General features: G+C 49.3%; 1 protein-coding gene across 1 annotated transcript; it reads left to right on the forward strand.

Moving 5' to 3' along the window:
* The first annotated feature begins 30,232 nt into the window (after positions 1 to 30,232).
* LOC142301284 (proteinase-activated receptor 1-like) lies at positions 30,233 to 58,812 on the forward strand. Its single transcript, XM_075342316.1, has 2 exons — positions 30,233 to 30,510; positions 55,640 to 58,812. The coding sequence occupies exons 1-2, from the start codon at positions 30,435 to 30,437 to the stop codon at positions 56,815 to 56,817; spliced, it is 1,254 nt and encodes a 417-aa protein (XP_075198431.1). The 5' UTR covers positions 30,233 to 30,434; the 3' UTR covers positions 56,818 to 58,812.
* Positions 58,813 to 72,089: the final 13,277 nt, after the last annotated feature.

Raw genomic sequence — 72,089 nt, forward strand, 5'->3', positions numbered from 1 at the left:
TGCACCCATGCTGGGGACAGTACAATACAGGTAATCCAGAAGGCTGACCGAGGTGTGACTACACAGGCGCATAGTGATCAGGTCTCACACATGTACCTATGAGAGGACCCCTGGGGATCCCAGGAGGGGGAAAAGCCTTCACCTCCACTGGAATAGTGGAGGGGGCCAAAAGCCTCCATCTCCTCTCAAGGGGTGTGGTAAGAGAATCTGGTTGCTAGGTGGCGTAGGCAGGCACAAGGGGAAAAGAGAAGGAGGAGTAAACAGTCTGCAGCAGAGTGTGGAGGAGTGAGGAGCAGGAAAGTGAGGCTCTGACAGGAGCAGCAGTGAAGGTCCCAGATGTGAGCCGGTTCAGAGCAGAGTCCAGGGAGCTCCGAGGAGAGCTGACCCCTTCCCCTGGGCTGCTGTAGTCTGACAGCGTCCGCGCAGTGGCTACCGACGGGGGAGAACGGTCACCTAGGAGTGCTACCCGAAACCCATCTCCAGCTAGAGAGAGAGCACAGAGTGGGAAGTAAGGAGACTGCTAGGGAGAACCAGGCCCAAACGGGCGGCAGATCCCGGAGCGGGGATAGATCCACCTTTCCCTGCTAAACCTGCCGGTGTGGGGCCCTCAAAGCCCACACCACAACACCTAAAAGCCGCAGCCACGTAGCCACAGTTAGGGCCCACAGTTCACAGGAGGCAAGCAGCTGGAGTGATCTGGCCCAGGCAACAAGCACACGGCAAACGAAGGGGAGTGAGGCTTCAGCAACTTCCCTGGGTGACCCCCATAGGGACTAAAAGTCGGGGTTACCCCAAACCACCAAGGGCTAAGGAAGGCGAGTTGGTAGTCACCATCAGAAGTCAGCCTGAAGGATACCTGGTTCCAGCCTGGTTCATCCCAGCTACGCCCGGGTTACTCACCCTGCCATCTGAAGTGAGTAAAACCCCTGAAAGACATTCTGCGTGTGTGGAGTTATTCTGCGCCTTGTGGTACTACGCACCTACACAGGGCCCTGGGGCTTGCCTCACTCTCAGGAGGCTATTCCAACTAACTGCACTCACCATCAGCCCCAGGCGTCCCTCAACCTGCAGTGGCAGTCCCCACTGACCGCAATACTGAGAGTGGCGTCACGACAAATAGAAGATTTCCTACCTGTGACGAGATCCAGCCGAGTGGAGTCCCTGAAGGTAATGCACCGACACAACACCTGTGGGGCTTCACACATTTCCCCATTAGGAGGGATAGAAAGGCAGGCTTCCTTTCCTCTACCCAGAGACCCACAACCCTGCCACTGTACCCTCCTGCCCTTTGCACACTCCAACTCATTGTTGCTAAGCCATTATACTAGCAAACACTGAGTGAACTTAGTGTCATCATAAACGTGGCTGTTGGACTTTTGTATTGCCCCAGTAGTGCAAAGATATTTGCAGCACGTCTGGCTGTATTGCACACTCAAACTCATTGTAACTAAGCCATTATACTAGCAAACACTGAGTGAACTTAGTGGCATCCTAAACGTGGGTATTGGACTTCTGTATTGTCCCACTAGAGCAAAGATATTTGCAGCACGTCTGCCTGCATTGCACACTAAAACTCATTGTTACTAAGCCATTATACTAGCAAACACTGAGTGAACTTAGTGGCATCCTAAACGTGGCTATTGGACTTCTGTATAGTCCCACTAGTGCAAAGATATTTGCAGCACGTCTGCCTGCATTGCACACTCCAACTCATTGTTACTAAGCCATTATACTAGCAATTTATGCTGCCAGTTTAAGGGCCGTAGTTGCATTGTCAGGGATAATTATTCTTTATTATTATGCTGTTAATAAAGCTAGACCACCGCTGCAATCTACACCACCTCTCAATTTTTACTACCACATTTTAAGTGCACAATCTTGTCGCAATCAACATGAGTGGCAAAATGACAGATGCTGGTGGAAAGGGGAAGAGGGGTGGTGTAAAAGGAAAAAAAGGGTTTGTCCGTGGGGAAGGTGGCAAAGCTCCATTAACATCTGCTGAAGATAGACCATCTACCAGCAAAAGTAAGATGTCTACTACTTACCGTGGACAATCCGATGTGCTCCCTTTTTTACGGACACGAACAACAGGAACAAAGGTAGATGATGGCCAAAAAATGAAAATGCTTGAATGGATCTCAAGTGGTCCAACAAGTGCCCTCTCAGCCACCTCAACTACCGCATCCAAAAAACACCAGTCCTCTGAGTTGTCATCCCAATCAAACTTGCTTTCTCCCAGCTCTGAAGTCTCCATCAGCCCTGCACAGTATGGTGGAACTGAGATGGCTGAGTCTGCAGAGCTGTTCAGTCACACTATAGCCTGGGAATCAGAGGTCTGCTCCCAAGCTACAGTGAGTACAGACCAGGAAATGGTCTGCAGTGATGCCCAGAACCTTTGTGACTGATTCAGGCCGTGAGGACCAAGTTTCTGAGCATAATGTTGACCCTTTGTCACAAACTGTAACACCTGTGGTTATAGACAATGAGGAACATACTGATGACGATGAGACGCAGATACCAGATTGTGATGACAACTTAAATATTCGGTCAGGTCTAGAAGAGGCTCGGTCTGAGGGTGAGGGGAGTGCAAACACAACAATTGATGAGGAAGTTCTAGATCCCACCTACTGTCAACCCACAGTCAGACACTCGAGGAGGTCAACAGAGGCGGTGGAGGAGGATGCAACTGACGACGAAGTTACCTTGCGCCTTCCTGGACAGAGTCGGAGCACTGGTAGCACGTCTACAACTGGATCATCAGCCACCACTCTGCCTCTGAGTACTAGTCGGGGGGGCTCAGCAGGTCGCATGCCCTCTAAGCCTTGCCTAGCCTGGTCCTTTTTTGACATAGAAAAAGATCACCCAAATTATGTGATGTGTAAAATTTGTCGTGATTCTGTTAGTAGAGGTCAAAACCTCAGCAGTTTGACAACTTCTTCCATGAATCATCACATGAATAAATATCATAGGTCCCAGTGGGAAGCTCACCGTGCTGCAATGCGGCCTAGCGGAGCGAACCATCCACGGCCTGCCCCTTCCAGTGCATCCGCGTGCTCTTCATCTTCTAGGACTGTGGGGACAGCTGTCACACCTGGTTTTCCACGCACAACTTCCACCACTGTAACCGCAACAGGCAGCTTGCTTGGTAGGTCGTCAGTTGGTTTGGAAGGGGAAACAAGTGCGTGTGTACAGCTCTCTCAGACATCGATAGCACCAACGTTGGATGAAGGCAACATCATGTCTCCGACTGCACTTTCCTCACAAACCTGCATTTTTCCAGGGACACCCTACTCAACACCGTCTACACACAGCAGCCAGATCTCTGTCCCTCAGATGTGGACAAATAAAAGGCCATTTCCTGCGACCCATGACAAAGCTAAGAGGTTGACTTTATCCCTCTGTAAGCTCTTGGCTACCGAAATGCTGCCTTTCCGCCTGGTGGACACACAGGATTTTAGAGACCTTATGTCTGTCGCTGTGCCCCAGTACCAGATGCCCAGTCGCCACTACTTCTCTAAGAAAGGTGTGCCCGCGCTACACCAGCATGTCGCACACAACATCACCGCTTCCTTGAGAAACTCTGTGTGTGAACGGGTGCATTTCACCACCGATACTTGGACCAGTAAGCATGGACAGGGACGTTACATGTCGCTGACTGGGCACTGGGTACCTATGGTGATAGATGGTGAAGGGTCTGCTGCACAAGTCTTGCCGTCCCCACGACTTGTGTGTCAATCCTCTGTCTGTCCAAGTTCTGCCACTGCTTCTGCCTCCTCCACCTCATCTGTGTCCTCCACCTCCGCCCCAAGCCTGCCTGGTCAGGCCACCAGCGTTCTCACTGCGCAGAAGGAATCACGCACCCCTCATTACTATGCAGGCAGCAGAGCGCAACGTCATCAGGCGGTCTTTAGCTTGACATGTCTTGGGAATAAGAGTCACACAGCTGAGGAGTTGTGGTCAGCTCTGCGGTCCGAGCTTAATAAATGGTTGTCTCCACTCAACCTGCAGCCTGGTAAGGCCGTGTGTGACAATGCTGCAAACCTGGGTGCGGCCCTTCGCCTGGGCAAGGTGACACACGTACCTTGTATGGCTCACGTGTTGAACCTTGTTGTCCAGCAATTTTTAACACACTATCCCGGCCTAGATGGCCTTCTGACCAGGGCACGAAAACTGTCTGCTCACTTCCGCCGTTCAAGCGCCGCAACTGAGCGACTTGCATCGCTCCAGAAGTCTTTCGGCCTGCCGGTTCATCGCCTGAAATGCGATGTGCCGACACGCTGGAATTCGACTCTCCACATGTTACAGCGACTATGGCAGCACCGCCGAGCCCTGGTGCAATACGTCATGACGTATAGCCTGGGCCAACGAGATGCAGAGGTGGGGCAGATCACCCTGATGGAGTGGTCTCAGATCAAGGACCTATGCACCCTTCTGCACAGTTTCGACATGGCGACGAATATGTTTAGCGCTGACAATGCCATTATAAGCATGACAATTCCAGTCATTTACATGCTGGAGCACACGCTAAACACTATTCGGAGTCAGGGGGTGGGACAACAGGAAGGGGAGGAACTACAGGAGGATTCATATGCGCAAGACATAACAACATCTCCAAGGTCCAGACGTTCATCATCACCAACGCGGCAGGCATGGGACCATGGGGGACAGGGATCAACAAGGGCGCATTGTTACGAGGGGGACCCGGGGAAGCGTGCCAAGATGGGGAATGGACAGCTTCCGCCGGTCAAGGTCCACTGTGCGGTGTAAGGGACCACTGCTATGGTGGGTGAAGAGTGAGCGGGTTGCTGCTAGCGATCGTCTGGAATGTCACAGACGATCTATGTACACCGGTCTGCCCTAACCCGTGAGGGTTGTATGGCAGGGATCACACGGCTCGGTGTACCTGTTGCACGGGGAAGCACAGAGGTGCCCACGCACGTGTGCCAGTGGAAGTCACGAGAATATGGCACGAGGGTAGCACAGAGGTGCCCACGCAAGTGTGCTTTCAATAACCAGGTGAGTCCGGTGGAGACTCGAGGAGCTCACCTGGAACAGGAACACGGCCTGTCAAAGGAGCTACTGCCGGAGCAGCAAGGCAGGGACACGGCCTGCAAACCAGGTGCTGCCTAAGCAGCAAGGGCCAAGCCCACAGAAGACGATAATGCCTGAGCAGTGGCGTGGCAGCACGCTGCCAGACATCCAAACATAGAAGGACGGTCGCGCGCCGCCATGATGGCAGGAGGAGCTTTTAAGGAGGTGTAGCTCCAGCCAAGGGCGGGCGCGAGGCGGAGATGACTGACTTGACCCAATCAGGATCCACGACATCCCAGCCTGGCCAGTCAGGATTCACCACGTCACCAGCCTTGTCATCAAGCCGTGTGACGTCAGTGGGCGAATCAGGATCCACCAAGCATAGCACATGCTCACCCTCCTGCCTCTGGGAATTAGAGGCGGGATCCTCGGTCTCATAATGTGTAGAGATAACGGGAGTCTCACTGCTTCCCTGAACAGCAAACCTCTGCACATTGCGCAACCTCACAGACCTTTGAGGCTGCTGAGCAGGAGGAGCTGCGGCAGGCAAGGAATGGGAGACCGCCTCATCTCTTGCAACAGGAGTACCACTAGGTGTCACCCTCGTGCTGCCTCTCTGAGGAGGTTTCTCCTGCACTCTGCGCAGTCTGGCAGACCTTCGGCGCTGCTGAGCAGGAGCGCTTGTGGCAGGCAAGGAGACTGTCTCATTCCTTGCCACAGGAGAGCCACGAGGTGTAACATTACCCCCCCGTCTAGGCCCCCCCCTGCCCGTGCTTGAAGGCCGCTATCAACCCCGGGGCGCAGATATGATCCTCCAACTCCCAGGATCTATGCTCCGGACCACGACCGGCCCACTCCACGAGGTAGTACCTCTTGCCCTGTATGACTTTTGTCTCCACAATTTTTGCCACCTCAGGGTCGTCGGACGGGGAGTCTGTTTGAGCCGGCAGGGACCCCGAGAATTTATTAAGTCGTACGGGTTTCAGGAGGGACACGTGAAAGGTGTTGGCTATAGCCCAGCGTGGAGGGAGCTGGAGTCGGTATGCCACCGGGTTTACCTGCTGTAGTACCTTAAACGGACCCAGATACCTAGGGGCGAATTTGGCTGCCTGTACCCGCAGGTTAACATTCTTAGAGGACAGCCATACTAGGTCACCAGGGGCGAAGGATGGTGCAGGGCGACGGCGGACATCAGCCGTTGTCACCATCCGGTCTTTAGCCCTCTTAAGAGCCTCTTGGGTGTCATCCCAGATCTCCCGGGCCTTGGTCGCCCAATCCTCCACTCTAGTATCGGGTGACGTAATGGGCATCGGAACCGGGATTCTGGGATGTTGTCCGTTATTGAGTAGGAACGGAGTCTGGCCAGAGGATTCATGGACCGAATTGTTAATGGCAAATTCGGCCCAAGGAAGGAGGTTAGCCCAGTTGTCGTGATGCGCGGAGATAAAATGGCGGAGGTAAGTTACCAAGGTTTGATTAGTGCTCTCCACTAGTCCATTGGTCTCGGGATGGTATGCGGAGGAGATGTTCAGCTCTATCTGCAGGAGCTTACAGAGCTCTCTCCAGAAGCGAGACGCGAACTGGGGACCCCGGTCGCTCACCACCTTGTCAGGCATGCCATGCAACCTAAATACATGCCGAATGAACAAGGTGGCGAGAGCACGTGACGTCGGGAGTCGTGGGAGAGGCACCAAGTGGACCATTTTAGAGAAGTGGTCCGTGATGACCCATACGACCTTGTGCCCTGCTGACTTGGGCAGATCTCCCAGGAAGTCCATCCCTACCACTTCCAGGGACGATCCGGCACTGGCAGTGGGTGAAGAAGACCTGCCGGTCTCTGCCGGGACGGCTTATTCCGAGCACACGACATACAGGCTCCCACATACTCCTGTACGTCCTGGGGTAGTCTCGGCCACCAATAATGCCTGGTCACCAGGTCTCTGGTCCTTTTGACCCCAAAGTGACCCCCGACCTTGGAGGCATGGGCCCACGATAGCACCTCGTTCCGTAGTTCAGGGGGAACGAGGGTTTTGCCAGGTGGCACCTGGTCCAAAGAAGTGGGAGTGACCATCCTCAAGCTGTCCGGGGGTAGTATAAGACGAGGCTCCTCCTCGTCCTCCTCCAACACAACCATACAACGTGACAAGGCATCGGCCCGTACGTTCTTCTCACCGGCCAGGTGGCGGATAATAAAGCGGAACCGGGAGAAGAATAAAGACCAACGGGCCTGCCTTGGGTTCAGGCGTTGTGCTGTCTGGAGGTATGTGAGGTTTTTGTGGTCAGAATATACCTCAAATGGATGCTTCGCACCCTCCAGGAGATGCCGCCATTCCTGGAATGCTAGTTTCATCGCCAGTAACTCCCTATCCCCTATGGAGTAGTTCCTCTCGGCCGGAGAAAAGGTCTTGGAGAAAAAGAAACAAGGATGCTTCCTTCCTCGTTCGTTTTTCTGGTACAGGACTGCACCTGCACCGACCGAAGAGGCGTCTACCTCCAGTAGGAAGGGTTTGGAGATGTCTGGACGATGAAGGATGGGAGCTCTGGAGAAGTGAGTTTTGAGAGTGTGAAATGCCTCTACCGTTTCTCGTGTCCATGCTTTGGGATTAGCGCCCTTGCGGGTAAGGGCAATGATGGGTGCTGCCACCGTTGAGAAGTTGGGAATGAACTGGCGATAATAATTGATAAACCCCAAGAATCGCTGGATCGCCTTCAGCGAGCGGGGCTCAGGCCAGTTCATCACTGTCTCCAACTTCCCCGGATCCATTGCTAACCCCTGACTGGACACGATGTACCCCAGGAACGGCAAGGATTCCCGTTCAAAAACGCACTTTTCCAGCTTAGCATATAGCGAATGGGTGCGGAGCCTCTTAAGTACTCGGATGACATCCCTCCGATGGGTGGTAAGATCGGGTGAGAAGATAAGAATGTCATCCAGGTATGCAACCACGGAAAGATACAAATCCCGGAAAATGTCATTCACAAAGTCTTGAAATACGGTGGGGGCATTGCAGAGTCCGAAGGGCATTACTAGATACTCGTAGTGACCGTCCCTGGTGTTAAAGGCGGTCTTCCACTCATCGCCCTTTCGGACTCGCACTAGATTATACGCCCCACGTAGATCCAGCTTTGTGAAGACCTTTGCCCCGCGGAATCGATCAAATAGCTCAGTAATGAGGGGCAAAGGGTATTTGTTCTTGATCGTGATTGCATTTAATCCCCTGTAATCGATACAGGGGCGCAGATCCCCTTCCTTCTTCTGCACAAAAAAGAACCCTGCACCAGCCGGTGAAATAGACTTGCGAATGAACCCCTTCGCCAGGCTGTCCTGAATATATTTGGACATAGCCTCCGTCTCTGGAGCAGAGAGTGGATACACTCTGCCCCTAGGGGGCTCGGAGCCTGGCTTCAGGTCTATTCGGCAATCATATGGCCGGTGGGGAGGAAGAGTATCTGCGGCCCTTTTTGAAAAGACATCCCTATAGGCCTCATAAGGTGTCGGTAAACCCGGCCCCCCTGTATTCTCTGAGGACCCGACCGACCTAATGGTAGCGGGTGGTTCGGTAGTCACGAGGTGCTCTCTACAGGATCCTGCCCAGGATGAGATCTCCCCTGTTGCCCAGTTGAGTATAGGAGCATGCTGTCTCAACCAGGGAAGGCCCAGTAGGATCTCATCCGTCCCCCCTGGAAGCACCAGGAAGGACACCTGCTCATGGTGTCCCGGTGGTACATCCATCCTGAGAGGGATAGTGATCTGGGTGATAGGATCGAGTAGTATGGACCCGTCGACTACCCGGACCCTGAGTGGCTTGGGCAACAGAACCAGGGGAACTGAGTATCGGGTTGCCAGGGAGGTCGAGATAAAATTGCCTTCAGCGCCTGAGTCCAAGCAAGCCAGGGCAGAGAAGAGAGTAGTGCCGAACTGCAACTGGGCGCTGATAGTCAACCTAGAGGGAGAGGTAGTGTCTAGAGTCCCCCCTCTGATAGAAACTAGACGCTGTCTTTTCCCGACGGTTTGGGACATCGGGTAGCTATGTGTCCCCTCTGCCCACAGGAAAAGCAGATGACACCAGACCGAGAACCTGGGGTAGAGGAGACCGCTTTGGACACCTCCATTGACTCCACGGAGTCGCCTACAGAGCTGGCTGGGAGACCTGTCTGGTGGAAAACGGAAGCCAGACGCTTTTTAGGCCTTGAGGACGTGGGTACTGAAGAGACCTCGAGCCTCCGCTCCGCCTGGCGGATGTGTATGCGAGAGGCAACCACAATCAAGGACTCTAAAGTAGCAGGCACCTCACGCGTGGCCAGTGCGTCTTTGACGAACCCAGCCAGGCCCTCCCAGATTACAGGGACAAGGACCTTATCCGGCCAGTCCAGCTCTGCGGCAAGTGTCCTAAAGTGTACGGCAAAGTCCCCGACTGAAGCGGACCCTTGCCGAAGTCGTAGGAGGCGCAGCGCGGAGTCGTGGGTGACTTGAGGCCCGAGGAACACCATTCTCATGGCCCCAAGATAGGCTGCTAAGTTATTCACCACCCGATCTCCGCGCTCCCACAACGGCATGGACCACTTCAGCGCTCTGCCTGTGAGCAGGGACTGGACGAAGGCTACCTTCGCCTTCTCGGTAGCATAAAGAGTCGCGGACAGCTCTAAGTAGGTGGTGACCTGGTTTATAAAGCCACGGCACTCGGAGCTGTCCCCGCTAAAGCGCTCTGGAAGCGCAAGGCGAGGAGACCTTCCGCCCAATATCGCAGCCTGGGTAGCCGCCTGGGTGGCGACTGTCGTCAGAGTAGTCTTGTCGGAGGAAGACTGCTCCACTGCTGCCAATCGTGATTCCAACTGCTGCACATAACGCAGCAACTGCTGCTGCTCTTCAGCCATAGCCAGACCTTTGGCGCGACCGTAATGTTACGAGGGGGACCCGGGGAAGCGTGCCAAGATGGGGAATGGACAGCTTCCGCCGGTCAAGGTCCACTGTGCGGTGTAAGGGACCGCTGCTATGGTGGGTGAAGAGTGAGCGGGTTGCTGCTAGCGATCGTCTGGAATGTCACAGACGATCTATGTACACCGGTCTGCCCTAACCCGTGAGGGTTGTATGGCAGGGATCACACGGCTCGGTGTACCTGTTGCACGGGGAAGCACAGAGGTGCCCACGCACGTGTGCCAGTGGAAGTCACGAGAATATGGCACGAGGGTAGCACAGAGGTGCCCACGCACGTGTGCTTTCAATAACCAGGTGAGTCCGGTGGAGACTCGAGGAGCTCACCTGGAACAGGAACACGGCCTGTCAAAGGAGCTACTGCCGGAGCAGCAAGGCAGGGACACGGCCTGCAAACCAGGTGCTGCCTAAGCAGCAAGGGCCAAGCCCACAGAAGACGATAATGCCTGAGCAGTGGCATGGCAGCACGCTGCCAGACATCCAAACATAGAAGGACGGTCGCGCGCCGCCATGATGGCAGGAGGAGCTTTTAAGGACGTGTAGCTCCAGCCAAGGGCGGGCGCGAGGCGGAGATGACGGACTTGACCCAATCAGGATCCACGACATCCCAGCCTGGCCAGTCAGGATTCACCACGTCACCAGCCTTGTCATCAAGCCGTGTGACGTCAGTGGGCGAATCAGGATCCACCAAGCATAGCACATGCTCACCCTCCTGCCTCTGGGAAATAGAGGCGGGATCCTCGGTCTCATAATGTGTAGAGATAACGGGAGTCTCACTGCTTCCCTGAACAGCAAACCTCTGCACATTGCGCAACCTCACAGACCTTCGAGGCTGCTGAGCAGGAGGAGCTGCGGCAGGCAAGGAATGGGAGACCGCCTCATCTCTTGCAACAGGAGTACCACTAGGTGTCACCCTCGTGCTGCCTCTCTGAGGAGGTTTCTCCTGCAGTCTGGCAGACCTTCGGCACTGCTGAGCAGGAGCGCTCGTGGCAGGCAAGGAGACTGTCTCATTCCTTGCCACAGGAGAGCCACGAGGTATAACAGTGCATGGTAGCAGGCGAAATGTTGAGGAAGGTGCAGGAGAACATGAAGAAATGGAGGACAAACTGTCCATGGACATGGAAGACTCAGCGGATGAGGGAGACCTTGGTCAACTTTCAGTTGAAAGAGGTTGGGGGCAGATGTCAGAGGAAGAAAGAACAGTTAGCACCTCTATGCCACAAACACAGCGTGGACTTGGTCCGCATGGCTGCACAAGACACATGAGTGCTTTCTTGCTGCACTACCTCCAACATGACCCTTGTATTGTCAAAATTAGAAGTGATGATGACTACTGGCTTGCCACACTATTAGATCCCCGGTACAAGTCCAAATTTTGTGACATAATTCCAGCCATAGAAAGGGACGCACGTATGCAGGAGTATCAGCAGAAGCTGTTACTCGATCTTAGCTCGGCTTTTCCACCAAACAACCGTGCAAGTGCAGGGAGTGAATCTCCCAGTTGTAACTTGACAAACCTGAGACGGTCTCGTCATCTTCAACAGTCTACCCTGTGAGACTGTGACCGGGGTTATCTATGACGGCCGGTATGTCTCGCCTCGGTTGTGTTCACTCCATGATAGAAAGTGAATCCACTCTAGGGTTAATGCTGTTTCCCTACAGGCTGAAGGAAGGGTTAAATGGAAACAGGAACAAGGGCAGGTGTGCCGGGTGTGAGGGAGTGAACACAACTCCCTGAGTTCTCTGCTGGAGAGGCACATGTATATTGTTGTGGACTTTTGTTTGGACATTAAAACCATGTGCTGTGAACCTTAATGCCTGGATCCCGTGTCTTCTGCTGCGCAGCCGACCGTGCTACCTCACATATGGTGGAGAATGCGGGCATACCAGCCGGTGAGGTGTAGCTTCCATTTCTGGTGACCCGGTAGCACATGTCCTGGATTCAAGCGGCTATACTACGGCCCAAACCCGGTGACGCCATGGAGGACATACTACAGCAGCTGGCTCAGGCTAATGCACAGCAACAACAGGCTAATGCACAGCAACAACAGGCTAATGCACAGCTACAAGAGGCCAATGCACAGCAGCAACAGACCAATGCACACCTGCTCCAGGCGTTGGAACGTCAGCAGCAATCCTTGCAAGCGCAGGAAAAAAGGCACCAAGAACAGATGGTTCTCCTGGCCAAGTCGATCCGTGCCGGACCAGCAGCAACAACCCCGGGACCGGGTGACGACGGCAGCGTCCGGAAAGCGGTGAGACAAGCGTTGCAAAAGATGACCCCGGGGGATGATGTGGAAGCGTTCCTGGCGGTGTTTGAGCGGGTGGCCGAGCGGGAAAAGCTACCGACCCCCCAGTGGGCTGAGGTATTGTCTCCCTATCTGACGGGGGAACCCCAAAAAGCGTACCTGCACCTCTGTACCGAGGACGCCATTGACTATGTGTCACGCTCCCGGTGTCCCAGCAGCCCTCCTTACCCACTGAGCCGGTTCCTGCATTGCACCACCGCTCCATACCCACTGATCCAGTCGTACCTGCATTGCACCACCGCTCTGTACCCACTGATCCAGTCGCACCTGCATCGCACCACCGCTCCGTACCCACTGATCCGGCCTCACCGTCATTGCACTGCTCCTTACCCACTGATCCACTCCACGTGTCCACCGGTCATGGCTGCCGCTCCCGCTCGTGCTCTCCTGTGTCCTGCTCCTGGTCTCATGAGTCTGACTCTGAGTATTAGCCTCATGCCTCTGTATAGGACCAGGCCGCGCCCACTCTCCTGGTTTTATGGACCCAGCACACCTGAAGCAGGAAGTGACCTATGGCTGTGCTGGATATATAAGACTGGCCCTTCCATAGGGGCGTTGCCTGATCAACGTGTCTGGAAGCTTTGTCTTTTGAGCTAGGTGCTCAGGCCCCCTTGTGCCGTGTCCTGTAGACTTCTTGTCTTTGCTTCCTGGTACCTGTGCCTGTTTTCCTTACCGTCCTGAAGAACTCTGTGACTCTGCTGACCTGGTTATTCCCGTTCCGGCCACGCCAGTGCTCCGGCTGCCGTGTACCCTGCCCCCCGGTGGGATACTCGGTCCAGTGGATCCACCTCCTGGGCCCATCAGTCCTCCCGGTCCTGACAGTTTGATCAGGCCATGGATCCCGCTGGAGCACAAACATCTGAGCTGGCCGAACTACGCCAGGAACTGGTGCAACAGCGTGACACCTTACACCGGATGCTGAAATTCCTGGCGTCCATGGACCACCGGTTATATACACTGCAGACCGCTGCCTCGTCTGAGTCCACGCAGCAACCAGTCTCCGGCTCCGAACCAGTTTCCGCCACGGCCTCGCAACTTCGCCTCGCTGCTCCGCCTCGCTATGCAGGGGATCCCAAGTCCTGCCGCGGCTTCTTGAATCAGTGCTCCCTGCATTTCAAGTTGCTTCCTCATTTGTTTGTCTCAGACCAGGCTAAAGTGGCGTTCCTGATGTCACACTTGGAAGGCGAAGCTCTAGCCTGGATTAACCCCCTGTGGGAGAATGAGGATCCAATGACCACTAACATCCGGGAATTCTTGCACGCCTTCCGAAGTACATTCGATGAACCCGGACGTACCACCACAGTGACCTCTTCGCTCCTCCGGCTACGCCAAGGGACCCTGACCGTCGGCCAATACGCCATCCAGTTCCGCACGCTCGCCTCTGAGCTGGGCTGGAACAATGAGGCCTTGACGGCGGCCTTTTGGGAAGGACTCTCTGGCCGCGTCAAAGACGAGCTTGCTGGCCGTGACATTCCACGCACCTTGGACGCTTTAATATCCTTAGCCACCCGAATTGACCTCCGTTTCCAGGAGCGAACCAAAGAGGTATTCCGGGAGAAGCGACCACCCCGTCACGCCTTGTCCCCGCAGAGGCCTATCGCTCCTTTGCCCCTGCCTTCCTGTGACATGTTTCCGGAACCCATGCAAATTGACCGACTGAACCAAGCCAAGCAACGCCGTGCAGAACGGCTCGCCCTGGGCCTGTGCTTCTATTGTGGAGACGGGTCACACATGCTTCGGACATGCCCTGAGAAACCTGGTAGACCCCAGGCCCAAGGGATGGTGGGAACCGCTACCCTTGGCACCGGAATCCCCTCCGTTCCACTTACACAGACTGTCCAGGTGACGACGAAGAAGACCAGGTTCACAGCAGAGGCCCACATCGATTCTGGGGCAGCGGCTAATTTCATACACCAGTCTGCAGTGGACCGATACCAGGTACCTGTGATCCCGCTTGCCAAGCCCCTCTGGTTCGCCTCCGTGGACGGCAAACTGCTATACGAACCTGTCCGATATACCACTGAACCAGTGAGACTCCAGGTTGGCACTTTGCACACTGAGACCATCACCTTCTATGTGATCCCGAGGATGGCTCCTGAGCTCCTGTTGGGCCTACCCTGGCTTCAACTCCATGACCCTGCCATTAGTTGGCACTCTGGCGCTATTACTCGCTGGGGGTCCTGGTGTCATGACCACTGCCTACAGCCCGTTCCTCGGCCCCTGTCACCTGAACCTGCTATGCCGCCGGAAGAAGAGGCGACGACGCAGTCCAGCGGTGTACCACAGCTCCTGGCACTTGTGCCTGTGGTGCCACCGGACCCAGAAGCAGAGTCGACGCAGCCCAGCGTCGTGCCACCATCCCTGGCACTTGAGACTTTGATGCCCCCTGCTACTGAGGATGACACACTATCCTGTACCCGGTCCGAGACGCCCGAACCGGTCGCCCACGACTCCAGTCCTGCTTCTGACTGTCTTCCCCTATCCGTTGCCTCCGTTGCCGCTGACTTGGGTTCTCCGATACGGGACATAGTGGCCATGAAAACGGTCCGGGGTAGGCAGTCCTTCCTGGTCGATTGGGTGGATTGCGGTCCCGAGGCTCGGTCCTGGTTGTCCCGGAAGTACGTTGCTGCCCCTCTTCGGCGCGCCTACATGTCCCGGCCGCGGGGAGGGGGGCTTCAAGGGGGGGGTACTGTCACGCTCCCGGTGTCCCAGCAGCCCTCCTTACCCACTGAGCCGGTTCCTGCATTGCACCACCGCTCCATACCCACTGATCCAGTCGTACCTGCATTGCACCACCGCTCTGTACCCACTGATCCAGTCGCACCTGCATCGCACCACCGCTCCGTACCCACTGATCCGGCCTCACCGTCATTGCACTGCTCCTTACCCACTGATCCACTCCACGTGTCCACCGGTCATGGCTGCCGCTCCCGCTCGTGCTCTCCTGTGTCCTGCTCCTGGTCTCATGAGTCTGACTCTGAGTATTAGCCTCATGCCTCTGTATAGGACCAGGCCGCGCCCACTCTCCTGGTTTTATGGACCCAGCACACCTGAAGCAGGAAGTGACCTATGGCTGTGCTGGATATATAAGACTGGCCCTTCCATAGGGGCGTTGCCTGATCAACGTGTCTGGAAGCTTTGTCTTTTGAGCTAGGTGCTCAGGCCCCCTTGTGCCGTGTCCTGTAGACTTCTTGTCTTTGCTTCCTGGTACCTGTGCCTGTTTTCCTTACCGTCCTGAAGAACTCTGTGACTCTGCTGACCTGGTTATTCCCGTTTCGGCCACGCCAGTGCTCCGGCTGCCGTGTACCCTGCCCCCCGGTGGGATACTCGGTCCAGTGGATCCACCTCCTGGGCCCATCAGTCCTCCCGGTCCTGACACTATGTGACCCTAAAAGCCGAAATACTGGCTCGGTTGGGGGTGAATACCTATGTACGGGCTCAGCGGGTAAATCAGTGGTTCTATGAGGAAGCCAAACCCGTACGCTCCCAGGCCTATGACTTGTTGCATCTTGTAAAAAAGTGGTTGCAGCCTGACACTCTGAGCCCAGCGCAAATGGTGGAAAGGGTAGTAGTGGATCGTTTTGTGCGCACTTTACCCGTCACCGTTCAACGGTGGGTAGGACAGGGTGACCCGAGTACCCTGGACCAATTAGTGTCCCTGGTAGAGCGGCATGTGGCTACGCAGGACTTGATACGGGACACTGAGACTTTGCGTACCGCCCGTCGGTCCGGCCCCTCCAAGCCTAGGGCCAAGGACCCACCGCTGACAACGGTGCAGGAGTCCCCTACCGCCCCGTCTGAGGCCGCGGCCGCCATTCCTGAGGTCCGGAAGGTTCTGTACCCTAAACGACAACCCGTCAATGGGGTTTCCGTCCCCATTAGATGTTGGCGGTGCCAGCGGGTGGGACATATGGAAGCCCAGTGTCCCCTCACCACGGAGCCCATGGATTGTGGGGTTACCCGGCGGGGTTCAATGTATGCTCAGGTGGTGTGTACCGCTGACCTGGTCTCCCCAGAGACGGAGCCCCACTTGTGCCAAATACAGGTGAATGGATGTCCGGTTACAGGATTGTTGGATTCCGGAAGCTTAGTGACCCTTGTGCGATCCACCTTGAGGGCTAAAGTAAAGGCCACAGGACGTACCGTGGGGGTGGTTTGCATACATGGGGACCGCCAAGACTATCCCACGGGGATTGTCACCATCACAGCACCTTGCGGTCAGGTGCAACATGAGGTGGGACTTCTTAACACTCTTCCTTATGACGTGATCCTAGGAAGGGATCTGCCCTATTTTTTGGACTTTATGGAGGGGACCCCCTAAGTCCCCTCAGATATTGGTCAGTCCGGGACCTGAGCCCTACAATCCTGAATCCGGGACGCCTGCCGTAGGGGTCACCATGATAGGGACAGAGTGTGAACCCGATAGGTCACCCCTAGAGGTATTGGCAGGAGAGGCTGAGATGGTCGAGCCCATCCCGGAGTTGGAGGCGTCCCCGGATACGTTTGGGACAGCCCAACTCCAGGACCCTACGTTAATACATGCCCGGAGTCGGGTGACAGTAGTTGACGGGGTGGCACAGCTGCCCGGTGCCCAGGTAAGGTACCCCCATTTCGCTCTTAAGCAAGATTTACTCTACCGGGTAGATGAAATACGGGGCGTGGGGGTAGAACAGTTGGTGGTGCCCCAGCCGTATCGCCGGCGGGTCCTCGACTTGGCTCATAAACACCTGATGAGTGGCCACCTAGGGGTCAAGAAAACGCAGGAGCGAATATTGCAAAGGTTCTATTGGCCCGGGGTCTTTGGGGAGGTAAAACGGTTCTGCGAAACCTGCCCGGAGTGTCAGCTTACCGCACCCCTGACCCATTTTCGCAGTCCGTTGGTACCGTTACCCATTATAGAAGTCCCTTTTGAACGGATAGGGATGGATCTGGTGGGGCCCCTCGTAAAGTCCGCTCGAGGGCACCAACACATCCTAGTGATCGTTGACTATGCCACCCGGTATCCCGAGGCGATACCTCTCAGACATACTGCAGCCAAGCTTATAGCTCGGGAGTTGTTTGCGGTGTTCTGCCGGGTGGGGTTGCCCAAGGAGATCCTTACGGATCAGGGGACCCCATTCATGTCTAAAGTGACCAAAGAGCTATGCCGGCTACTCCAGATCAAGCAGTTGCGTACGTCTGTGTATCATCCTCAAACGGACGGTTTAGTCGAGCGTTTCAATAAAACCCTAAAAACCATGCTAAAAAGGGTGATTTCAAAAGACGGGAAAGACTGGGATATGATGCTTCCCTATTTGATGTTTGCCATCCGTGAGGTGCCACAGGCATCCACGGGGTTTTCGCCTTTTGAATTGTTATATGGGCGACATCCCCGGGGATTGTTGGACCTGGCAAAGGAAACATGGGAGCAAGAGCCCACCCCCCATAAAAGTGTGATTGAACACATTTTGGGTATGCAGAACCGCATAAGCGCGGTCATGCCAATTGTGAAGGAGCATTTACAGGAGGCTCAGGCCGCGCAAAGCGGCCGCTACAATAGACAAGCCACCGTGCGGACCTTTAAACCCGGGGATCGGGTGTTGGTATTAATCCCCACGGCGGAGAGTAAATTCCTGGCTCAGTGGCAAGGCCCCTACGAGATAAAGGAAAGAGTCGGGGTGGTCAACTATAAGGTATTGCAGCCCGGTAGGCGGAAACCTGAACAAATATACCATGTCAACCTATTAAAACCTTGGCAGGAACGGGAAAGCCTGATGGCTGTTTTTTCCCCATCTCCCACCTCTTCGGGTCGTTCACCTCCGGCTCCAGCGACCTCCGGAGAGGACGAACCGGAAGTAAGGATTGGAGAAGCCCTCACCAAGACTCAGAGGCGAGAGGCCAGACGGTTGGTTCAGCAGAACCCCGATGTCTTCTCCGAGCTGCCCGGTAGGACCAGTCTGATACGACATGATATTGTCACCGAGCCCCACCTGAAGGTACGCCTGAAGTCATACCGGGTACCGGAGGCTCGACGACAAGCCATATCGGAGGAAGTAAAGACAATGTTACGCCTGGGGGTCATCGAAAAATCCCGGAGTGAATGGGCTAGTCCGATTGTCCTAATACCAAAACCCGATGGCTCCTTAAGGTTCTGCAATGACTTTAGGAGATTGAACGAAATATCCAAGTTCGATCTCTACCCCATGCCCCGGGTGGATGAGCTGATTGATAGGCTGGGACAGGCGCGATATTTTACCACGCTCGACCTGACCAAGGGGTACTGGCAGGTGCCACTGACGGAGTCCGCCAAGGAGAAAACCGCTTTTGTTACGCCGGAGGGTCTCTTCCACTATGTTGTCTTGCCTTTTGGGTTACATGGCGCTCCGGCCACGTTCCAGAGGTTGATGGACTTAGTGCTGGAACCCCACCAGGCGTATGCATCAGCGTACCTTGATGACATCATTATTTACAGCTCCGATTGGCAGACCCACTTGGAACAGGTACAAGCGGTGGTGGACGCCCTTCGAACAGCCGGATTGACAGCCAATCCCAAGAAATGTGCGTTGGGACTCACGGAAGCCCGCTACTTGGGCTACGTGATAGGCCAAGGAGTGATTAAGCCCCAAATTAACAAGGTTGAGGCGATCCAGAAGTGGCCTAGACCCCTGACCACGAAGCAGGTTAGGGCCTTCCTGGGTATCGTGGGGTACTACAGGAGGTTTGTAAAGGATTTTGCGAGACTATCAGCCCCCTTGACGGACCTTCTCAAAGGCAAGAAGTCCGTCATGGTGCGCTGGACTCCGCAGGCCGAGGACTCCTTCCGGGCCCTGAAGGGGGTCCTGTGCGGACAGCCCGTTCTCGTACACCCTGATTTCCGGAAGGAGTTCATAGTACAGACTGACGCCTCAGAGGTCGGCCTGGGGGCAGTGTTGTCTCAGGTGGTTCAGGGGGAGGAACACCCCGTCACCTTCTTAAGTAGGAAGCTCACCCCTCCCGAGCGGAATTATAGCGTAGTGGAGAAGGAGTGCCTGGCGATCAAGTGGGCCTTGGAGTCCCTACGCTATTACCTGCTGGGACGGCAGTTTCGCTTGGTGACGGATCACTCTCCACTGGTCTGGATGAGGTCCGCCAAGGAACGGAATGCCCGGGTTACCCGGTGGTTCCTTTCTCTGCAGAACTTCCGGTTTACGGTTGAACATAGGGCCGGTTGGTTGCAGGGCAACGCCGATGCCTTGTCCCGCGGCCCATGTTTGATGGCGGGAGTTCAACCCCGCACGCTTGAACTGAGGGGGGGGGTATGTGAGACTGTGACCGGGGTTATCTATGACGGCCGGTATGTCTCGCCTCGGTTGTGCTCACTCCATGATAGAAAGTGAATCCACTCTAGGGTTAATGCTGTTTCCCTACAGGCTGAAGGAAGGGTTAAATGGAAACAGGAACAAGGACAGGTGTGCCGGGTGTGAGGGAGTGAACACAACTCCCTGAGTTCTCTGCTGGAGAGGCACATGTATATTGTTGTGGACTTTTGTTTGGACATTAAAACCGTGTGCTGTGAACCTTAATGCCTGGATCCCGTGTCTTCTGCTGCGCAGCCGACCGTGCTACCTCACAACCCGTACCAGTAGGACTGTATCTGGTGCTGGTAACAGCAATTTTATGGAATCTTTTCATAATTTTTTTTAGACCCTCCTTTGCAAGGCCACCAGAGACAACAAGTCTGACACATAGTCAACAGCTGGAGAGGATGATACAGGAGTATCTCCAAATGAACATCGATGCCATGACTTTGCAAATGGAGCCTTGCTCATTTTGGGCTTCAAATCTTGAAAAATGGCCAGAGCTCTCCACTTACACCTTGGAGATTTTGTCGTGTCCAGCTGCCAGCGTTGTCTCTGAATGTGTCTTCAGTGCTGCTGGGTGTGTGCTGACAGATAAGCGCACGCGTCTGTCCAGTGACAATGTGGACAGACTAATGTTCATCAAAATGAACAAGTCATGGATCCACAAGGAATTTACTACCCCTGTGTCATCCTGGGGAGAGTAAATGCTTGTGGATTTGGAATGTGCTTGATGCAAATCAAAACATCCTGTTTGCAACTAGGGCACAAGTGCTGCTGTGGCGCCCCAGGACCTGGTTGCCACAACAGCATTGCCCCTCCAAAGGGTTAATGCTGAGCCTGGAGGTAATTGGGAGGTCTATTGGTCAGTAAGTTTAACATCCAACGCAGTTCCTCCCTCAGGCCAGCAGGGGGAGCTCTGAACCTGGAATTCCAGGGAGCATTCCTTAAGCCTGACCTGAGGGAGGGGTTAGTGTTCAGTCTGTAGAGAGAAGTTATAGCAAGCAGACGCAGAGTAGTGCTGTCCTGTGGAACTGGGGCCTAGAGCTGGAGCAGCTTGGCCCAGTGAGGCAGGAGGAGCAGAGAGGCACAGAAGAGACTCGGACATCGGAGTCTGTGGCCACCAGAGCCTAAAATACTCCCTGGTAGCCGAATCCGAAGGGCAGGAGAGCTGCAAGCACCTGGCCCATAAACAGCCCGAAGGTACAGCTGCATCATCAAGGCCCGGTTTGGACTCCAGCAGAGGAGCACCAGAGAGGGCCTGTGCAGCCTACCACAGAGGGAAAGGGACGTACCACCGGTCCTAGCAGCAAGAGGGCCATTGCTAAATCCACAGAGCAGGGTCCTATCACAGAAAGGAAAAGAACAGGAGTAGGCCTCATACTCATCTGGCCAAAACGACATCTCGGTTACTTCCAGGCCGGCCGGAGCCCTCTACCACCTGTAACGGTCTCCCAGGACTAACCGTTTGTGAAGTAAAAGAGGAGAAGGTAAAGAGACTGTTGTTTGTGCCTGTTTCTTTCATTGCCTGTCGGCCCTGCACCGTGTTATCCACACAACACCATAAACTCTCACGAGCACCAACAGTGTCCCCGGGGCACCGCTCCACCTGTGGGGAGCACTACCACCATTGCTGCCATATCATCACCCTGGAGGCCTTACACAGCAGCGGCGGCTTAATAGCCGCATACCACAGGTGGCGTCACGAACACAAACCCCAAGTCACCAGCCATATTTAACTGACACCCACCAGGGCCACGGAGTCGGGCCCCGCCACCACTGACGACCCCCGGACTAGTCCGGCCCGGCACCGGGTGTCCCATAGCCCTGGGGTGGGCGAGTCAACTTTGGCGTCACGAACAGGATTTCGTGCCCGGTCCCACCGGGTACTGTGCGCCTGAAGAACTGTGTGACAAAACTGTGTGAAAGACTGTTTTACTATGAGAAACCACCGCCATTAGCGCTGCTGAGAGCAGGAAGAAGGGGGGTGTGCCTGAAAAAGAGCGCGAAGGGAGCGCGCCATCAGAGCTGAGGGTCGTTAACCCCGCGCTACCCGGAAGAGATTTTGAAAAGTGAACGGAGCCTGGTGAGGTTCACTAAGGGGGAGGAAGATCTCCGACACAGAGGGAGAGCAGGTGGCTGTGGTAGCTCAAGACGCAGCAGCACCGGCCGATGTAATCCCAGTCGCCGTCGCCCCAGCCCCCGCTGTAGCGCCGGTAATGCCGATCACAATGCCCTACATCCCGGGAGCAGAATGGCTGCCGCAGTACTCCGGGGAGTCACATACCCTGAGCGACTTCAGAGAAAGGCTGCACAGCTTGTTCATAGTGTATCCGCTGACTGAGAGCCAGAAGGTGGGCATATTAATGGGGCAGCTAGCCGGCGCGGCCAAGTTAAAGAGTACTTTTGACACCCGCACCGCAGCAGAAATAAAGATGAGATTCTTTGGGTGCAAACAACGGGCCACAGACAGCATAAGGGACTATGCCTTAAACTTGCAGGAGGCCCTGAGAGCAATTAAACAGGTGGACCCAGAGAGTGTACGTGAAGAAGACAAACTCCTAACTGAGCAGTTCATAGAGGGGCTCCTGTCAGATGCCCACAGGACCCAGCTGCGTATCATGGTCCTGCAGAACCCTGCTCTGGACTTTGCAAAGTTTAAGGACCAGGCCATCCGGGTACTGAGAGAATCTACCCCGAATGACCCAGTACCCCTCCGGCTTCTTGCTATCACGTACCCAGGGGTGGTGCCTGCAACACGAGCCGCTGCAGGGGCTGAGGCGCAGTACCTGGATAAGGATCCCGCTGCAGAGCTCAGACAGCAGGTCCAGGAGCTGACCAAGACTGTAGCTGCCCTTGCCAAGACCGTGCAGTCTCTACAAGTGACCCCATCGCCTGCAAGAATCGAGTTGGCCTCCAGCCCAGATGACGTCCCATGGATGCGACAGAGGAGGATTCCGCCGACCCGAGGAAAAGACACAGACCGGTATGATTCAACTGGACAACCGATCTGCCGCCGCTGCAGCCAGGCGGGCCACATTGCAAGACACTGTCCTTTAAATAGGCCGAGCCTGGGGCCAGGAGCCAACCCCCAGGTGTAAGGAAGCCCGGCTCAACCCCCAGCAAGTATGTGGGAGGACGACCGGTCCTTCCTATTGTGCTGGATGGGATCCCGTTGAATGCCCTCCTGGATACGGGGTCCCAGGTAACAACCATCCCTTATAAATTGTACAAAAGATATTGGGCTGATTCATCCATTGACCATGGCCCAGATGATGATTTAACAATTGTGGCCAGTAATGGTCAGCCCTTGCCTCAAATTGGGTATAAGGAAGTAACCATTAAAGTGGGGCGGGTAGAATTGCCATGTCAAGGGATGATAATTGTAGATATTGATCGCAGAGAATCTAACCCACTGCTAACCATTGGTACAAATGTGATGGAAAATTGTCTTGCCGAAGTGATAGTTTTGTTGCAGCAGGCGTCTGAAGGTGCCAGCTCCGGGCAGCAGCGTGCCCTACAGAGGGAGATCAGAGCCCTGATGAGGAGGCAGCAGGTAGAGCTGGCCGGAGGAGAAATTGGCAGTGTAAGGGTAAGTGACCCTCTCCCCATTGCAATTCCCCCCAAAAGTGAAATGTTGATATGGTGTCGGGCAGCAATAGGCCTCAAGGGTCAAGATTACCAGGCCCTGGTGGAACCTGTGTATTCAGAAAGTAGGCCTGGTGTCCTGATAGCCAGAGGGGTAGCAGACGTCCGCAAGGGAAGAGTGCCCGTCCGCATCCTGAATTGTGGGGAGGAGGAAGCCAAATTGCCCCGGTACGCCACTGTAGCAAAACTGTACACTGTCAGTAACAATACCATCAAAGCAGTGGAACCCTTGATCCCGTCCGACCAGGCGGAAGACAATGGCTCCAAGGGACAGCTGGAAGACTGGTGCCAAAAATTACATGTGGGCACCGATTCCACCCCCTCACACCAAAAGCATGGGGTTTACTGGGTGGTACAGGAATACGAGCGAGTCTTCAGCAAACACCCCCTAGATTTTGGGCACGTAAAAGGGGTTAAACATCAAATCCCCACGAGTGATCATCATCCCATTAAAGAGAGATACCGCCCTGTACCCCCAGCACAGTATCAGCGTGCCAAAGAAATGTTACGGGAAATGAAGGAGGCTGGGGTTATCAGAGATAGTTGTAGCCCCTGGGCAACTCCACTAGTGCTCGTAAAGAAAAAAGATGGTACAATGAGAATGTGCGTAGATTACAGACAAATTAACCACATTACACATAAAGATGCTTATCCACTACCCAGAATAGAGGAGTCACTAACAGCCTTAAAGTCAGCTAACTATTTCTCCACCTTGGATCTCACCAGTGGGTATTGGCAGGTTCCCGTGGCCGAGGCGGACAAGGAGAAGACTGCATTCACGACACCAATGGGCCTCTGCGAGTTCAACTGTATGCCATTCGGGCTCTGCAACGCCCCAGGGACATTCCAAAGGTTGATGGAGTGCTGCTTGGGCCATCACAACTTTGAAACCGTGGTGTTATACCTGGATGACGTCATAGTCTACTCCAAGACTTTTGAAGACCACCTGAGGCACTTAGCAGAAGTGTTCGAGTCCCTGTCGGAGTATGGCCTGAAGATAAAGCCGTCCAAATGTCACCTCTTGAAGCCAAAGGTACAGTACTTGGGTCATGTGGTCAGCGCAGAAGGTGTGGCACCTGATCCAGAGAAAGTCACAGTAATCAAGGACTGGCCGAGACCCACCACGGTAAAGGAGGTGCGGCAGTTCCTTGGGCTGGTGGGCTACTACCGAAGGCTCATTGATGGTTTCACCAAGATAGCAGCGCCTCTTCAAGATCTCCTGGTGGGCCAGCCAAAGAAGGCTAAGAAGCAAAGCCCTCCATTTGAATGGAACAGCCAAATAGAAACGTCTTTTGTCCGGCTGAAAGGGGCTCTCACGGGAGAAGAAATTCTGGCCTACCCTGACTACAGCCAGCCGTTTGTACTGTACACAGACGCCAGCAACGTGGGCCTGGGAGCAGTTCTGTCCCAGGTGCAGGGAGGCAGAGAGAAGGTGATAGCTTATGCCAGCAGGAAGCTTCGTCCCACAGAAAGGAATCCAGAAAATTACAGTTCCTTCAAGCTGGAGTTCCTCGCTATTGTTTGGGCAGTGACTGAACGCTTCAAGCACTATCTGGCGTCGGCCAAGTTCACCATCTTCACGGACAACAATCTGTTGACACATCTGGCAACAGCCAAGCTAGGTGCGTTGGAGCAGCGATGGATGGCCCGGCTGTCTAACTTTGACTTTACCATCAAGTACCGGGCTGGCAAGAAGAATAACAATGCTGATGCGCTGTCCAGAATGCCTCACTTACCCGAGTCTGGAGAAGACCTGGATGAACTCGAAGAGATAGAGTTACCGCCTTTCCATCACCAAGGTGTTTCCCAGTGTGAGCATGCTGTAGGAGAGAAGCGCTCGAGCCAGCACGAGGTCTCGGTCAACCCATTACTCCACCATAATTGAGAAGAGACACAGAACGGTGACCCGGCCGTGCGATTGGTCAAAGAAAAGCTAGCACAAGCTGAGACCCATCTTGGCCCAGATGCTCCAGAAGAAGCCCAGCAGCTGTGGAAGGAGAGGGGACGACTGTTCACCTACCAAGGCAAGCTATGCAAGAGATATGTCAACTGGCGAACGAATGAACTCGTCTGGCAGATAGTGGTCCCACAGAGGGATGCTCCAATGGTCCTAGCAGCTTACCATGATAAAGCAGGATACTTCGGGTGGAAGAAGTTGGAGACCCTACTCCATGATCGGTTCTACTGGGTGCACATGAGAAAGACAGTCGAGAAGTGGTGCCGAGACTGTGGTCCGTGTAACCTGAGGCGGAAAGATGGTGCCATCTAGAGGTCTCCCCTACAGCCAATTGTCATGAAGCAGCCCCTAGAGTTGGTGGCCCTGGACCACGTGAAGTTAACACCGAGCCGGTCAGGCTATGTTTACGCCCTCACCATTGTGGACCATTACTCTCGTTTCTTGGTAGTAGTGCCTGTGAAAGACCAGACAGCCAGAACAGCAGCTAGAGCGTTTCAGGCATACTTTTGTCGACCTCACGGTTACCCTGAAAGGGTACTGACTGATCAAGGTCCTGCATTCGAGGCAGAAGTGTTCCAAGAGTTCTGTAACATGTACGGTTGTAAGAAAATCAGAACAACACCGTACCACCCCCAAACCAATGGATTGTGCGAGAAGATGAACCATGTGGTTATTGATCTGCTCAAGACTCTACCGCTGGAAGAAAGAAACCAATGGCCAGAGAAGTTACCAGATCTGGTAGACCTGTATAACCATATCCCAGTAAATTCGACCAACTGCTGCCCTGCTTACCTGATGCGAGCAAGACCTGGCAAGTTACCTGTAGACTTGGAGATGGGAACTGTGTCACCTGAAGCAGTTCAAGAGATAGAAGATTGGGATACAGGGCGACAACAGCAGTACCGCAGAGTTCAGGAATGCGTAGAAAAGAGCCTGTCCCAAGCCAGAACGAGGCAAGAACAGAACTACAATCAAACGGCCCCAGCAACTCCCTTAGCACCTGGAGAACAGGTCCTCAATAAAAAGCGGAGGGCGCATAAATTAGATGATCAGTGGGAGAATGAACCCTACACCATTATTCCCTCCAACTTTGACAATAGTAAGGTATGCCTCATAAGCAAGGATGAAGGCAAGACCTATCAAACAGTTTCTAGAGACCGCCTGAAAGCGTGCCCTGAGCGGTGCAAGATCCAAAAAGAAGTAGAAGAAACACAAGAAAGTCCCCAAATTCAAGAAAAGGAGGAAGAGATGATTCAAACAATCCTTGGAAAATTCCCCAAAACTTGGAACCGAATCAATAACGCCATAGTGGTACCAGTCTTGACGTTCCCGCAGTTGGTCGAGCCGGAGACAGAAGAGGTTCCAGATCCACCCAAGGAACTGTCCGTCCCAACACCAGATGACACGCCAGCAGTAGAACAGGAGAATCAATCCCCTGCCAGTGGTGAACCTGTCGTACCCTTGGTGAATCTGAGACCCTGTAGGCAACCATCACGCATACCTGTCAGGGTTAGGCCTACCAGTAACACGGAGGGGGCAGACACTCCAAGTAGTCAGGGACAAACCCCAGAGCTACGCCGGTCCCAACGCAGCACTCGGGGACAGCCCCCTCCGAGGTATAGAGAGTAAAAAGAAAAAGTACCTATTAGAATGTATATAGTTATGTGAAAATGTCTTGTATGTAATGTTTTGTTTTAGGTGATTAAGTAAATGGACAATTGGGTAACTGGACTATGAGTGGCCAACACTTTAATTGTTCATAGTTAGCACCAGTGTGCTCAACACCCCTGAAGAAAAACCCGTCCGGCGTGCATAGAGTGGGGTCAGCAATGCTCTGACGCACGCCCAGAGCCTACGTTGGGGATTTTATTGCGGCAGGTCCCCCATGGAGCAGTGTAATGGACACCCGGCAGGGAGCCACACTGGACTCTTATAGTTGTTTAAGGTTGTAACATGTTTTGTTTTGTTTTCTTCAGTCCGGGAGAACTGAGTTTAACTAAGGGGGAGTGTGGCGCCACAACAGCATTGCCCCTCCAAAGGGTTAATGCTGAGCCTGGAGGTAATTGGGAGGTCTATTGGTCAGTAAGTTTAACATCCAACGCAGTTCCTCCCTCAGGCCAGCAGGGGGAGCTCTGAACCTGGAATTCCAGGGAGCATTCCTTAAGCCTGACCTGAGGGAGGGGTTAGTGTTCAGTCTGTAGAGAGAAGTTATAGCAAGCAGACGCAGAGTAGTGCTGTCCTGTGGAACTGGGGCCTAGAGCTGGAGCAGCTTGGCCCAGTGGGGCAGGAGGAGCAGAGAGGCACAGAAGAGACTCGGACATCGGAGTCTGTGGCCACCAGGGCCTAAAATACTCCCTGGTAGCCGAATCCGAAGGGCAGGAGAGCTGCAAGCACCTGGCCCATAAACAGCCCGAAGGTACAGCTGCATCATCAAGGCCCGGTGTGGACTCCAGCAGAGGAGCACCAGAGAGGGCCTGTGCAGCCTACCACAGAGGGAAAGGGACGTACCACCGGTCCCAGCAGCAAGAGGGCCATTGCTAAATCCACAGAGCAGGGTCCTATCACAGAAAGGAAAAGAACAGGAGTAGGCCTCATACTCATCTGGCCAAAACGACATCTCGGTTACTTCCAGGCCGGCCGGAGCCCTCTACCACCTGTAACGGTCTCCCAGGACTAACCGTTTGTGAAGTAAAAGAGGAGAAGGTAAAGAGACTGTTGTTTGTGCCTGTTTCTTTCATTGCCTGTCGGCCCTGCACCATGTTATCCACACAACACCATAAACTCTCACGAGCACCAACAGTTTCCCCGGGGCACCGCTCCACCTGTGGGGAGCAGTACCACCATTGCTGCCATATCATCACCCCGGAGGCCTTACACAGCAGCGGCGGCTTAATAGCCGCATACCACAGGTGGCGTCACGAACACAAACCCCAAGTCACCAGCCATATTTAACTGACACCCACCAGGGCCACGGAGTCGGGCCCCGCCACCACTGACGACCCCCGGACTAATCCGGCCCGGCACCGGGTGTCCCATAGCCCTGGGGTGGGCGAGTCACTGCCACTGATGGGGTGTCTGTGTGGCCCAATTTTTGTAAAAAAGGGAGACTCCGCTTGGAGTAACCCTTGCTTGCTGTGTTTTTTAAAAGGAGCCAAGATGAACAAGTCATGGTTCAGCAAAGACTTTGCTACCTACCCCGGTGTCATCCTGGGGACGGTTAAGGATGGCGTATTTTTGAATGTGCTTGATGCAAATCTAGCTGTGAAGTGTACAACTAGGGCACAAGTGCTGCCACTGAAGGGGTGGGTGTGTGTGGGGCCCAATTTTTGGAAAAAAAGGGAGACTCCGCTTGGAGTAACCCTTGCTTGCTGTGTTTTTTAAAAATGATCCAAGATGAACAGAGTTGGGATCAGGAAAGACTTTGCTACCTACCCCGGTGTCATCCTTGGGACGGTTAATTATGGCGTATTTTTGAATGTGCTTGATGCAAATCAAAACATCCTGTTTGCAACTAGGGCACAAGTGCTGCCACTGAAGGGGTGTCTGTGTGGCCCAATTTTTGTAAAAAAGGGAGACTCCGCTTGGAGTCCCCTTGCGGTGTTTTGCATGATTTTAGAAGGGCATGCCATGCCTATATCTGTGTCTCGGCCTCCTTTTCCTCGTCAAGCTGTTTTGTTTTCGCATGAGAATTTGTCCTTGTCACTTTCCCATGTGTTTGTGTTGTGTTGTGAGTTGTTTGTCACCTTTTGGACACCTTTGAGGGTGTTTTCTAGGTGTTTTTATGTGTTTGTGAATGCCTGCCATGATTTCCTATGCGGTTCGAGTTCGGTTCGTCGAACGTTCGACGAACCGAACTCGAACGGGACCTCCGTTCGGCGAACCGACCTCGAGCCGAACCGCGACCGGTTCTTTTTCTACCGGTTCATTTCTACACATGACTGCATGGGATTATATACAGGGCACATGACTGCATGGGATTATATACAGGGCACATGACTGCATGGGATTATATACAGGGCACATGACTGCATGGGATTATATACAGGGCACATGACTGCATGGGATTATATACAGGGCACATGACTGCATGGGATTATATACAGGGCACATGACTGCATGGGATTATATACAGGGCACATGACTGCATGGGATTATATACAGGGCACATGACTGCATGGGATTATATACAGGGCACATGACTGCATGGGATTATATACAGGGCACATGACTGCATGGGATTAGATACAGGGCACATGACTGCATGGGATTATATACAGGGCACATGACTGCATGGGATTATATACAGGGCACATGACTGCATGGGATTAGATACAGGGCACATGACTGCATGGGATTATATACTTGGGAGGTTTTATTTTTGTTGAGAAACCTATAAAAAAAACAAAATAAATAATAGCCGAATAAGAAACGAACTTTTGGTGCGTTTTGCTGTGTTTTTCCAATGCATTGCATGGGGGGAAAACGCAGAAAAACGCAGGAAAGAATTGACCTGTCCATTTTTAAAAAAAGCAGCTTAAAAAAAAAGTGTGTGGACAGCAAAAATGAAAACTCATAGACTTTGCTGGGGAAGCAAAGTCATGCAGTTTTGAGGCCAAAAACGCCCCGAAAAACGCACTATGTGCATACAGCAGCCCTGTACCCGTCACAGAAGTGTCGCCGAGCTATGTGCAGATTGTAAGGTCACTGTGTGTCCTGGACCCCGGCTATAACAGAAAGCCCCCACCACAATCACCACATGTTAATTGCTTCAATGAATGAGTCACAGCGACACTTTAGTGACTTGAGCGCCTCCTCCCCCACAGCCACAGCACCGCACAGCCCAGCACCGCACAGCCCAGCACCGCACAGCCCAGCACCGCACAGCCCAGCACCGCACAGCCCAGCACCGCACCGCACCGCACAGCCACAGCACCGCACCGCACAGCACAGCCACAGCACCGCACCGCACCGCACAGCCCAGCACAGCACAGCCACAGCACAGCTACCCCGGACCGGCCACCAGCAACAAAGACGCTGAAGTTCCTGCTTCACTTCCAGATAAAGCTCGTTACACGGGGATCCCGCCCCCGGCCATCAGGGGCTGCACTGAGGAACAAGCGCCCGGGGCTCCGCCACTTCCAATACACACCCGGGGCGGCCGGTGCAGAGACCGGAGACACCGAGACCGGAGACACCGAGACCGGAGACACCGAGACCGGAGACACCGAGAGCACAGACACATGGAGAGCCGGCGGCTGATCTCACTGCTGTGCCTGACGGGGCTGCTCTGTGCCCGGGGCTGCGAGGGGCAGAGAGGTGAGAACACCGGGGTATATACTGTATATGTAATATATAAAGTATGTATATAATACAAAGAGATGAGTTCACAGCTGTATAAATAGTGTATGTAAATAATATATATATATATATATATATTGTATATAGTGTGTGTATATAATACAGAGATGAGTGCACAGCGGTGTATATATAGTGTGATAGTGTGTATATATAATATGGAAAGAGGAGAGCACCCGTGTATATAATATATATTTGTACATGGTGTGTATACAATGATGTAAATAGTGTGTGTATATGTATGTGTGTATATATATATATATATATATATATATATATATATATACACACACACACTTCTATTAGTGTGCATGTACTGTGTATACAATACAGAGCTGAGCGCATGAGTGTATATATAATGTATATAGTGTGTGTTACAGAGAGATGTGTATAATTTTTACATGAGTTTATGGCTGTTTGTATACATGGAGCTTACTTGCTCTTGTCGTGCCTGCGCTCTGCAGACTGTCCCCCGCACGCTGCCTGCGCTCTGCAGACTGTCCCCCGCACGCTGCCTGCGCTCTGCAGACTGTCCCCCGCACGCTGCCTGCGCTCTGCAGACTGTCCCCCGCACGCTGCCTGCGCTCTGCAGACTGTCCCCCGCACGCTGCCTGCGCTCTGCAGACTGTCCCCCGCACGCTGCCTGCGCTCTGCAGACTGTCCCCCGCACGCTGCCTGCGCTCTGCAGACTGTCCCCCGCACGCTGCCTGCGCTCTGCAGACTGTCCCCCGCACGCTGCCTGCGCTCTGCAGACTGTCCCCCGCACGCTGCCTGCGCTCTGCAGACTGTCCCCCGCACGCTGCCTGCGCTCTGCAGACTGTCCCCCACACGCTGCCTCCGCTCTGCAGACTGTCCAATATTTAAAGCTGCCTGCGCTGTGCAGACTGTCCCCCACACGCTGCCTCCGCTCTGCACTGTCCAATATTTAAAGCTGCCTGCGCTGTGCAGACTGTCCCCCGCACGCTGCCTGCGCTGTGCAGACTGTCCCCCGCACGCTGCCTGCGCTGTGCAGACTGTCCCCCGCACGCTGCCTGCGCTGTGCAGACTGTCCCCCGCACGCTGCCTGCGCTGTGCAGACTGTCCCCCGCACGCTGCCTGCGCTGTGCAGACTGTCCCCCGCACGCTGCCTGCGCTGTGCAGACTGTCCCCCGCACGCTGCCTGCGCTGTGCAGACTGTCCCCCGCACGCTGCCTGCGCTGTGCAGACTGTCCCCCGCACGCTGCCTGCGCTGTGCAGACTGTCCCCCGCACGCTGCCTGCGCTGTGCAGACTGTTCCCCGCACGCTGCCTGCGCTGTGCAGACTGTTCCCCGCACGCTGCCTGCGCTGTGCAGACTGTCCCCCGCACGCTGCCTGCGCTGTGCAGACTGTTCCCCGCACGCTGCCTGCGCTGTGCAGACTGTTCCCCGCACGCTGCCTGCGCTGTGCAGACTGTTCCCCGCACGCTGCCTGCGCTGTGCAGACTGTTCCCCGCACGCTGCCTGCGCTGTGCAGACTGTTCCCCGCACGATGCCTCCGCTCTGCAGACTGTCCAATATTTAAAGCTGCCATGTGCCAGAATTCTCCCAATAACTTCATAAATATTTAACACAAGTGATGTGGAGTTCATTATATAACATATACAGTGTGTCCATCCATATCCTGTCCACCGCCATTAACTTGAGAACGGCGGCAGCTATAGGCTTAGAAGTGGTGTCTAGGTATGGTAAAGTAGCCATGCGCCACGCAATGCAACCACCTATAGCGCCACCTGGTGGAAAACAATGGAGTTAGCATTTTTATCTTGAAAACGGAACGAGATAGAGGAAAAAAAGCTATTTATTTCCATAGGTTTTGCTGGGGAATGTCTGCAGAAAGGTTACAACCATTTTCTCAAGAAATTTCTGCAGCAAAACTGCAAAGAAAAACACGTATAAAGCGCAGTGTGCGCACAGGGCCTAAGGCCTTGTTCACACACTGCGGTTTTTTTTTTTGCATTTTGCTGCAGAAATTTCTATCTCAGCCCTCTTATACAGGGACGGAGGTTTCCTTATCAGGATGAATACATCTTTTGTCGTCAAATAGTTGCTTTTTTTTACAGCTATTTCCTTAGAAATATTTAACGTTTTGCAAACATTTCTGCAAAAAGCAGCCAATTGCCCGCAAGATATGTACAGTGTTGTATTACTCAATGTCTTCTCCTGCAGTATTTTATCTTTAAGAAACCCCATAACATATGTTCCCCTCTCGGTGACGTGTACGTTCAGCTGCTAAGAATGGGATTAATGGACGTACTGAGCCGGACATTGTGTTTCTGGAGCTTTTGTTTCTGGTTTCTCGGAAATTCAGCCTTTTCCTATTCAGTTCTGGCAACAAATTGAAAGACCCTCCCAGGGTGGTACTGCCGTGGTCTTGTTTGATCAGATGTTTAGTGTGTCCCAGGGTCTGTACAAATGATACAAGTGATTGCTTCTGTGGCTGGTGACATTTTTGCATTGGAAACATACATGGATAAAGGTAATGTTAAAGAGAATCTGTCACCCCATTTAATGTATCTGACTCATTAATATGATGGGCAGACAGGTAATAGAGTGCTGTGAATAATCAGAATAATCTTCTTGATAGCACCTTTTATTCTCTCTATGTAATTGAGGTCTTCCAGGCTATGGGGCAGATGCTGCCCAGAATATGGCGCTGACTGCTTGTTCCATTAGCGGAGTTGTTGCATCCCATCACCATCACAGTATCCCTGTGACATCTAGTTGTGGTCCTGAAATTCCGTGCCTTAGTACCACAATTGCCGACTTTCCCCTTTAGTTTTCCACCCTCCTATGGGCATTGCCTTCAGGTTTCTTCTGCGCAGGCGCCGGATCACTGGAGCAGAGGAAGCAGTGACTCTCCGGTGCCTGCACAGAAGAAACAAGAAGCCAATTAAAGTAACTGAATAAAATACTCAGTTTATATTGGATGACAATGATATTGTCACGTCCCCACCGGAGCCCGCTCCTGCGACTTCTGCTCCGATCGCCAGATGACGCCATGTTCCCACCATGGATAGTGCTGGTGATGGGAGAGGAGTCGGTGCCCGTGTCTCTGCGGAGCACAGGCTCCTCTCATCCTCTAGGCTGGGTTTCCCTGGAACCTGCAGTACCACTGGCTGACTGTAGGTGGCGTGTGTCTCCCGGCTGAAGTGGCCAACATTCACCTGCAGCCTATGGGAAGACACCACACCCTTCTTATTCCCCTCCTGTCATATGACCACTGCCAGAGATAGTTCTGTTCTCCTGGCTCATGTGCTGTTTGTATGTTGATTCCTGTGCGCTGACCTTTGCTTGTTGTCTGACTACCCTCCTGCCTGTCGTTTTTGTACCCTGCTGCAAGTTCCGGATTTGACCCCTGCTTTGCCTCCTCACTACGCCCTTGCCTGCCGATTCTGTTCCTGTTTTGCATCTCCTGGATTTTGACCCTGCCTGACGACCACGGACTACAGCCTACCACAGGTAGTGATCTCTGGAGCTCTGTGTAATTCCAAATCCCTGTACAGGGGTTAAAGGGTTGCAGAGTTCTTGGGGTCCTGCTTTGTGAGCGGCTTTTCACTAGATTCCCCTTACAGCCAGTCTGAGTCTGTGGCTCCTATCAGGCATTACAGATATTCCAGTTGCCAACAGATGGGCTGGAGCTGGACATATCTCAGAAAACCAATTGCCAATGTACCTGTAAGTTTGCTTCTAGTTTCTAATTCTTGCGGTACACTCTTACACCCTCCTCCCGTACACTGGAGCGCTGTCCCCCTCCCGTACACTGGAGCGCTGTCCCCCTCCCGTACACTGGAGCGCTGTCCCCCTCCCGTACACTGGAGCGCTGTCCCCCTCCCGTACACTGGAGCGCTGTCCCCCTCCCGTACACTGGAGCGCTGTCCCCCTCCCGTACACTGGAGCGCTGTCCCCCTCCCGTACACTGGAGCGCTGTCCCCCTCCCGTACACTGGAACGCTCGCCGCCCCCCGTACACTGGAGCATTCCCAGCAGGTTAAAGACAACCTGGTGTGGTCTCCGTTATGATCCCTCATCATCTCATAGGCACGGCCCTACCTGCGGAGGGTCTAACACCATTGCTGCAATCACCACCAGCTCTGGGAGTACCCACATTTAGCAGCGGCGGTTCTCTATCCTTAACCACAACTCGCAGGTGGCATCACATGACATTAACTCTATTCACCCCTGTAAATATCCCCCCTTACAAAAGGGGCCCAGGGCATGGGACCGTGCAACGGCCACCAGAGTGACATTCCCATTTGTTACCGCCCGGGACCGAGTACCCCCTTCTCTGGGCGACATACTGACGTCACGTCGATGCTGCTGTTAATCAACTCAGAGCTCAGCAGTGGTAGACTCAACACAGGACCCGGGGAGGGTGAGTAAGGCATAAGGTTTTTTCTTTTTTTTTTTTTTTTATTAAACAAACTGCAGCTGGAAACACTGGTTTGCCAAAATCGGAAATACTTTTAACTGCTTATCTATCTTGCATTTAGAATGTTCTTTTCTTAAATATTTCCACCCCCAATATTGATACATTAAAAAAATGTTATCACCATAAGTTTTTGGGGAATTTTATGCAAATAATAAAAACATAATTTTGCCACGGATAGTAACTGAGACTTTGATGAGAGGGATCCTTGTGGCTATTGCCTGTGCTATTGTGTGACAGATAATCCACCATCTGACTATGGAATTGGCTCCTCTGCTGGAGACCCCTGCAGTCAGTGGTAATGGGAGCAGCCACAATCTTGGTCAGATCTTTTCTGTATGATTGTGAAAGTAAGGGTTCACTCACGTCTGAGTATAAATAGGACGAGTGCAGTGACAAAAAAAATTGCATTGCACTCGGACCCATGTTATTCAATGAGGCAATATTCCTCTGCGAGTTTTTCCTCAGGTAGAATCGGGCTCCGAATAAAATTGCAGCATGCCGCATATATCGGACGAGACTCACCAATGTAAGTCCAGGGGTGCAAGAAAAAAATAGAACAGCACACAGACTATCTGTATGGCATCTTATTTTTTTTTCTCACATAGCTCTCCTGCAGATATACAATTTCCCCCCCACATATACACTTGCACCCCTTACTGCCTTTCATTGTGGCACTAAAGCAGGGGTGGGGAACCTTTTTACTGCCGGGGGCCATTTGGAATTTCCTACTAACCTTTGGGGGCCGCACAACATTATCAACTTGAAAAATTTGGTCAAACGATTAATTAACTCACCCTTACTGTGGAGGCAGGAGCTGCTTCTGTTTGGTGTGACTGTGTGTTCCATGATACTGATCATCTTGTTTCTCACAGCTGCTTTTCCAGATTTGTCTCGGTCTGCAGATGCTGGGGGCATATAGATCACAGGAGGGGCTGGGGCATATACATCACAGGAGGGGCTGGGGTGCATAAATTACAGGAGACACTGGGAGTACACATCACAGGAGGGGCTGGGGCATATGCATCACAGGAGGGGGCTGGGGCATATACATCAGTAGGGGGGCATGGACAGCCTTGGCTGTGGCACAGACAGCACTAGGTGGCTGCACGGACTGCACTAGGTGGCTGCACGGACTACACTAGGTGGCTGCACGGACTACACTAGGTGGCAGCACGGACTGCACTAGGTGGCAGCACGGACTGCACTAGGTGGCAGCACGGACTGCACTAGGTGGCAGCACGGACTGCACTAGGTGGCAGCACGGACAGCACTAGGTGGCAGCACGGACAGCACTAGGTGGCAGCACGGACAGCACTAGGTGGCAGCACGGACAGCACTAGGTGGCAGCACGGACAGCACTAGGTGGCAGCACAGACAGCACTAGGTGGCAGCACAGACAGCACTAGGTGGCAGCACAGACAGCACTAGGTGGCAGCACAGACAGCACTAGGTGGCTGCACGGACTGCACTAGGTGGCTGCACGGACTGCACTAGGTGGCTGCACGGACTGCACTAGGTGGCAGCACGGACTGCACTAGGTGGCAGCACGGACTGCACTAGGTGGCAGCACGGACTGCACTAGGTGGCAGCACGGACTGCACTAGGTGGCAGCACGGACTGCACTAGGTGGCAGCACGGACTGCACTAGGTGGCAGCACGGACTGCACTAGGTGGCAGCACGGACTGCACTAGGTGGCAGCACGGACTTCACTAGGTGGCAGCACGGACTTCACTAGGTGGCAGCACGGACTGCACTAGGTGGCAGCACGGACCGCACTAGGTGGCAGCACTAGGGAGACACAGAGAAGTCTGGGGGAGCATAGACATCAACAGGAGGGCACAGACTGGGGGGCATAGAAAGCAGTGGGAGGGTACAGACAGCAGAAGCAAGTTCAGAGCACTGGGGGGTACATAGTACTGAGGGGTGGCACACAGCACTGGGGAGCACGGACAGCATAAGGGGGCACAGACAGCACTAGGTGGCTGCACGGACTGCACGGACTATACTAGGTGGCAGCACGGACTACACTAGGTGGCAGCACGGACTGCACTAGGTGGCAGCACGGACTGCACTAGGTGGCAGCACGGACTGCACTAGGTGGCAGCACGGACTGCACTAGGTGGCAGCACTAGGGAGACACAGAGAAGTCTGGGGGAGCATAGACATCAACAGGAGGGCACAGACTGGGGGGCATAGAAAGCAGTGGGAGGGTACAGACAGCAGAAGCAAGTTCAGAGCACTGGGGGGTACATAGTACTGAGGGGTGGCACACAGCACTGGGGAGCACGGACAGCATAAGGGGGCACAGACAGCACTGACCGTGGCATGGACAGCACTGGTGGCAGCATGGACAGCATTAGGTGGTGCGGACAGCACTGGGGGGCATAGACATCACCCAAGGGGTACAGACATTACTAGGGGAGCACACACAGTACTAAGGGGTACACACTGTGCTAGGGGTGTACTCAACATTAGGGGGTACACACTGCAGTAGGGGGTACACACTGCATTAGGGGGTACACACTGCATTAGGGGGTACACACAGCATTAGGGGGTACACACAGCATTAGGGGGTACACACAGCACTGGGGGGGTACACACTGCATTAGGGGGTACACACTGCATTAGGGGGTACACACAGCATTAGGGGGTACACACAGCATTAGGGGGTACACACAGCACTGGGGGGGTACACACTGCATTAGGGGGTACACACTGCATTAGGGGGTACACACAGCACTGGGGGGTACACACAGCATTAGGGGATACACACAGCACTGGGGGGTACACAGCATTAGGGGATACACACAGCACTGGGGGGTACACAGCATTGAGAGGTACACACAGCACGAGGGAGTACACAGCACTTAGCAGGGAGTAGCGATGGGTTGCGTACTCACAGTGAGGGGGAGAAGGAGTCACGCAGACAGCAGGTCCGGGAGGCTGGTAAATCTGCTGCAGCTCTTCTGTGACATATCGCAGCGTGCTGCTTACCCCGCCCACCAGAGCACACAGGCCGGGGATAAGCCTAGAATGTATGGGCTGCAGTCAGGTCCTGGAAGTCAGGATCTGGATAGAGCCCGTACATTCTAGCATCTACCCTTCAAGGCATCAGGCAGTGAGTGAGATTTAAAGGGCCGGCAGCCGGGAAAAGCGCGGCTGCTGCCAGAGCACAGCGGTCCCTGGGAATGTGCCTGGGGGCCGCATAAAAAGTCGTGACGGGCCGTATACGGCCCGCGGGCCGGAGGTTCCCCACCCCTGCACTAAAGGGTGTTTAGTAGTGATGAGTGAACCCTATCATGCTCGGTACTCGAATAGAGCAGGTTTATCGCTCGGTTGGGCTCGACTCAAGCAATAAGTGATGGAAGTCAATGGGAAACTCGAGCATTTTTTCTGGAAAATCTCTCTGACATGAAGTTGAGCATGTCAAGCAACTGCAAGATATTCTGAGTATTGAGCGTCTCGAGCACGCTAATGTACAGTCAAGTATCGAACAGTGCCAAGTACGCTCAGTCATCACTAGTTTTTGGGTTTATTAACCTACTAAATAAATAATTTAAAAAACAAACAAACAAAAAACCGACATGGAATTTCCCCCATTTTTGATAACCATCAAAGGAAAAGCAGACAGCTGTGAGCTCCTATTATCTGGCTGGTAAGGCCCACAGTTACAGTCAAATGAAAAAGTTTGGGCACCCCTATTAATGTTAACCTTTTTTCTTTTATAACAATTTGGGTTTTTGCAACAGCTATTTCAGTTTCATATATCTAATAACTGATGGACTGAGTAATATTTCTGGATTGAAATGAGGTTTATTGTACTAACAGAAAATGTGCAATCCGCATTTAAACAAAATTTGACCGGTGCAAAAGTATGGGCACCTCAACATAAAAGTGACATTAATATTTTGTAGATCCTCCTTTTGCAAAAATCACAGCCTCTAGTCGCTTCCTGTAGCTTTTAATGAGTTCCTGGATCCTGGATGAAGGTATATTTGACCATTCCTGTTTGCAAAACAATTCCAGTTCAGTTAAGTTTGATGGTCGCCGAGCATGGACAGCACGCTTCAAATCATCCCACTGATTTTCAATGATATTCAGGTCTGGGGACTGGGATGGCCATTCCAGAACATTGTAATTGTTGCTCTGCATGAATGCCTGAGTAGATTTGGAGCGGTGTTTTGGATCATTGTCTTGCTGAAATATCCATCCCCTGCGTAACTTCAACTTTGTCACTGATTCTTTCACATTATTGTCAAGAATCTGCTGGTACTGAGTTGAATCCATGCGACCCTCAACTTTAACAAGATTCCCGGTGCCAGCATTGGCCACACAGCCCCAAAGCATGATGGAACCTCCACCACATTTTACTGTGGGTAGCAAGTGCTTTTCTTGGAATGCCGTATTTTTTTGCCTCCATGCATAACGCCTTTTTGTATGACCAAATAACTCAATCTTTGTTTCATCAGTCCACAGGACTTTCCTCCAAAATGTAATTGGCTTGTCCAAATGTGCTTTTGCATACCTCAGGCAACTCTGTTTGTGGCGTGCTTGCAGAAACTGCTTCTTTCGCATCACTCTCCCATACAGCTTCTCCTTGTGCAGCATGCGCTGTATTGTTGACCAATGTGAATTGACACCATCTGCAGCAAGATGATGCTGCAGGTCTTTGGAGGTGGTCTGTGGATTGTCCTTGACTGTTCTCACCATTCTTCTTCTCTGCCTTTCTGATATTTTTCTTGGCCTGCCACTTCTGGGCATAACAAGAACTGTACCTGTGTTCTTCCATTTCCTTACTATGTTCCTCACAGTGGAAACTGACAGTTTTAAATCTCTGAGACAACTTTTTGTATCCTTCCCCTGAACAACTATGTTGAATAATCTTTGTTTTCAGATCATTTGTGAGTTGTTTTGAGGAGCCCATGATGCTACTTCATAGGAGATTCAAATAGGAGAACAACTTGCTAGTGGCCACCTTAAATACCTTTTGTCATGATTAGATACATCTGCCTATGAAGTTCAAAGCTCAATGAGGTTACAAAACCAATTTAGTGCTTTAGTAAGTCAGTAAAAAGTAGTTAGGAGTGTTCAAATCAAGAAATTCATAAGGGTGACCATACTTTTGCACCGGTCAAATTTTGTTAAAATTCGGATTGCACATTTTCAGTTAGTACAATAAACCTCATTTCAATCCAGAAATATTACTCAGTCCATCAGTTATTAGATATATGAAACTGAAATAGCTGTTGCACAAACCCAAATTGTTATAAAGAAAAAAGGTTAACATTAATAGGGGTGCCCAAACTTTTTCATATGACTGTATTTGGCTCTTCCCAGCCTAAAAATAGCAGCTCGCAGCCTCCTTAAAATTGCTGCATCACATAAGATGTTCCAATTCTGGCGATTCGTCTTGACGCTTCTGGATGGCTCTGATGTGATGGCAATCGGAGTAGTTGGGGTTGATATCAGCTGTGTAGTGTCAGCTGACATCCAGCCCTCGATCGGACAGCCCCATTACTAACCCAGTAAGTAAAACAAAAAAAACACACACAGATATATATATGTATATATGTGTATGTATGTGTGTGTGTGTATATAATAAATATATATATATATATATATATATATATATATATTATATCTATCCCTATCACGCTCACTAATTTATTTAAAAAAAAAAAAAAATCATGCAGGTCCGAGGCAGTCTAGGAATTCCGACATAGTTCACAAATGTAAACCTGAAAAAAACATAAAAAGAGACAGAATAAAACAAGACACTGTCTCTCGTTCACCAATTTATTAGAAAGCAAAGTTATCAAGCAAATCTGATGTAGTCCAGCTCCTCCGACAACGTTCCCCAACTCTGAAGATCATAGGCTATGGAAACCTCAGCATGATGTCTCAGAACAAGGCTCCATAGACTTTGAGCAACGGCCACTCCTGGCTCCTGCTACACTTCATGAGACCAGGCAACTCTGGTAAGTGGCAACATCAAACATGTCACCGCTCATCAAAGGTTAAGCAATCATAAATACCCATTAGTGCCACATGAAAGGCAGTAAAGGATGCAAGTGTACAATATGTACATGGAAATTCTAAATCTGCAGGATATCTATTTATCTATCTATCTCCATTTACGGTATATAGAATTGCTTTATTATTTATGACAGCCAGCTGTCATGTACATAAGAGTTTTATAGTATGTAAAAGATTATGTTAAAAACTCATTGCATGCTGATCTCATACGGATACTAGACGAGAAAGAAATTGCACACTTGTATAGCCCTCGCATGACGTACCCATGACACCAATGTTTTTGGCTGAGAACTCGAGATTTTATATATGCAGATGTGAGTGACCCCTAAGACCAAGAAATCTTAGAAAGCTTTACACGCTGTGACATTGCTAGCGATGTCGCTAGCGATCACACCTGCCCCCGTCGTTTGTGCGTCACGGGCAAATCGCTGCCCGTGGCGTACAATATCGCTAGTAAGCGTCACACGAACTTACCTTCCCAACGACGTTGCTGTGGCCGGCGAACAACCTCTTTTTTAAGTGGGTGGTTTGTGCGGCGTCACAGCGACGTTCCACAACGGGCCACCAATAGAAGCCGAGGGGCAGCCGCATTCACGTCACTCCCACCTCGTTGACGGAGGATGCAGAAACGCTGTTGTTCGTCGTTCCCGGGGTGTCACACGTAGCGTTGTTTGTTGCCTCAGGAACACCGAACAACCTGCGTCCCAAACGAGCAACGATATTTTGAAAATGAACGACGTGTCAACAATTAACGATTTGGTGAGTATTTAGGATCATTCGCGGTTGCTCGTAAATGTCACACTCAACGATGTCGGTAACGAGGCCGGATGTGCGTCACGAATTCCGTGACCCCAACGATATCTCGTTAGCGACGTTGTTGCGTGTAACGGGGCCTTTAATTGAATTCTGCAGATATGAAGAATTCCCTTTCCTCTTGGCCCATCAGTGACTCAGCTGGTAAGCATTCATCCGGTGATTATAGTGTAAGGTCAGGCTTTGCTGGAATATGGAGGTAGTGTTTTAGGATAACTGTCATTGCTTCCATATGTGCAGTAAATTATCACCAGTGTTATGTCTCCTCATTCAGACATTAGTGATTTTTCTCAAACAGAAAATATTTGGGATCAGATTTTCATCCATGTTTGGCCCATGTGTCTTTTCTTATCAGAGTTTCATCCTTTTTTTGTGTGAAGTTTCCCACGCATCTCCTAAAAAGATGAATATCAGACAGCACTATTATGTGACTGGGATGGCATCTTGGTACGGTCTCCAATGTAAATCTATGGGTCTGTGAAAAACTCAGTTTGATCCGTGACTAGAACAGAAGATGGAGAGATGGAGAGTCGTTGGTCCTCCATAAATTCTGACATTTGAGCTGCCCCATAGACTGATGGACACATGTTCTATCTGTGAAAATTTCAGATGTCTGAATGAGCCTTACATTTGCTATTTCTGGCTTATAAAGGTTATACTGGGACATGTACTGTAATTCTTTATGATTTTTGGAGGTCTGATGTCTGACCCCTAAGGACTGAGAATAATGGGGCTTCATCACTTTGTATCTTCACCATTTTTCCTTCTAAGGTGTTTTAGTATTTTAATAATTTTCCCATTAAAAAACTTTACCACTTTCTTACTGTGATCCCTATCTAACCTGGCAACAGGGGTCCTGTAGCCCCATGTGTAAATGGAGCTCAATCGCCAATTCATTAAATCTCTGTGCCTGATGGAGATAGTTCCGGGTGGCCCGGACCCTGATGCACGGTTGTGCAGTGTCTATATGAATCACCCACAAAATGCAAAAGTATAACATAAGAAAAAATAAATGACCACACAGTGATAGGACACATGTACCTGGGATTTAGATCGAATTTTTGTTATATTCCTTGCAGACAGTAGGGATTAAGCAATGTTGTTATATGGACAGTGCCGTCACCCTGTGTTGATCTACAGCTGTTACTTATACTCCTTAAGTTTTACTTTTATTGCTGTCCGATCAGATAACCTAAAGCCTACTCCCAGCAATCACTTCTAGGTCATAGTTCAGACACGTCAAAACATTTTAAAAGGGTGACGTCATGTGACGGTCTTCTCCTGCCAGTCTCTGCTTTTCCTCTGGCAATCATCCAGTGCATTCCAATCCAGACTTCCGGTGCCCTGACCTAAAGGATGGAAAAATGAGAAGAAACTTATTTGAGGTTATTGGAACTTTGCTTCTAAGAGAGTCCTGGGGTGTAAGCGATACTCTGTAGGAGGGGAAGATTGTTCTTCTGTGGCGGCCCTGAGGCTTCCGTCACCACAGAGACATTGCACCTCAGCCAGAGGTGTGATGTCCCATCCTAGGTAAGGACAAGGGTACATACCGGTTCACAGGCAAATCTGCACAAACACTCATTGTTAGGCACATACAGGGACCAGAGATAGTGGCAGCTACCCCCGTGCTGTAGTCAGGGGGGCCGTAAGACCCATCTCTCCTCCCATGGGGTGGGGGCCTGGCAACAAGGAAAGTGGGAGCAGCCAACTAGAAAGGGAGAGTAGAAACAGGAAGTTCAAGTTCAGTCAGTCGAATAGTGAGAGGGGGAAGGAGAGGGAGGTAGTTACCTCAGGAGAGTGGAGAGAAAGTGACAGAGAAGGTTCCTGGTGGAGATCCTGGGGCCCAGCTAGGCCCAGGTGACACCACAGACAGAAAGAGAGGATCCCACAGCCACGGAAGGGCATATTTGCTCGTGGCCTGCTCCACAGGAAGATCGGGTGGAGGGATCTGGCTGCATTCGGGGACGGTTCCCAGACAGAGGGAAGAAAGACATTTCCTCATAAAGTGACACCGAATGCCCAGGGTGGTTGCAAGTGCCCAGGGTCACAACCTGCCGTAGATCCCCTGGGAAGAGGGCAAGATTCCAGTCAGGCAAGCCTTCTTGACCAGATTCTATGGTAGAGGCCAAGACAAGTTCATCTATCAAAGTCAAGGCTGTGAAGCCAGTCAAGGAAAGAGACATAAAAGTGGTGTACCGGTATTCACCCTAAGAATTACCTGGGATCGGTGGAGGCACTGGACAGTGGATTCCAGCATCCCGTGGGCAACCGGACAGCTGCCGTGTTAATTAACACAGTGAGTAAACATCTGAAACTGCAACCTCTGGTGTCACTTCCTTTATTCTGCCCTGCACCGCATCATTCACCAAACCATCATAGACTCTTACAAGCACCAACTGTTGCCCCGGGGTACCGCTCCACCTGTGGGGAGCAGAACCACCATAGCTGCCATTACATCAGCCCCGGAGACCCCATCCAGCAGCGGCGGCTCCATAGCCGCAATCCACAGGTGGCGTCACGAATATATATTTCCACAAACTTTATTATTGATGATCAGCACCCCTCCATACCGCCACTTTAATTGACTCTACCAGGGTCACGGAGTCGGGCCCCGCCACCGCTGACTACCCCGGACTAGTCCGGCCCGACACCGAGTCACCTAAGGCCCTGTGGTGGGCGAGTCACTTCCAATATATATGTCATATTCTGGGGGTCTTCACCATGCACTTTACGCCAGAGAAACAGCACATTGCTCTCGTGTAATGCGAGCGTAATGCAAGAATCACAATAGCCGGCAACAGAGGAGATAGGGAATTAAATGACCCCCTCTGCAGTTGTGGTCTGATCGCACGATCAGACCATGGTCGCATAACACTCGGCTCCCGCTGTGCTGCGAGCGTGAGTCGAGTGTCATGCGAGAACTCGCACATAACCACGTGTGACCTCAGCCTTAATGCCCATCAAGTGACCTCCGGGCTCCGTGACCTCTGAGATATGGTCATATCACATCAACTTCCAGTTGACCCAACATCGCCGCAGCAGGACCCAGTTTTCCTGAGTGGCTGGGCTGTAGGTGGAGTTTCACCGCTCATCACAGCCCAGCATCTCTCCTGCTTATGACAGTCTGCAACCAATTAGAGAGCGCACGAGATGCTGGGCAGTGACGAGCGGTGAAACTCCACCCACAGCCCAGTCACTCACGGAGACTGGAGACCGCCTCGGTGAAGTCAGGTCAACTGGAAGTTGACGGAGCCCAGGGGGTCATGAGAAGGGGATGAATGGATCGCAATAGCGCCGCTCAGAGGCAGAATGTACTACACAAGGTATGTGAGAAAATCCTACCCTATGAGTTTTACAGCGATGTGGCCATGAATGCCGAGTAGTGAACCACCCCTTTAAGGCTAGGTGCACACAACATCAGTTAAATTCAAAAGTTGCTTCAAGAAACTCTAATTCTTCTCTTCCAGAAATGGTTTTTTTTTTTTTTTTGTTTGTTTTCTCAGTAGTTTCCTGGGCGTTTTTAAGATGTAGTTCTTTGGAGTGTTTTCCCATGGTTTTTCAGAAGTATTTTTTGCTGTTATTTTCTGTTACTTTTCTCACTCCATTGAATAATGAAGAAATTGCTAGCGTTTTTTTTTTTTTTTAAGTAAAAATGATGGCAAAACACTTCAAAAGACGTCCGGGTATCTTCCAACTTTGCACTCAAAAATAACGTGTCAAATAAGAGGATGTTTTATGGGTTCTGTAATCCAAATACATGATACTTCCATCAATCAGATCTTCATCACACAATGGATTGCCCTGTTAGGGGTGCTTCACACATAGCGAGATCGCTACCGAAATCGCTGCTACGTCACGGTTTTGGTGACGTAACAGTGACCTCATTAGCGATCTCTCTGTGTGTGACACTGAGCAGCGATCTGGCCCCTGCTGTGAGATCGCTGCTTTTTACACACAGTGCTGGTTCATTTTCTTCAAAGGCACTCTCCCGCTGTGAAGCACACATCGCTGTGTGTGACAGCAAGAGAGCGACGAAATGAAGCGAGCAGGGAGCAGGAGCCGGCGTCTGGCAGCAGCGGTAATCTGTAACCAGGGTAACCAAGGGAAGCCCTTTCCCTGGTTACCCGATATTTACCTTCGTTACCAGCCTCCGCCGCTCTCGCTGCCAGTGCCAGCTCCCTGCTCTCTGTATATGTAGCTGCAGTGCACATCGGGTTAATTAACCCAATGTGTACTGTAGCTAGGAGAGCAAGGAGCCAGCGCTAAGCAGTGTGCGCGGCTCCCTGCTCTCTGCACATGTAGTGACGTTATGATCGCTGCTGCGTCGCTGTGTTTGACAGCTAAGCAGCGATCATAACAGCGACTTACAAGGTCGCTATTACGTCACAGAAAATGGTGACGTAACAGCGACGTCGTTGTCGCTGTCGCTATGTGTGAACCCAGCCTTAGTGAAGTGAAAGGTTCAAATGCATAGCACTGGTTGATAAAGCGACTCCAGTCACTACTGGTGAAGGGAGCTTACTTTACCAGTAATAATGGGTGTTGCCTTCGCTTCACTTCGATAACAGTGCAATCCAATAGTCTGATGAAGGTCTGACCAAAGCGTCATATATCTGGATTTGTATTAAAAGGAATGTGACACCACATTTGACCTATGTAAACTATTAATATGGGCAGACAGGTTATAGAATGCTGAAAAGAGTCATACCTGGATGTCTCATACCTATGTACTAAAAGTCTTAAAGGGAATCAGTCACCAGTTTTTTGCCACCTAATCTGAGAGCAGCACAACGTACGGGCAGAGATCCTCATTCCAGTCACTTACTGGGCTGCTTAGTGTAGTTTTGATAAAATCACAGTTTAATCAGCAGTAGATTATCATTACAGGGCTACTTGTCCTGCTGCAGGTAGTCCAGCATATTCAAGAGTTCTGTAAAACTGCTAGATCTGCAGCAGAGAAAACATTGATTTTTATCAAAATGACAGCAAACAGCTCAGTAAGTGATACATCGCTGGAATCAGGGTCTCCGTCTCTATATTATTCTACTTTCAGATGGGGGGGCAAAAACCTGGTGACAGATTCCCTCTAACTTACAGTCTGTAACTGCAACACACAACATGAATCCTATAAATGGCCAAGTCATAGCTCCTTCTGATGAGGTTTATTTTAAAGTGGGTTCTAAAAAACAAAACTAGTTGTTTTTTGTTGCCTCCGTTATTGTACAGTATTGTCAGGATTTAATTCTCATCACATTACCATTGTTGACTTGAATGTGCAATTTATAGTAGATTATTTACCTTAATGGAGGTTCCCAATTATTTCATGTCTTGTTATTTAAAGGGAACCTGTCAGGTCCCCTATTCCCTCCAACCCATCAGCATTCACATCTGTATGCCCAAATTCCCTGCGTAACCAGCTCTGTATAACGCTGAAATCAATAGTTAAATTTTTTTTTTAATAAACTGCACTGTCTCTATGCTAATTAGGCCTTTGACTATTCACATGGGCATTGTTTTCCCAGACTAGTTGGCGCTCCTCCTTTGTTATCATGTCCCTTTGTGCGTAAAAACAATTTCCATGAGCTGTTGCTTCTGCAATTCCGATCATGTGCAGTGCGCCTTTCTGAGGCCAGGAACGCACACACACTCTGCTTTTGAGGCGCACTGATGCTGCTGAAATGAGCCGCGCATGTATGCAAGATTTCCAAGAGCTGCTCTGACACCGGCTCGTGGACATCATGTTATCATAGAAATGATAACATGGAAAGAAGGACGACTAGTCTAGGCCCTAATTAGCATAGGAAAAGCGGAGCTTATACCGTATTTTTCAGGATTTATCAGAATAAAAGAATTGTCTCTCCAGTAAAGGAGACAAACTCTAGCACAGCGCCACCTATTGGAAGTAGCGATCCTAAAAGTCACAAGTGGATTTTCAACAATCCTTTGCAATATGACTCAGGATATATAAGCCAGATCAGAATCCCAATTTGCAGACACGGTGTTTCGGGGTGCTTGCCCCTCGTCAGTGCAAAGTATGGGGGTGTCTGATCTGGCTCATGAGAAAGCTATGTGGGGACCACGGGGGAACACTATTCTCCTTAAGGAGACTTTGCAAGCCAGTCTGGCTGCCAGGTAAGGGGACTTATAGCTGCAATGCCCCTCTGGGAAATATTCAAATTGTCTCTCCAGTAAAGGAGACAAACTCTAGCACAGCGCCACCTATTGGAAGTAGCGATCCTAAAAGTCACAAATAAAATAATAAATAAAAGACACACTTTCCCTCCCAAAAATGTGGGAGGAAAATGAGGGGGGCATCTTATAATCCAAATGTAGCTTATATGGGTGACTGGAGATACTGCGGGCCACGTGGGCTGTGCTGGGGATGCACTGAGGCTGCAGGCTGTGATGCAGGGGCCACCATTCAGAAAATGTCGGCAGTGCAGGCTTCAAATGATGGCGCCCAGAGTTGGCGCATGCGCAGATGGAGCTCGCGGCTGAAGATCTAATCTGTACACGTGCCACCTCCGGCCCACTGATCTCCCTGCAGCTCACTTAAGGAAAATGGCTCCTGGAGGTGACGCATGTGCAGATGAGATCTCAGCTTGTCATTGAGCCGAGAGCTCCATCTCTGTACACGCCGACTCCGGGCGCCATTTCTTTGAAGCCTGCACCTCCAGCAGTTTCTGGATGCTCCTCCTGCCTCACAGCGCACGCGGCGAGCATCTGGGGCACCCGCCGCACCGCCCACAACATCGCCCTACTCCTGCACTGCTCCTGCCGCCCCCCTTCCGGAAAGTCACCACTAGATTATAAGATGTACTCCATCCCCCCCTTTTTTGTCTCTAAACTTGGGGTGCATCTTATAATCCGGTGCCTCTTGTAAAAAGAAAAGTACGGTAAATACTTTTTTAAAACATTGATTTTAGTAAATGGCGTCACACAAGGGCTGGTCATAGGAGACCTGATAGGTTCCCTTTAACATAAACAGTTGCATTGTCTGCAACGCAATACCATAAATGTAGACGTGGCATCTTACATAGTTTTCTTAGCTTGATCTAAATATGGGAATGTGTTTGTTTTTTTTTTTTATATATATTTATATTTGTAGCTATTTCTCTGTAGTCAGAATTCTTTACTGCTAAATGTGTAATTAGTTCCCAGCCAGAAATGAAAAGGAAGTGAATCAAAGTATCTGATTTTATCTTAAAAGTGAATTATTCTACCATTTCCTTAAAAAGATTCATAGCAAAAAAAACCTAAAGGCCTATTAAGACGGGCCAACCAGGATCATTGTAAATATGCCAGAAGTGAGCATTATGGTCATTCATTGGATGATTGAATCATTTATGTGGCATAAAAACTTTCGTTATTGGCACTACATTGCCCCATGTAAACCGCTGATGGGCTACCGACAACATAATGCTGTATGGGGACAGAACAGTCATAGTAAAGACCATTCTTTCCCATATACTGTAGCTTTTTTGCTTATGTGAATGGGTCATTAAACAAGTGATTGACTTTTTAAAAGTCCTGTCTAAATGGGCCGTATTAAACCTTTCAAACACTTTATACGATTCTTATAACCAATACTGTTACCTTTTTAAGGGGAACTTGTCGGTAGAATTACAGAGGTATGTTCACGTTCTTAAATTGCTTTAATTAACACGAAAATAAGCAAGTTTGCAATTGACTTGCTTTTGCTATCTACTGTAATGTTCCTGCAGTGAGAGCTTTTATCTTTCATAATGTAGAGTATGTTTCCATGGAGCTCGGAAACCAGAGCCAGGCTAAGTACTACATTGGATGAGAGGAGTTAACATCCCAGTCGGCTCTCTCCAGCACATTAGTTTCTATTCAGCAGTTATCTGCTCACCTCCCTACCCCTCCCTCTCATCTTATGAAGAGCTTCTGTTATAAATCTTGCAAATTCACTACCTGCCAGCTTTCACAACAGGTCTGCTTGTCCATAGCTGTGTGGTTGTGCATATGTTCTGTTATCTCTCTATACAGATTTTAGGATCGCCACTTCCAATAGCTGGCGCTGTGCTAGAGTTTGTCTCCTTTCCTGGAGAGACAATTTGAATATTTCCCAGAGGGGCATTGCAGCTATAAGTCCCCTTACTGGCAGCCTGACTGGCTTGCAAAGTCTCCTTAAGGAGAATAATGTTCCCCCGTGGTCCCCACATAGCTTCTCATGAGCCAGATCAGACATCCCATACTTTGCACTGACGAGGGGCAAGCACCCTGAAACACCGTGTCTGCAAATTGGGATTCTGATCTGGCATAAATCCTAAAGCGGGATTTACACGCTACGATATCGTTAATGAATTATTGTCGGGGTCACGGTGTTTGTGACGCACATCCGGCGTCATTAACGAGATCGTAGCGTGTAAAGCCTGCTTTACACGTTACAATTGATTGTGCGATAGCATTTGCGATCGCACCTGCCCCCATTGTTTGTGCGGCACGGGCAATTTGTTGCCCGTGTCGCACAATCCTGTAACCCCCCATCACACGTACTTACCTTCCAAACGACCTCGCTGTGGGCGGCGAACATCCACTTCCTGAAGGGGGAGGGACGTTCGTCGTCACAGCGACGTCACACAGCGGCCGGCCAATAGAAGCGGAGGGGCGGAGATGAGCGGGACATAAACATCCCGCCCACCTCCTTCCTTCAGCATTGCCGGCGGGACGCAGGTAGCTGTGTTCATCGTTCCCGGGGTGTCACACAGAGCGATGTGTGCTGCCCCGGGTACGATGAACAACAGGACGTGCGATTTTTAGAAAATGAGCGATGTGTCAGTGATGAACGAGAAGGTGAGTATTTCTGCTTGTTCATAGCTGTCACACGCTACGATATCACTAACGATGCCGGATGTGCGTCACTTACGATGTGACCCCGCCGACATCTCGTTAGATATATCGTAGTGTGTAAAGCCCGCTTTACAGTTATGTGCGACCTAAAACATTGCAAAAGCGGAAAAAATCGTTTGCCGCTGAGAGGTCGTCCTAAAACAAAAAATCGTTTACCTTTCATTAGCGATGTTGTTCCTCATTCCTGCGGCAGCACACATCGCTATGTGTGACACCGCAGAAGCGACGAACATCTCCTTACCTGCCTCCACCGGCAATGCGGAAGGAAGGAGGTGGGCGGGATGTTTAAGTCCCGCTCATCTCCGCCCCTCTGCTTCTATTGGACGGCTGCCATGTGACGCCGAACGACCCGTCCCCTTAGGAAGGAGGTGGGTCACCGGCCAGAGCGACGTCGCAGGGCAGGTAAGTCCGTGTGAAAGGGTTAAGCGAGGTTGTGCGCGACGGGCAGCGATTTGTCCGTGTCGCACAACCGACGGGGGCGGGTTCGCAGTGAGATCGCAGCGTGTAAAACCCGCTTAAGTTATATGCAAAGGATTGTTAAAAATCCACTTTTAATTTTTAGGATCGCCACTTCCAATAGGTGGCGCTGCGCTAGAGTTTGTCTCCTTTCCTGGAGAGACAATTTGTATACAGATTTAGTGATAACCGTGTACACTCCAGAACAAAGCACTGATAGGTGAATGTGTTAAGGTGGTGTCACACACAGCGACGGCGACAACGACGTCGCTGCTACGTCACCATTTTCTGTGACGTAGCAGCGACGTCCCGTCGCTGTCGCTGTGTGTGACATCCAGCAACGAGCTGGCCCCTGCTGTGAGGTCGCCGCTCGTTGCTGAATGTCATGCTTCATTTTTTGCTCGTCGCTCTCCCGCTGTGAAGCACACATCGCTGTGTGTGACAGCGAGAGAGCGACGAACTGAAGCGAGCAGGGAGCAGGAGCCGGCGTCTGGCAGCTGCGGTAAGGTGTAATCACGGTAAACATCGTGCAACCAAGAAGCCCTTTCCTTGGTTACCCGATATTTACATTAGTTACTAGCACCGCGCTCTCACGCTGCCAGTGCCGGCTCCCTGCACACGTAGCTGGAGTACACATCGGGTTAATTACCCAATGTATACTCCAGCTACAAGAGCAGGGAGCCGGCACTGGCAGCGTGAGAGCACACCGCTGGCTCCCTGCACACGTAGCGGGAGCCGGAGTACACATCGGGTATTAACCCGATGTGTACCCTGGCTAGGAGAGCAGGGAGCCAGCGCTAAGCGTGTGCGCTGGTAACCAAGGTAAATATCGGGTAATGGTTACCCGATATATACCTTCGTTATCAAGTGCAGCATGGCTTCCACAGCCTCGCGTGTCGTTATGATCGCTGCTGCGTCTGCTGTGTTTGACAGCTAAGCAGCGATCATAACTGCAACTTACTAGGTCGCTATTGTGTCACAGAAAATGGTGACGTAACAGCGACGTCGTTGTCGCTGTCGCTATGTGTGAACCCAGCTTTAGGCTTTAAAGTTCTACAAATACTACAGATCTACTATTCACTAGATCTGTCACTCAAGGCAGAGAGCCCACCCTGCCAGGATGTGAAGAAATTAAGGAGACTGCTTGCTCAGAGTTGCACAAGATACAACATAAGAATTATCCTTTAAGGCCCCAAAATGCCTCCAACCTATTATTTAATGATTATTTTTTTCTGGTAAATTCAGTTTTAATGAATAATATAACTTTTAATTTCTACGTTTAAAACTGCCATATGGAGTTATGGTGGTGCAGCCCTCACCACCCCCTGCCTTTCAGGTTGTCTGTCATCACAGGGTGCCTCCTGCAGTATTCTGCACATGCTCAGTGAAGTGAGGTGCATTGGCCTAAGCCTCTTATGTGCGCTGCAGTTGATTGTAATGACTTTACTGATTTATGGGACCTCCTTTAAGCCAGGTGTTAAGGCCACGTCTTACTAAGCGACATCGCTAGCAACATCGCTGCTGAGTCACGGTTTTTGTGACACATCTTGCTAGCGATGTTGCTGTGTGTGACATCCAGCAACGACCTGGCCCCTGCTGTGAGGTTTCCGGTCGTTGCTGAATGTCCTGGACCATTTTTTGGTCGTTGCTCTCCCGCTGTGAAGCACACATCGCTGTGTTTGACAGCAAGAGAGCAACGATTTGAATGTGCAGGGAGCCAGCTTCTGCGGACGCTGGTAACCAAGGTACACATCGGGTAACCAAGCAAAGGCTTTGCTTGGTTACCCGATATTTACCTTCGTTACCAGCGTGCGCAACTTCTAGAAGCCGGCTCCCTGCTCCCTGCACACGTAGCCAAGGTACACATCGGGTAACTATAAACAAAGTGCTTTGCTTAGTAACCCGATGTGTACTATGGTTACCAAGCACATCGTCGTTACACGGGTCGCTGATGGCTGATCTCTGATCGTTGTTGAGATCTGCCTGATTGACAGCTCACCAGCGACCATGTATTGACGCTCCAGCAATCCCTGCCAGGTTAGATCGCTGGTGGGATCGCTAAGTGTGACGGTACCTTTAGACATACAGATTCACTTTTTCAAGGAGAAACATCAGCCCTAATCCTTCCTACAGCTATTGCAGTACCGCTGTTATATGTTGTTTTATGTATGTATGTATGTATGTATGTATATATGTATATGTATGTGTGTGTGTGTGTGTGTATGTATGTATGTATGTATGTATGTATGTGTGTGTGTGTGTGTGTGTGTGTGTGTGTATATATATATATATATATATATATATATATATATATATGTATATGTATATGTATATGTATGTGTATATGTATATGTATGTGTATATATATATATATATATATATATATATATATATATATATATATATATATATATATATATATATATATATATATATATATATATATATATATATATATATATAAAATATTCGTGTGTGTGTGTGTGTGTTTAATTTGCCAGAAGGTAAAAGATCATCTTGAAAATATCAGGTTGGCAGTGGTTTTGTGGTGTAAAGGGAATCTGCCTGGTGATTTTCTGGTACAAAACTAATGTTATCTTTAAATAGTGCTTACGCAGCTCTAACAGGATCAGTAAGTGTTATTACTGTACCTTCTCCTATTATCTTGTTGTAAGCTCTGGAGAATTCAGTGTGATGTAGTAATAAATATAAACTAGTAAATCTGAACAGAATTTGCACTGCTGCCCCCATGCATGCTCCCTCTCACCTCTCAGCAGTGATACTGAATGCACTGGGAGGTGGGTGGGGGGAGCAGTTCATATGTAAGTGGTATTTTACATACACTTGATTAGCCATCACAAGACACTGAATTCTCTGGAGCTTACAACAAGATAACAGAAGGTACAGCAACAAAACTTAAGCCCCCCCCTGTCACACACAGCGAGATCGCTAGCGAGATTGCGGAAACGTCACTGTTTTTTTGACGTATCAGCGACCTCGCTAGCAATATCGCTGTGTGTGAACAGCAGCGAGGTCGCTAATCGTGACAAAACGATCAGGACCATTTTTCACTCGTCTCCAGCTGTGCAGCACGCCTCAGCGTGTTTGACGGAGACCAACGAGCACCCGTTCTGAGTAAGAAGAGAGCCGTCGTTACACGGGTCACTGATGGCTGGTCGCTGTGGAGATCTGCCTGATTGACAGCTCAACAGCGACCATGTAGCGATATTCCAGCGATCCCCGCCAGTTTTGGATCACTAGTACATCCCTGTGTGTAACGGGACCCTAACTTATCCTGTTAGAGCCGTATTTAAACATACCATTAGCATTGTACTAGAAAATCACCTGACAGATTCCCTTTAAGTTTTGCTTTTAATAGAAAATTACATATTATTTTTATTTTATTTTTTAAATTTTATTAAAGTTTAATTATTTAAATGTAAAAGGTTTTATTAGAAATTTCACAATGTTTTTCTTCTAGTTTTTAGTTAAAAATGTCAAGCAACTTCTTCACACTTGGTTACACTTAATGGTGCTTTTAATTTTCAATTTTCGGCATGTTGCATGCATCCACTGTGACAATTTACCAGTACTGGTACTGAATGGGATTTTTAACATATAAAAGGATTGCTCTGTTAGGCTGCTTTCACACATCCGGTTTGAGCCGTGCGGCTCAATCCGGCTGTGAAACCTATGCAACGGATGCGGTGAAAACACCGGATCCTTTGCATAAGTTTTTTACATGCGGCCCGTCGGGTTTTTGCCGCATCACGCCGCATCTGGCGTCCATAGGGATGCATTGAAAAATGCGCCGCATCGGCTGGATGTGTCGCAATGCGTTTTTTTTTGCCGGAGCAAAAAACGTGCCAGGGAACGTTCCATCCGGCCGCCGCATCGGCTAAATCTGCCGCATGTAGCAAAAAACAGACGGAACGCAAGCCCATGCGGCGCCAATGCAAGTCAATGCTGGAAAAAACGAAACCGGCGGCAAAAAAAACGGTTTCGTTTTTTCAGCAGAGCGCCGGATTGTGCCACACTGCTACAGCCGGATGTGTGAAAGCAGCCTTACTAATATACCCTTATTATCAATGGTGCTTTCATTTTCAACTATCAGCCTTGATCCTTGGTTTTACACCTCCACTTCTATCCCTGGGCTCAGCACAGGAAAGTGTTTCTTGAATCATCAAAATGGGGTGTGAAGGGGCCAAATGCTCGTTTTAATAGCTGCCCCCCCCCCCTTCCCTACCACAGTGGCACAATGTATTGCTTATTCTGTCACCCAGGCTGATAATTTTGGGGCACTTTTGAAAATAAAATATTAGTGACTTTGTACCATTATAGTATGAAAACTATACAGTGTAATTTGTTGGGAATTAGACAACACTACAATGGGCCATAAAATTGACATTGAAAGTTGCACGTAAAAAGCACAATCCAATTTGTTTTATTTTTATGTGATTTCAGGTTATGAGAAAGGAAATTTGACCTTGAAAACATTTTACAGTGTTCCTGTTGATGATGAATTTGAAGAGTTTCCAGAGGATGCAATTGATGCATCTGATGAAGTGTCGGGAATGGAGCCAAATTTGCCTCGCAGCCGCACTATAATAACCGAAGTCAGGAAGAATATCACAAGTCAGGCTGAACTCTATCTCACTAGTCGATGGCTGACCAGGCTTGTCCCGTCAGTCTACACTCTGGTCTTCGTTGTGGCTTTACCTCTCAATGTAATAGCCATCATCATATTCCTGTTTAAGATGAAAGTCCGGAAACCGGCGGTGGTGTACATGCTGAACCTGGCCGCCGCCGATGTGCTCTTTGCTAGCGTGCTCCCTTTCAACGTAATTTACCGATTCTCTGGCAATCACTGGCTCTTTGGATCTGGAATGTGCCAATTTGCCACTGCAGCATTTTACTGTAACATGTACTGCTCCATCCTGCTTATGACCAGCATCAGCGTGGACCGGTTCCTGGCCGTGGTCTTTCCGATGCATTCGCTTTCCTGGCGGACGATGAGTCGGGCGTGGGTGGTCTGTTCTTTCATCTGGATCATATCGATTGCTAGCGTTGCGCCGCTGTTCTTGAGTGAGCAAACTCAACGCATTGCCTCTCTGGACATCACAACCTGCCATGATGTGCTGGACCTGCAAGACCTAAAGACCTTCTACCTCTACTATTTCTCCACTTTCATCGTGGTCTTTTTTTTCCTTCCCTTGATTATCACCACCATCTCCTACGTCTTCATCATCCATACTCTGAGCAGTTCTGCCATTGAGAACTCATGTAAGAAGACCCGGGCCTTGGTCTTGGCTATTCTTGTGCTTTGTGTTTTTGTTATGTGCTTTGGACCAAGCAATTGTATCTTTTTGATCCATTACTTGTATTTCTATGATGGGGCTAATGAGTCTTTGTATTTTGCCTATATACTTTGTGCCTGTATTAGCAGCGTTAGTTGCTGTCTTGACCCTCTCATATATTATTACGCGTCCTCACAATGTCAGAGGTACCTGTATAGCTTGCTGTGCTGCAAGAAGATAGACAAGCCCATAAGCAGCAGCGCTCGGTTAGTGAGTTCTGATAGCAAAAACGAGACTGCGATTACCACTGCCAAGAACAGCATATACCGAAAACTGTTAACCTAGACATTGCACTCTTCATCCAGGGACTTCATTATGATTTACAGCACAGTTTAGCCTTTACGGTGTCATTTTGACTGTACTGCTTGGGCTGTTCCCTACAGAACGGACTTTTTTTATTCCCAGCACTATGTGCATATGAATGTGGTGAACTATTATGGCATTAGCGTGAATATGTTACCAGAAGAAAATACTGCATATATTAAGAATTAGAGCTTAGTTCTGGTGGGCCTGGTGTACTTCCTTTGAAAATTCATGTCAGAATGGCTGTACGCTCCTCAAATTAAAATGCTGATTTTAACTTTAGGCAGGACCATTTTTTGCTGCATAATGCCACTCCTCGTGCAAAGCAGAAGATCTGTAAAAGATATTTTCTTTTTTTCTCCAAAATGCCCCTCCTCAGTGCAAAACAGAAGATTTCTAAAAGTTCCTTTTTTTCTGCATAATGCCCCTTAGTGCAAGGCAGGGGATCTCTAAAACTTCCTTTTTTTTATGCATAATGCCTCTCCTCAGTGCAAGGCAGGTGATCTATAAAGGTTCCTTTTTTTCTGCATAATGCCTTTCCTCAGCGCAAGGCAGGCAATCTCTAAAAGTACTTTTTTTTTCTGTATAATGCCCCTCCTCAGTACACAGCAGGCGATCTCTAAAAGTTCCCTTTTTTTCTTCATAATGCCTTTCCTCAGCGCAAGGCAGGCGATCTCTAAAAGTACTTTTTTTCCCCTGTATAATGCCCCTCCTCAGTGCAAGGCAGGAGCTCTCTAAAAGTTCTTTTCTTTTTTTTGCATAATGCCCCTCCTCAGTGCAAAGCAGGAGATGTCTAACAGTTCTTAATAACGTGTGCAGTTTGTATTGCGAAATCTGATGACAGATCCACATTAATGATCCTATAAATATATGTAAATGATATGTAAAAGTATTTTTCCACAGAGTTAAAACATCCTAGAGCAATGAGTTGGATTTTTTACAGAATCCGGTAAGTCAGTTGTTTGATTCTGTAAACTGTATTTTGTGGCTACTGTGGCATCATATACTGTAATTTAGGGCAAGTGAGGATTACAGACTTATGAGGTATCTGAGATTAATTAAAAAAAAGGGTCTGCTCCTCTGGTCCACAGACCGTGTCCGGTATTGCAACTCTGCACTATGTTGGAGTACGGCTTGACAGCCCACCTGATCTAATAGTATGGGCGTAGCCTAAAAAGCTGCGGGTTTGTGACTGTGCATCTGCATGTGTGAACAGCGCTCTATGCAAGCCATCAGTGTGCAGTTTTACCATCCAACAATCGCCTCCTCCATGTTTGAAAGTGTGTGTGATTTGCTCCTCCTGCACCTGTGATGCCTCCACCTAGTGGGGGCTTAGCTGTATCCTGCTGGAGTAGTAGTCTTTTGGCCTGGGCGATATACAGCTGCAGTTCCATCTTTGCTGTAACTAATGATATTTACCGTATTCCTTTTTTTGCATTTTTATATCTGCACTATGTCAGCACCATTTTCTTCTTGTAATATCAGACCTTACCTTTAGGAATCATTTGGGACCTTATCTCTGAAACACTATGAGCTTTTTTTCCCCACAGTTTCATTGGAAATATATATGTATGTATGTATATGTATGTGGATGTTGCTTTGGCGCAGTCTAGCGTATAGCTATAACCCTAGATGTGACCTGCGGTTATATACTTGCACAGTGTACATTGCAGAATGGAAAGTCTTCTCCTGTATATTTGTTATGTTAAGTCACGTCCTTGTTTCTTTGTGGCATCTTGTACTTCAGGTTTAGTTTTCCTTTAAATCATATTTCCGCAGTGTCGGGGAGTGACATCATATCACATGCTATATACAGCTCTGTATATTGATTGACCAGAATGTCTCAGACGCTAAATAATGTTTATGATTTGGTTAGAGTATAACTTAACTACATTTTTATGACCTTTGCTGTACAGACTTTTTCTGAAGAAATCCTCACTGATTACACCTAAAGGCTACTTTACACGCTGCGACCTCGCTAGTGATCTCATTAGCGATGTGAAGTTCTAGATCGCAAGTGCGATCTTTTGAGATCGCACATAGGTTATGTTACGCATGTGCGATCTCGAAAGATCACACTTGCGATGTAGAATTTCACATTGGTAACGAGATCGCTAGCGAGGTCGCAGTGTGTAAAGTACCCTTTAGTCTGGTGGAGCCTGAGCTGCCAGCTCCTATGTTAAGAGCAGTAATCATGCCTCCTGAGTGTCCCCCAAGTTAACAAATAATGCGTCTTCTGTTCCCCTTTTGAAAGAATTAATATTCCCCTTAAAATAAAAATGATGCCTCCCAACACCATGTAAAAGTAACATTGCCACTTTTGTGCCACCCCACCTCAAAATAATAGGTTTTACGCTTACCGAATCCAAGAAAAAGAGTCCTCTTCTCACCTTCATACAGAGCGGGCCAGCTTGGAGAGTTGCTACCTACAGCGGCTGCGGTGCAGGGAGCCCTTGGCTCTCTGGTCTATCAGCTTCCTGTTGATGACGATCCACTTCAAAGTAGCAGTATTGCGCCTGGAGATCTGGAACACCTAGCCAGAAGTATGGGGTGTCCGCTATTAGCTCCATGTTTAGGTATACCAAATGTCAAAAGCAAAAATAAAAGTACAGTGGAACCTTGGATTACGAGCATAATTGGTTCCGGGAGTGTGCTCTTAAACCAAGTTACTCTTATATCAAAGCAAATTTTCCCATAGGAAATAATTGAAACACAGACAATTTGTTCCACAACCCAAAAATATTTACTGTATTTATACAAGCTTATTACAGTAATGCAAAATAATGCACTGTATTCATATAAAATTATTACAGTGCACTGATACAACATACTGTACAGTAAAAAACATGTAAAATAAATTAAACTGTACATTAGCTTACAATAGAATTGTTGGTGTGACAGGTGCAGTACAAGCAATGTGCTGTACTGGTTATCCAAAAGAGAGTACAATACTATATCCACAAATGCAAATTGATAGAAATGCTATAGTATATACTGTACTGTACAGTGGTATACAGTATACAGTACATATGTACAGACAGTTATTTCCAGAGCGGGTCAGAGTGCGGTGAAAGGACAGAACCAGACGTGTGCAGAGAGTGTTTGCTCTTAATCCAAAGCATTGCTCTTAAACCAAGTTACACATTTTTACAAAGCTTTTCTTGTCTTGCAAAGCGCTCTCAAAACAAGTTACTTTTAATCCAAGGTATGTGTTTTTTGTACTGAAGTTTTGCAACCTTAAAAAAAATTTCAACCAGGATAACTGCCATTGTGGCTCTACTACTCGTGCAATGCCAGTGTTCAATTCCTAGAATTTTTTGTTGTATCCTAGGCTGGACATTCAGTTAGCGACAGAGAGAAAAACCTAGTGCCAGATTCCTACCTGTCATGCTCTCCGGTCCTATATAGCGTAAGATGGAGCAATGGAGTGATAGGCAATTAGAAAGCAGGTTTTTGCTATGTAATAAAAGTGCAGCATGAGGTAGGGGTAGAGACCCTGATTCCAGTGATGTCTCTTACTAGGATGCTTGTTGTAGTTTCAATAAACTAATTTCAGCAGGAGATGATCACTAGGGGACTGGTTGTCTCCTGCCATTTAGTCCTCCTGTGTATAACCCCACCTCACTGCTAACTCGCAGCTTTCTGCCTATGCACAGTGCAGACAGAAAGTGGCCAATCCGTGGTGTGGTAAGGGGTTACATAGTGCTCAGCATTTAGAGAACTGGTAGATCTGAAGCAAAGAAAAAAGTGAATTTACCAAAATGACAGCTCAGTAAGTGGCACATTGCTGGAATCAGGCTCTACATCATGCTGCTTTCAGATTACAAACCTTGCGTACAGTAAAAGTGTAACTGTCATTTTAAGAGACATTCCAGTAGAATGTGTGTGTCGGCCTCTAGCTCCTCCCATCTCCATTGAACTTTATGAACACCAACTATCATCTAGCACAGTAATGGGAAAATCTGCCATCAAGGAATACAAATGTTTCCTATAAATTGGTTATTTTCATGTTTACTATATTTAATATTTTTTTTTTCAGTGTTTTCTCTGTTATCTGCCTTTAGAATTAAAGTCTTAGATTTCCTATTTATGGAGCCAGCAATATTAATATTCCTGATGGGATAATTGGCTATACTTGAGACTGTCACGTCAGTAAGCTGTTAATGTAGGCCGTCACTTCTGCTTCTGTCTACACTTTCCATATAACCTATTCTTTGACACTGTCCTCTTATACAGCGTCTCTCCAGAGGTGGATGTGGCTCTGGTCGTGTGATTTGTCATAAATAAGTTGTCAAATATTATCCTGTAATGTATACGTAAAGTGACTGTGTTACGTCAAGAAGAAAATTCCTTTCTAAGTGTCTATAAGCAGCGGTGATATACCGGTAGTGTATTGTTCATGTCTGTCCGCACCTCTCATCTTATAATGTATACGCTGTGTATATTCCGTTATTACCAACTCTGGTCTTGTGCGGAGGACGGAGATTTTAATGTAAACTTCTTCAATACCAGTAATGAGTTGGAATAAGATCACAGCCAGCCTAAAATGATTGTACTGTTCCCAACTTGTCAGCTTCATCAGTGAAATAAATGATAACCATGGACTTCAGCCAGCCAGGATCAGTAAGCTTAAGTGTGGGGGGTTAGAAAAAAAGAAATGAAGCCCCAGGCAGATTTCATGACAAACTCTAAAAACTAAAGTTCCTTTTAGATGACTTAAGGAAACCGTTTAAAGGCAAACAATCCTTAAGAAGAGCTATTTGTAGATCAGAAGCCTCTGTCACTCCAGGTCTATTTTTTTGCTCAGTGTCACTTCCTCTTGCTTGACTGACCGCACCTTTTGTGTGAAGTCACTCAGCATAGTCTATCAGTCAAGCAGGAAGTGGCACAGCTGGGTGGAGAATAGAGCTGGAGTGACAGATCTACAAACTTATTTGCATATAGGTTCAAAGCCTGATTTCTCAGTAATGGAGGAACAGACTGACCATGTAAAGGTATTACCGGACTTTTCCTTGAAAGAGCTACATGCACATATAAATAGTTTGGGGGTGAAATCCTGCTGACAGATTCCCTGTAAAGGTGTTGGCCACTACTTCACATTATTTTATAAATTGGTCCATTGTGGTCTTAAATTGAAAAAAACCCAAAACATATATATTCGATGTTTGGACCCCCTTTGTTCCTATTTGTCTCCTCACTTCCTCTTTCTTTGGGGTACAACACTTGACCGTTACAGCTAATCAGTGGCCACTGATTGGTTATATTGGTCCCATGCTTTCTTGAAGAAAGAGCTAAGAGATGGTTTATTCTGGCTCAGATGCCTGGTAAACTCTTTGGCAAATTGATGGCTTCTGTTTCTTGATGATTCCTACCGGAAGAGGAAGGAAAGAGACCGGCAGGGGATAAGGGCAGCAGTGTTGAAGAATAGCATGGGTCTGGTAGGAGAGTATACATATATTGTAATACCACTTTGGACCTATTTATTAAATAATGAAAAGTTTGTGTATTTCGTGATTAAATTTAAAAAATATTAGTGTCCCCAGATTCAGTAATCCCTACAAGACATGTATTTCTCATGTTACAATAGTTGCCGGAACAAGGTAGATATTTTTATTAATGGAAACAGAATTTCAGAATTAGTCATTTCTTACAATTGCGCACCGCTGCTTCTTCCTGGTCAGAAGTCACTGGTGTGATGGCAGTCAGCAGGTAGGGATGGAAACCATAAATAAGTTATGAGGAGGTGGAATGAAAATAAATTCTTCAGCTTTATGTACAGCTCGTTCAGGCCTTAACCCTGAGGGGTTTAAGGGATCTTTACACGCTGCGACATCACTAGCGATAGCACCCGCCCCCGTCGTTCGTGCGACATTTGGTGATCGCTGCCGTAGTGAACATTATCGCTACGGCAGCGTCACACGCACATACCTTTGCAACGACGTCGTTTTGACTGCCGAACAATCCCTCCTTCAAGGGGGAGGTGCGTTCGGCGTCATAGCGACATCACTGCGGCATCACTAAGCGGCCGCCCAATAACAGAGGAGGGGCGGAGATGAGCGGCCGGAACATGCTGCCAACCTCCTTCCTTCCTCATTGCCGGTGGAAGCCGGTAAGGAGATGTTCATCGTTCCTGCGGTGTCACACATAGCGATGTGTGGTGCCGCAAGAGCGGCGAACAACATCGTACCTGCAGCAGCAACGATATTAAGGAAATGAGCGACGTGTCAACGATCAACAATTTTTGACCCTTTTGCGATCGTTGATCGTCGCTCCTAGCTGTCACATGCTGCGATGTCACGGCGCCGGATGTGCGTCACTACGTGACCCCGACGATATATCGTTAGCGATGTCGCAGCGTGTAAAGCACCCTTTAGTCCCATTTTGCACAAACAAGCTTATTAACCCCATGTATGGTTTGAAGCAGTTTCTATACATTTGTTTTTTATGTTGCTTTTTCTACATTGCAGAGCTGGTCTCTATAGTTTGTAGTGTCTGTAGGTCTATAGTGTGTCGTGTCTGTAGGTCTACAGCGTGTCGTGTCTGTAGGTCTATAGTGTCTGTAGCTCTATAGTGTGTCGTGTCTGTAGGTCTACAGCGTGTCGTGACTGTAGGTCTACAGCGTGTCGTGACTGTAGGTCTACAGCGTGTCGTGACTAGGTCTACAGCGTGTCGTGACTAGGTCTACAGCGTGTCGTGTCTGTAGGTCTACAGCGTGTCGTGTCTGTAGGTCTACAGCGTGTCGTGTCTGTAGGTCTACAGCGTGTCGTGTCTGTAGGTCTACAGCGAGTCGTGTCTGTAGGTCTACAGCGAGTCGTGTCTGTAGGTCTACAGCGAGTCGTGTCTGTAGGTCTACAGCGAGTCGTGTCTGTAGGTCTACAGCGAGTAGTGTCTGTAGGTCTACAGCGAGTAGTGTCTGTAGGTCTACAGCGTGTCGTGTCTGTAGGTCTACAGCGTGCCGAGTCTGTAGGGTCTTTCCTGCTTTTAGGTGCTTGTCTGGCACAGACACTTTGAAACTTCTGACTGTACAAACATGTTGGCCAATGTTCCCTCCAACAATGCAGACATTACAGGGTGTGAACTGTACTTTATCCTCGAGTAGCTTTGTGTTCAGTGTTATGAATGCTTCATGTTTGCACATATCCAATAAAGATGTAAATATCTGTAAATATGGATTCTGAATGTTTTGTATTGATGTATTTAATATATGACTATAATTAAAACCCTTTATGATACTTTATCCTTGTTTACTGTGTAAATAAAGTTGCTTATCCCAGGAGAATGTGCTGCTCATTGTTGGTTTATGGGGAGTTGTCTTGATTATAAGTATCTCAAGGATTCAATGTCCTGGCTGTGAGTCAGAGTTGAAGACATATTACAGCTGCGTTATCAGGCTGATCATACACTTTAGGAGCTGAGCGTGCATGTGTTCTCAATACTGCCAAAAGTTGGCAGAATAAGTGTTTCTACAAGTGCACTTTCCCTACCATTAGCAGCTGTAAATATGACAGCAATTAGGATATGAAACAAACAATCACTTCAGTCTCATCTTTTGTCCATGTTCAACATTTAGTGAATATTTTACATCAGTATTTGTACGCCAAAATCAAGAGTGGATGTTATGCTCCTAACACAGTCCCACACATAGGTAGTGAAAAAGGGGACAGCGCGACCGCATTACACATGTTCCTGTAATGACTGAAAGACCCTAGCCGAACAACTAAAAGCACCACCTCAGATCTGGCTCCCAAAAATGCCATTGAAGGGTTTCTAGTGCCTTCTCATGGACCTGAGAGGAGGCAGTCATACACTGCCAACAAGGGCAGAGGAAGGTGTGCAGGAACAAACACAAACCCAGAGTGTGATAAACTGAAATAAAGTACAAGGAAGAGGAGCTGGGAAAGAAAACAAAACCAACACACAGCAGGCACTCAGCTGGAGTTTGCTCAAAGGTAAACCCCCTAAGCTAAAGGGCTGGAACATAGAGGATGTACGATGAGAGTTGAACATATCTAATCCAATCTAGTGTCACGGGAGTGATGGGTAACTGAAGCAGGGGCACCTAGACTGGCTCTCAGACTGGGGACCCTGTGCTGTCCCTTATCCCAGAGGTACACTCTATGGTAGCGAGGTTTGGACCACCAGCGTGACCCTAACTCCTGTCTGAACCCTGGTCTAACACCCCTTCGCCCCCCACCCCTGCACCAAAGTAACAAACCCCACAAATAACGTAGACAGGGGAGAACCAAAACACATACAAACTGCAATCAGACCCAAGGGAGAGACAAAATATGCACAGAAAAGCAGGATCACACGCTAAAAATGGAATCGCTGGAGCTATTATCGGCAATGAGGAACCGGATCCAGCACCTTTATAAAGGTTGGAGGTGGCTGTAAATTGTCATTAGCAACCTGAGCTCTTAGCAGCAGTTCACAAGCCAGTAGGGGTTAACTCCTGCTGGACTGATGAGCAGTGAATATGAAACAGCTGACGCCCAGCACTGGCTGAACAACTAAAGGCTAGTTTCACACTTGCGTTGAACGGCATCTGTTGCATATAATGGCGCAACGGATCGTACAAAACAACGGAAAGCTTTTTTTTTTTTTCTTCTTCTTCTTTACAGTTTTACCGGCAGCACACTATTGTGAACAATCAGCTGATCACCCGGCTTCCGGCCGCTCAGCTGATCGCTCTCAAAAGGCGGCTGCCGGGCGCTCAGCTGATCGCTCTCAAAAGCCGGCTGCCGGGCGCTCAGCTGATCGTTCACAGAAGCCGGCTGCCGGGCGATCGGCTAATCGCTCTCAAAAGCCGGCTGCCAGGCGCTCAGCTGATCGCTCTCAAAAGCCGGCTGCCGGGCGTTCAGCTGAACGTTCGGCCACCGAGAGACAAAATAAAGTTTCTGTGATTTAAAAAAAAAAAAGATGAGCATGCACAGGGAAAAATAAAGGATTCCGCCGCTCAAAAAACATTACATGCTGCGTTCCTTCCACCCGGCGGAAGCAACACAGCGTCGGCCAGTGGAAGCAACACAGGTACTTTTGGCACAATCCGTCATCCAGACAAGTCTATGGGAAACAGCGGAATCCGTTAACGGATTCCGCTGTTTTCCAAAAGGGCGGATTGCGCCAGAAGGTAATTAACGCAAGTGTGAATGTACCCTAAGAGACCTCCGGTTGCATGTCAGACTCTGCAGTGTGAATAGAGTCCGATGGTGCCATAACACCTAGCAAGTGCAGAGCTGGACACCGCATGATATCCAGAATGTGATAGGGTAAAACTAGCTTGATGCACAAAAAGTTCCAGAAACTTCTAGCAAGAATTGCTGAGAGGAGCGAGGGCTGCTAAAGTGCAAGGGTTGCAGATGAGTGCTTTGTTTTAACAGGAGTCTAGTTAAGTGTTTTCCTTATCTATTTTTGCATTTGTTTTGCTATTATCTGTACTGTTTATCCCCATTTAATATGTGCTCCATGGACAATGCTACCAAGTGTGCATCTTGTGGGAATAATGCATGCTTTGAACAGCCGTTTGAGGGTGAATATCTCTGAGCTCGATGTCAGCATGTTAAATATATGGAAGCCCAAGTAATAGATCTAAATACGGTAAGCAGCTTGCAACTCAGGAGCATTGCAAACCTAGAGAGGATTTTAGAGCTCACTGAGCGGCTCTGGCTGGGTCCAGTTAGAAGAAGGGGTAGAGGGAAAAGTGTCAAGGAGTCTAGTCCTGATCTGGCACAAACTTTTAGATATGCCTGTTGGCTGATATTAGGGATGCGGAGCCAGGACTAGGATCACTACTGCAGAACGTTGCTCCTAGCAGCCAGGAATTGTATAATAACTAAGAACCGGCATGGATTCATGAAAGATAAGTTGTGTCTAACCAACATGTTGCGTTTCTATGAAGAGGTAAGTGCAAATCTGGATATTAGTAATGCGACTTATGTGATTTCTGTGGACATTACAAAGTCATTTGATCCTGTACCACATAACGGCCTTATACTGAAGCTCCAGAAGCAAGGACTAGGGGAAACTATAAACAGAACTGGATAAAAGAAAGGAAAACGTCATCATAAATGGTACATTCTCTAATTGGGCTATAGTCAGCAGTGAGGACCTCAGGGATCTCTGCTAGGACCGATTCTTTTTAATCTATTTATTAATGACCTTGTGGATGGGATTGATAGTAAAGTGTCAGGTCATTGCTGATGACACCAAACGATGTAGGATATTAGAAACTGACCTGGATAGTACAATATTACAAAACAATCTGGATAAGATGTCTTGTACCTAGGACGGAGTAATCCTATAGCTGTATATACATATACATAGAAGTAAACTCGGGACTACAGAACAGGAAAAAGACTTGAGTATTTTGGTATTATTGCTCCTCTGTATTATATACCCCCACACACGTACACACTGCCTCTCTGTATAATGCCGTCCCCCCCACACACACTGCCCCCTGTATGATATTGACAACATACACTGCCCTTCTGTATAATATTTCCCCACACACTGCCCTTCTGTATAATATACCCCAGCACACACACTGCCCTCTTATATAATATTTCACACACACTGCCCCGCTGTATAATTTTCCCCCCACACACACTGTCCCTCTGTATAATATTCCCCAACACACTGTCCCTCTGTATAATATCCCTACACACTGCTCCTCTATATAATATCCCCTCACACACACTGCCCCTGTATGATATCCCCCCCACAAACTGCCTCTTTATAATATACCCCCATACACACTACTCCTCTGTATAATATCCCCCACACATACACTGCCCTTTTGTATAATATCCCCCCACACACTGCACCTCAGTATAATATCCCCCCACACACAATGCCACCAACAGGATGATGCGCCCCACCACTGCCCGAGTCACCACTGCATGGCTAATTTGCATGTGATGCCCTTGAAGCGCCTCACATGCAAATTAGCCATTTGTAACACCCACTCAGTTAAAGCGACATGGTCGGGCCCCTCTGCTGTGGCTTTGACTGGGGCCTTGCCCAGGGATTAATAAAGATAAGTAATTACCCCAGTCTGGGCCCCCCTCTTCACCAGACACCTTACACCAGTAAGGGTTGTAATGCCCTTATGGTGGCATTGCTTCTTTCTACTTCCTCTTCCTTCTGATACCTTTTTCTGCTTCCTCTCCCTTCTGACCTCTTTTTCTGCTTCCTCTCTGGCCTCTCTGCTTCCTCTCCCTTCTGATACCACATTTTGCTTCCTTTCCCTTCTGACTTTTTTTCTGCTTCCTCTCCGTTTTGACCTCTTTTTTTCTGTTTCTTCTCTCTTCTGACCTCTCTTTCCCCTTCCTCTCCCTTCTGACACCTCTTTCTGCTTCCTCTCCCTTCTAACACCACTTTTTGCATCTTCACCCATCTGACCTCTTTTTTTTTTTTTTTCTGCTTCTCCCTTCTGACCTCTATTTCTGCTTCCTCTCCCTTCTGATCCCTCTTTTTGCTTCCTCTCCCCTCTGACCTCTTTTTTTTCTCCTTCCCCTGCCTTTTGACCTCTTTTCTGCTTCCCCGCCCATCTGACCTCTGTTTCTGCACCCTTTTGACCTCTGTTTCCTCTCCCTTCTGATCTCTCTGGTCAGCTAGCCCTTAAAAAAGGGGGCGTGGCCACGGGCGCACCCTACAGCAGAGGCCGGAAGCCTGAAAGGTGTACAGACACAGCATGGGATGGGGATGAAGCCGCTACTGCAGGACGGCTGGACAGGTGAGGAAACAGACATCCTTGTCGGGAGAGGGGGGGCAGGAGAGTGTGAGGACGGCAGTATGGACGTTACACTGGCACATGTTTTCAGCCCAGCAGCCAATCAGTGAGCTCAGTGGCTCTATGTTTACAGGCAGAATCGCTGAATTCACGGAGAGGCTACCACGCTGTTGACATGAGATGATCACTAATACTGAACACTGGGAGCAGCACCAGATACTCAATGCTGAACTGGGGACAAAGGTTTTCTGGTGTGTGACATTCCCTATAAGAAGCGGTGGTTTTTTACATGTATTTGTGAAAATATTGAAAATTTAGCAAAAATGTTGCAAATTTTCAAACTTTTAATTTTTATGCCCTTAAACCACAGAATATCACACAAAATAGTTAATAAATAACATGTCCCACATGTCTACTTTACATCAGCACACATTTTTAAACAATTTTTTTTGTAAAGAAGTTAGAAGGGTTCAAAATTCATCAGCAATTTATCATTTTTCCAACAAAATTTATAAAACCAACATCACATTTGAAGTGACTTTAAAGGGCCTATGTGACCAAAAATACCCAAAAGTGACACAATTTTAAAAACTGCACCCCTTAAAGTGCTCAAATTCACATTCAACAAGTTTATTAATCCTTTAGGTGCTTTACAGGAATCAAAGCAGTATGGAAGGGAAAAAAAATGAACATTTTTCTTTTTCCCACAAAAATGTTACTTTAGCCCCAAATTTTGCATTTTCAAGAGGGTATCAGGAAAAAATGGACCCTGCAATTTGTTGTGCAATTTCTCCTGAGTATGTCGATACTGCATATGCGATGGAAAACTACTGTAGGCGCATGGCACAATTCAGAAGGGAAGGAGCGCAATTTGACTTTTGGAACGAAAACTCATCTGGAATCGGACACCATGTCGCATTTGGAGAGCCCCTGACGTGCCTATAGAGTGCAAACTGCCCACAAATGACCTAATTTGGAAACAAGACCCCTCAAGGAATTTAGATGTGTAGTGAGCACTTTGAACCCCTAGGTGCTTCACAAAATTTTATGACGTTGAGGTGTGAAAATAAAAAATCACATTCTCCATAAAAATGTTGTTTTAGCCTTAAATTCTTAATTTTCACAAGGGTAACAAGAGAAAATGCACCTTATAATTTATTGTGCAATTTCTCCTGGATACGCCGACATTTCATACATAGGGGAAAACTACTGTTTGGGCGCTCAGTAAGGTTCGGAAGGGAACTAGCACCATTTCACTTTTGTAAAGCAAAAATGGCCGAAATCGATAGCGGACTCCATGTCATGTTTGGATTGCCCTTGATGTGCCTAATAATGTCTTTATACTTTTTTACTTCCTCGCCGACCCAGGAGATGTGCTATGATCAGACCATGTCCCTGTACGGTCAGACACAGCCATTACACAGTACATAGCAGGGGCACATATATAAGATTATCTCAGCACAGGAACATTTTTTTTAAACACATCCAATTTTGGAAAATAATATTTTTCCAAGATCTATTGATTAATATCTTTAAAAATAGCTTTAGGGGTGAATTCACACACTACCATAGTGTTGCAATTTTTTGTGCCGATTCTACACTGAAAACCTAAAGCAATTTACAGTAAAAAATGTGTTCATGGGGTATTTTTTTCTAGCTCACGGAAGGAGGCTCATGGACCCCATTATCTGTCATCAATGGATCCATCACAGCTTTGCTTCAGTTTTTTTTCTCCTGTGATGGAATAGAAAAAAAATGGAATTTAGAGGTGTCACCTTGCTCCTACTCTGACTGCTGTTGCTGTCAGGTGTCACTATGCTGACTTGGCGTGCGGCACTGATAGTGAATGAGTAGGAGATGATGACATTATTAATTGACAGCACTACTAATGGTTTCCTCCCCTGCTGGGTTTACGCTTGCATTTTATTCTGCTGCAAGGTGAGAATGCCCAGACTGGGAAGGTCAGCAGAGCAAATAAAGGATAGAATTTGGATGGCCGATGGGTTTGTGAATCACTCTGTTTCAATTAACAATTCACACTGTCAGTGGTGGTTACTGATCCAACTGTGATTATGTCACGATTCCTCTTTGCAGAGCATCTTGCACTGAAGATGCTCTGCTGTGTTTTCTGGACTGCTGAGCTGGAAGGTTGATTGACTGTGCAGGATTCCATGCTGGTTCTGGGAGGTGTGTGTTCAGGTGTTTCATCTTGCTGATAATTTCCCTGTTTCTTTACTGAGCATGCTCTCCTAGAACCTTGCCAGTCATACGTTCTGGTTTGGTAGTAGTGCTGTTAACCTGTGTCTTTGCTTTGTTCTGATCTCTTTTTTTTCTGACCCTGGACTGTTGCTTGACTTCTCTTTGCCTGCTCCCTGTTCCTGTCGTGACTTTTGCTTTTGACCCGGACCGTTATCTGACTACATCTCGGTTTTCTCCTTGAAGTTATTAAGTGTCTTCCTAGAATACTGACCCCAGATTGTGACCTGACTACACCTGAAATCTCCCTGTGTCCATATGTGTCCATCTGTTACCAGACCCTGACTTTCCTGACTACTCTTCCGTCTGTACTACCTGTAAGTAGTTATTGCAATATAGATTATTCCCATTTCAATATCCTGAACCATCACTTCTCTGCTGATTAACCCCTTGGATGTTGATTTGGACTTGACCCTGGACTGTATAACCCTGCTCCTGCCTGATTACTTCACTCCAGACATCCTCCTGATCTGCTAAGTGGATTAAGAAGTCTCAACACTGTTCATGGATCTCCAATTAAGAGATACCATGTACCGCCCCAAACACATTCAGTGGGGAAAAGAAAGTGTTTAGTTAGCCACCAATTGTGCAAGTTCTCCAACATAAAAAGATCAGAGGCCTGTAATTGACATCATAGGTAGACCACAACTATGAGAGACAAAGTGACAAAACAAATCCAGAAAATCACCTTCTCTGATTTGGCTAGATTTTTTTTGCAAATTATAGTGGAAAATAAGTATTTGGTCAATAACAAAAGTTTATCTCAATATTTTGTTATATATCCTTTGTTGGCAATGACAGATGTCAAGCATTTTCTGTAAGTCTTCACAAGGTTGGCACACACTGTTGGTGGTATGTTGGCCCATTCCTCCATGTGGATCTTCTCTAGAGCAGTGCTGTTTTGGGCAACACGGACTTTCAACTGCCATTAAAGGTTTTCTATGGGGTTGAGATCTGGAGACTGGCTAGGCCACTCCAGGACCTTCATATGCTTCTTCCGAAGCCATTCCTCCGTTGCCCTGGTGGTGTGCTTGGGATCATTATCATGCTGAAAGACCCAGCCACGTTTCATCTTCAATGCCCTTGTTGATGGAAAGAGGTTTGCACTCAAAATCTCACGATACATGGCCCCATTCATTCTTTCATGTACACAGAGCAGTTGTCCTGGTCCTTTTGCAGAGAAACAGCCCCAAAGCATAATGTTGCCACCCCTATGCTTCACAGTAGGTATGGTGTTCTTTGGATGCAACTCGGCATTCTGTCTCCT

The sequence above is a fragment of the Anomaloglossus baeobatrachus genome, chromosome 1 (assembly GCF_048569485.1).
Source record: "Anomaloglossus baeobatrachus isolate aAnoBae1 chromosome 1, aAnoBae1.hap1, whole genome shotgun sequence".
NCBI classification, from domain to species: Eukaryota; Metazoa; Chordata; class Amphibia; order Anura; family Aromobatidae; genus Anomaloglossus; species Anomaloglossus baeobatrachus.

What these genes read in the sequence shown, in the direction of transcription:
- LOC142301284 (XM_075342316.1), top strand. Translation starts at nt 30,435, where the DNA reads ATGGAGAGCCGGCGGCTGATCTCACTGCTGTGCCTGACGGGGCTGCTC. An exon ending in GGGCTGCGAGGGGCAGAGAG is followed by an intron (nt 30,511 to 55,639) that starts GTGAGAACACCG and finishes ATGTGATTTCAG; the next exon opens with GTTATGAGAAAGGAAATTTG.